Below are 72,089 nucleotides of genomic sequence, written 5' to 3' on the forward strand. Positions count from 1 at the left end.
ATTATTTATTTAGTTTGACTTATTTTATTTATTTATTTGTTTATTTATTTATTTTTGTAGCTAGATTGTGGATGATTTTTGGTATTGCATTTTTTTTCCAATTAAGGGTCACTTTTTGATGACCCCTAAATAATGAGAGATTCATATTGACATATGAAAATGATGGAATGATGAAGGTTGGGACAGCAATGTTAAAATATTTTTATATAATATTCTAATGAGAATTACATCTGGGCACCTTTAATAAAACGTAGATCCCATCGAGTAGATTAATTTAGAATCTGAATTCACTCGATTTCGGTATCGGAAGCCTTAGATATCATCGATGCAAGTTCAATATGTAAATCTAGAATTATTGCTGAATGAAGATTGAGACAGCAACGTTAAAAGATTTTTACAGAACATTCTAGTTAGAATTAAGTCTAGGCACCTATTAATAAAACGTAGATCCCATCGAGTAGATTAATTTAGAATTTGAATTCACTCGATTTCGTTATCGGAAGCCTTATATATCATCGATGCAAGTTCCATATGTAAATCTGGAATTATTGCTGAATGAAGATTGGGATAGCAACGTTAAAAGGTTTTTATAGAATGTTATAATAAGAATTAAGTCTGGGCACCTATTAATAAAATGTAGATCTTATCGAGTAGATTAATTTAGAACTTGAATTCACTCAATTTCGTTATCGAGAGCCTTAGATATCATCGACACAAGTTCAATCTGTAAATCTGGAATTTCTGCTGAATGAAGATTGGGACGGTAATGTTAAAACGTTTTTACAGAATATTCTAATAAGAATTAAGTCTGGGAACCTTTAATAAAATATAGATCTCATCGAGTAGATTAATTTAGAATCTGAATTCACTCTATTTCGTTATCAAAAGTCTTGGATATCATCAATGCAAGTTTAATATATAAATCTAGAATTTTTGCTGAATGAAGATTGTGACAGCAATGTTAAAACGTTTTTACAAAACATTCTAGTCAGAATTAAGTCTGTGCACCTATTAATAAAACGTACATCCCATCGAGTGGATTAATTTAAAATTTGAATTCACTCGATTTCGTTATCGGGAGCTTTAGATATCATCGATGCAAATTCAGATTGTATTTTCCTAATTCACAGAAAATCCGAATTTATCTAGTGTTAACACAGTTAATGTTCCTAAGAGCGAGCTCATTTGGCACTATGATTTTTCTCTTTGATTTTCTTTTGGGATGTGTTTCTAGTTTTTTTAATAATTTAAAAAAAAAAGAGGGTTCATCGCTTCTCATCTCAATAATTATCATTCTATCATCAATGTAACATCTATTGGAATCTCGATTTATTTTGGATCATCCAAAAGTGATCATTTATTAGATCATAAAAATTATGAAAATTGTGCCTATGGCAATTATTGGACTTGATCAATTATTATATGCCATATTCATTGATTGATTTGTCATAATTGATGTATGAAGGAGATGTGCATGTTTAAAGCTTAAATTGAACCATATGAATATGTTTCTGATCAATGTATGCCTTTACCTGTATAGTATAAGACCTTTGCTTTTATGGTTTAATTAGGCCCATGGACCTATTTGTTTGAAAAAAGGCCCCGGGCACATCCCACCCTATTTTGCACACACCACATGCACGTTTACTGTTTTATGCACTTACACGTCTCATATAGCCAACGTGGCATTAGTGCATGGCCCGGTCTTTTCGGAGATGCGACGTCATTCATGAAAATCACAACTCTAGTCACGTACCTTAGGGTATATCAAACTGGGATATCAATACCGTCTGGTCAGGTGATTCTGAGAGATATATTGATGCACCCAGGCTGGAGCGACCTGAGCCTTTGACCTATTGTGAGCCACACAGTCACATGTCCCGATTGCCAACGTAGTACTAGTACGTGGTCGGTCCCCTCGTGAGATGCCAAACCATTTATGAAAACTACAACTCTTGACTCGTACCCATAGGTATGTAAAAGATAATCTAAGTATATCAATTGCACTTCTTGGTCAAAACCGGTGCCTAAGCGAGATCTTGTCCCGCTGTACCCTACTGTACGAGGGGGATAGACTACGTCTATTCTAGACGAGAGGTATTTAAGTGGGCCTTTGCTCAGCATTGTGCGCCACCTCTCAACTGGAGATCAAACTGACTATTTTTGACTTCAGAGAAATGAGTTGAGATTTTAGATTATCACTTGTACGGTATATCAAACCAAGTCACCACGTATCGAGAGGTATATAGGTGTGCTTGGGCAAGGGTGCCCAGATAAATTGCATTGCACGTAGTAAACCTAGAGTCTAGAAACTTTCCTATAGGTCACGTCCTGAACTGATTATGGGTGTTCCCGGGTTGCTCAATTTAATTCAACAAACAGGTAAGTGGGTGAACTGATTCAGACTGATCAAACAAAACCCATAATTTCGGACCGACCCAATCGGTGAAATGTACCGATTAAACCAGTTGGCCCAATTGACAAATGGATCAAACTGATCAATACCAAATTAGTTGGACAAATTGATTTCACTTTTAAAGATCCAGACTACTTTGTATAGAAAGATTCGATCTTAGGATCAAATTAATTTGTCTAATCAAAGGTTCAATCCCAATCAGGGGTAGACCCGCATCTAACCTTTCTCACTTTCTTGGTTAATATAGGCTTATAGTGTATTTGGATTCGATATTTCCCACCGGAGGACTAATTTATATCAAAATTTTAATCATGTGGTTAAGAGACAAACCTTCAGAATTGATGGTTAATCATAGGTGCCCCTAAACGTTCTAAACCTTCATCTGTATCATTTTGGGTCCTTTAAAAGAGTCATTTAGTCAAAATACTAATGTCAAATCCAAGTAGTTTATCCACCCAGAAAGACCTTCTTTCTTTGTAGATAATTGTCCCTAGTTTTCTTTGAGTTTCAATCCAGTTTTCGTCAGTCTTTAAATCCAGTTAGTTGTTTCAGTTACGTTAGTCTTTCTTCAATTTTCAAGTTTTAATCGAGTTTGTCAATCTATGTTTTTCAATTCCAATAAAATATAGACGCTTCTAATTATCATGCGTGTAATAATGATTTGAGCATAATATCTAATATGAGGATTGACTTAGAGCTCACTAATCAAACTCGATAAATATTTGAATTAGAGAGTACACTCAAAAAGTGCAAATGAGTACTACATTTTCCTTAGAAGAACATGATAAGAATAATACATTTACTTGAGAAATTCAACAACGTTCCTGCATGGTCTCGTGAGAATATATGGATAGATTGCACCAAAATAGATCAAATCTTAAAGTTGAGGGTGAACTTCAAAATAAATATTATCAAGAATGATGTATTTGAAACCATCAACAAAGGTGTTAAGATCTGCAAGAAGGGATTCATCATGTTTTTCACTTAAGAAAGAAGAGTTCTCATTCGCGAAAGAATATAAGTTTTTTTTTTGAAGTTTGGAAAGGGTTGAACGAGTTAACGTCAAATACAAAGAAGTCAATCATATTCAACTTTGTAAAAAAAGACCGAAGATTTCTCTTTATCAGAAAAAGACTGAAGATTATTCCTTCTCAGAAGAAGATTGAAAATTACTCATTCTCAAAAGAAGACCTTACTTGATAGAGCAATCAAGACATCGAGTTTCTAAAACCTTGGCCAAATCAAGTAATATTTCACAAAAGGAGGCCTTCATTGGTCGAACCATTTTCTTGCCTTACCAAGAAAAAGATAACCTTCTTTAGTCCCTCGCAGCCTTTAAAAAAAATCAATAGCCTTTTCTTTCTAAATCATGCCGACCAACCTTGGGAGGGAATCTTAGTATGAACTACATTTTGACCTGATCCCAACAGAAAAAGAAATATTTGGGGTACGTAGGTAACTTGAGAAGTTACTTTAGGCCCGGTCACGCAAAGAATAAGTGTATTCTCTTAAGAAAAGTGTCATCTAAAAGGAAAATCCCCTATTGAAAGGTTCAAAAGAAAAGAATGCCAAACTAAGGCCATTAGAAAAAAGAATCAAAATAATTGATAAAAAGAAAAGAATGCCAAACTAGGGGCATTTAGAAAAGATCAAAATTATTAACAGAAAAGAGAGAATATCAAACTAGGGGCATTTTGGGAAGTCCCCCCTTTCTTTCTAAACCATGTCCTAAGCCCACCTATTAAGTCCTCCTGAATTCTAATTGACTCGGTCAAGGTGTAGGGAACCAACAAGCTATCGAGTTGAATATTCAAGATCCTTGAAAAAAAAAGAAGCCCGTTAAGTTTAAAACCTTAAAAGGCGATTTAGGCAAAATTTAAGATATAACCATAAAAAAGAAAGCTTGCTAAGTTGAAAATCTGAAAAGGCGACCTAGGCAAAAATCAAGACATCATCAAAAAAAGAAAAATAAAGCCCGCTAGATTGAAAACCTGAAGAGGCGATCTAGGCAAAAATTAGGACATCATCAAATAGGAAGAAAGATCCCATCAAGAAGAAAAATTCAGAAGGGAGCTTGTGCAGAAACTAAAAAATGCAGAACCATTCAAGCCACAATATTCATTTTTCAGCCAAGAACTCACATCCGACGAAGATAATGTTGAAATCAAAAAAATCAGAAGTCATCTTGAACATTGTAAGATCTTCAAAAGTATTTTTACTTGTTCAAGTGTTCGCTAATGGAAGATGTAGAATCATCAACCACTTTGAAGAGAAAGATCTTTTATTCTAATATTTATCAAAAATTTTTAAGTCCAGCTCAAGCACTTCTCAAAAATAATGATCAATTCTTTATTGCGCATATGATAATCTTAAGAGTCTTAAATTTAAGGGAATGTCAATTCTTCTATCTGTCATACATCAGAGTTCATATTTTTCAAACGTAATCTAATCCATCATTTTCATAGTCAAGTTCCAGTTAAAGTCAACCTTGAAACTAGGGGCATTTTTTAAAGTCATTTAATTCCAAAATTTTGTTCTTAATCAAATGATAAAAATGAAAATCTTACTTAATAGTCCGATGAAGTCCGATGATAATTATGAATCCAGATGCATGATAAGCCAATAAAGGCATGATCTTTCAAACTTTGAGCTCTATTTTGAATCATAGAATGAATTAATAGGATTGTTTAAGTTCCTATAAATCTAAGCCCGAGAAACATGGCTTAGTAAGTTCGAGTCCGAGAAACGAGACTCCAACTTTTTGAATCATAAAATGAATAGGCTTTTTGAAGTGCCTACAAACCTAAGTTCGAGTCCAAGAAACGAGACTCCAACTTTTTGAATCATAGAATGAATAGGCTTTTTGAAGTGCCTATAAACCTAAGTTCGAGTTTGAGAAACGAGACTCCAACTTTTTGAATCATAGAATGAGTGGGCTTTTTGAAGTGTCTACAAACTTAAGTTCGAGTCCGAGAAACGAGACTCCAACTTTTTGAATCATAGAATGAATAGGCTTTGTTGAAGTGCCTACATACCTAAGTTCGAGTCCGAGAAACGAGACTCCAACTTTTTGAATTATAGAATGAATAGCCTTTTTGAAGTGCCTACAAACCTAAGTTCGTTCGAGTCCGAGAAACGAGACTCCAACTTTTTGAATCATAGAATGAATATGCTTTTTGAAGTGCCTATAAACCTAAGTTCGAGTCTGAGAAACGAGACTCTAACTTTTTGAATCATAGAATGAATAGGCTTTTTGAAGTGCTTACAAACCTGAAATCGCCTTGACCCCCGCGGCCGTCCGCTAAATAACGGATTAGGGGTCCGATCTATGTATCTCGGGGATTTTTAAAAGAATAGGGAGTCGCCACCTAGTTTAGGTCTAGGAACCAAAATTAACTCCAAATGGATATGGGTCGGTCCGAGGATCAGAGAGACGGGTAAGGGGTCAGGTTACGGATTTTGGAAGGTGTTAGGCACCGACCCCGCCTGATCAAGATGATCAGTCTCTACTACGATACAAAAATATCCTACGGTCAACATTCAAAGAATAAAAGTCAAACTAGGGTCTAATCATATCAAATTGCATCGGATTTACTAAACAAATCCTACGGTTAAAATAATTACATGATTTAATGAGGCATACATGACACAAAATTTTAATGGATCATTTAGATCATATTTTGAACAATACAAAATCGATTTTCAATGCCGCGTATATAAGATTAGTGAATTGGCTCGTTGACGATATTTTATCAAAGAGATTCGATTTTTGAACCATTACGTGCATTAAATTCAGTGGGTTAACTCACAAATTTTGATTTGCCACGTGTATTAAACTGGTGAGTTAACCACGTGTACAATTTCAAAAAATCGAACCAAATTTCCAATGTACCAAAAATCAGCGAGTCGACTCTCGATTTGTTAATCAAAATAATCAAATTTCCAATGTGTTAAATATGTGATTTAACCCATGTGCACAATTTCTAAAAAAAATCGAACCAAATTTTCAATGCACCAAAAACCAGCGAGTCGACTAGCGATTTGTTAATCAAAATAATCAAATTTCCAATGTGTTAAATATGTGATTTAACCCACGTGCACAATTTCAAAAAAATCGAACCAAATTTTCAATGTACCAAAAATCAGCAAGTCGACTCGGAATTGGTTAATCAAAATAATCTTTGATTATTTTTTAAAATCGCCATATGTATTAAATATGTGATTTAACCCGCATGCCTAATTTAAAAATAAAATCGATTCAAATTTTCAATGTCCCAAAATTCAGCGAGTCGACTCGCAATTTGTTAACCAAAAGAATCCTAATTTTTTGAATCACCACGTGTATTAAATTTGTGATTTAACCCACGTGCCTAATTTTTAAAAAATTCGATTCAAATTATCAATGTCCCCAAAATCAACGAGTCGACTAGCAATTTTTATATCATAAGAATCACAATTTTTTTTTCGGAATTGCCACGTGTATTAAATCGGTGATTTAACCCACGTGCCTAGTTTTAAAAATTCAATTCCAATTCTCAATGTCCCCAAAATCAGCGAGTCGACTCGCAATTTGTTTACCAAAAGAATCTTATTTTTTTTTTAAATCGCCACGTGTATTAAAATCAGTGAGTCGACTCACATGTTTTTAATCAATGAAATTCGATTTGGAATTTTCAATGCACACAAAAGTCCAAGAGTCAACTCGTTGATTTTTTTTATTGAGGAAAATCGATTTTAAAATTTTCGTATACACACAAAAAAATATGAGTCGATGAATACCTATGTTAATGATTTGGCCCAATAAAAAAAATCGATTAATCGACCCAATAACATTAACACCAATGAGCCCGTCCACCAACCTGATATTAGCGAATTGATTCAATCAATTTATCAACCAAAAAATGGGCGAATCGATCCACTAACATTTCGAAAATTTAAAAGTGGCCATTAGTGCCACGTATATCCCGAAAAATCGGTGAATTAATTTATATGCATAAAATTACGCAATCAAGAATAAAAATAAATAAATAAATAAGAAAAAGAAAAATTACCTTCGCCTAATGATTTTTGAAGCTTGGATTCCTTCAAAAAGAACCTTGAAATAGCATGTGGCGCCAAAAGGTGTAGGAAGAAAATGATGACCACTATGGGGTGTTGCTGTTATGGGACAAGTTGGAAAATTAAAACGAGATGGCTGAGGCCGTTTTGGACGTTCAAGAGAAGATGGGTGCAATGTTACGGTGGTAAAAAGTGGGCGAGAACGGCGTTGCTGCTGTTGGGAATTGGAGGAGAAGAAGAGAGATGGCTGAGGGTTTATGGGCTGTCTTGAATCTACTTCTAATAGGTGGGCAAAGTAGGGGTGTTGAGTACATTAACGATGGAAAGTGAGTGGAGGTATGATGAAGGGGTTGCTGTAAATTAGTGAAAAAGGTGAATAAATAGCAGAAACGTTGGTGGTAGAAGAAGGTAGTGGTAGAGACGTCTTATATATATATATATATGGGGAAGAAAAGAGAGAGAGAGAGAAATTGCAATGAAGTAGGGAGTTAGGGAAGCAAGGTTATGGCTAGGAGAGGTTGGGCAGCAAAGATTCAATGGCAACAAAAAAAAAAATGATGATGGAGATAGAAAACAGCAGCTATGAAGGAGATGAGAATGGAGAGAGAGCTATAGCAAGTTTTTTTTTCTTTTATATGACAACAAAAGAAAACGTTTTTGTCTCTTTGAAAAGTGGTTGCTTGTTTTTCTTTTTCTCCTCTAGCAGTCAAAAAAAATGTCTCTGTTTTTTTTCAATGTTTGCTGTTTTATGGTAGTTGTACCATAAACAATGAGATAGAGAAATCAGAGAGAAATGTAAGAGAGAGAGGGATCAGCTTGAGTTTGTTTCCTAACGTGAAGGGTTGGGGTTTGAGAAATAATGCTAAGGGAGAAAAAGATGATGGCCTTCCTTTCTTCAATGGCTGCTGTTTTTTTTATAGTTAAGAGAGGGAAAGATGGAAGTAGTTAGGGGAGTGGGTGGTTATGGAGTGGAGAGTGATGGAGAGAGTTGGAGAAGAAGTGGGGAAGAAAGAGGGAGAGAAGGTTGAGCTCATTGGAGAAGAAGAAGTGGAGGACGTGGGGTAGAAGGAGTGCGTTGGAGAAGAAGAGGAGAAAAACGTGGGTTGTTTTTATTTATTATTTATTTTTATTTAAAAAAAATGAGAGAGGGGGATCTCACGCTACTCGTACTACGGTAATTCTCCACCAATGAGTCGTGATTGGTTAATGAATTGATTTTGTTTCCAATTAGTTGATTTCGAAATTTTTTTTTATTTTAGTCGATGTTTTGATTTGAAATTTAATTTGATGTTTTAAATTACATTTGAATTTTTATATGATTTTAAATTTTGAATTTCGATTAGAATTTAATTTGAATAATTTGGTTGTTGGTTGATTTGATTTTGATTTTTGATTGGTTGATCGTTCGATTTTATTTTTACATTTTAATTGGTTGGGTGAGTCGATTTTTAATTTGAGTTTTAATTGTTTAATTTGAATTTAATTTTTTTTAATTTAAATTTTGAACGGATTGATTAATTTGCATTTTAATTTGAAATTTAAATTGATTTCAATTTTTAATTGGTCGGTTGATTGGATTTCGATTTAAATGTGATCGAATGGATTTTAATTTGTTAATTACATTTTTGGTTGGTTGATTGATTTAAAATTTTAATTCAATTTTGCATTTTAATTGGTTGAGTGATTTTTAACTTGATTTTCAATTTGATTTTGATTTTGATTTTGTATTTTAATCGGTTTCTTGAAAATGTAATTTTTATTTTGGTATTGAATTTTAATTTGATTTTACGATTTTAAATTAATTTTAGATTTTGGATTTTATTTTAATTTTCAATTTGAATTTTATTTCGATTTAATTTTTTTATTTGAATTTTATTTTCCTAGGGATCAAGGTGTTTATGTTAGAGTTAGATGTTAAGGGGCGTTTTGGTCATTTTTACGATTTTTGACGATTTTTCTTGAATTTCTCTGTTTTCATCGATTTGGGTTCCGTTAGACTCGAAATCACGTTCTGAGTGCAATGGGGGGTACTTTTGAGACATTTCGGACATCAGAAATTTATGAAGGGTATTTTCGTCATTTTGGTGATTTTTACAGATTTTTAGGAATTTTGCGTGAGATTTCTTTCAGTCCCTGTGTGTTTATTTCTAAATCTCAAATCCATATTTTTCTAGCGTAGCGAGGTCTTTAAGTTATCGAACTGTGTAGCGAACCTATGTGTACGTGCTTGCTAAGTCGGGTGTAAGATGTAGCGATCCTAAGAGTGTGTAAATTTCTAGGTCAAGTCGTGACAAGTAGGGAGGATGAAAAGAAGCTAGAAACAGAAGGAATCAAGCAGTACTCACAAGCCTTCGAGTTCTTTTATATTCATCATTAGGAATCCACCAAAATCGGGTGACGAATTGTCGAATTAGGCAGATGCAATAATGAGGTGTCTACAAAACCTAAGTTCAAGTCTGAAAAATGAGACTCCAACTTTTTGAATCATAAAATGAGTGGGCTTTTTGAAGTGCCTACAAACTTAAGTTCGAGTCCGAGAAACGAGACTCCAACTTTTTGAATCATAGAACGAATAGATTTTTTAAAGTGCCTACAAACCTAGGTTCGAGTCCGAGAAACGAGACTCCAACTTTTTGAATCATGGAATGAATAGGTTTTTTTGAAGTGCTTATAAACCTTAGTTCGAGTCCGAGAAACGAGACTCCAATTTTAATAGGATTGTTTAAGTTCCTGTAAACCTTAGCCAGAGTCCGAAAAACGAGACTCCAACTTTGTTTGAAAATATTAAATTAACAGGATTGTTTAAGTTCTTTAGCCCGAGAAACGTTGCTACAATAGGTTCGAGTCCGATAAACGAGACTCAAACTTTTTCGAACTTTAAAAAAGAATTTCAAATAGGATTTAACGAAGTTCCTACAATATTATGACTCTAATTACCTCATTATTCAACATTGCCATGATTGCTTTCGTTGCATAAACACATCTCAATTTTGAATCATTATTGTCAGCGAGAGAAGAACTCTAGGACCTGACACATTTTTACTCAGTAAGCATCACACCATTGCACACACGTGTACTTTTGCATTAGTCATGAATTTTTTTTTTTAATTCAAGGATCTGACATCATCAGTGAGAGTTCAAGCTCGAGGACCTGACCAACTTGTTCGAGGAGAGTTTTACCCTCAAGGATCCGAACGTCCCAACGAATTGTTAAATCAGGCTGCAAAATGAATTGTCACTAGCTTCGGCATTCGGATATCGCACTATCTACAGAAATAAATTTGTTATCTAGTTTGCTTTAACCCTCTACCAAAGAGGGGCATCTGCAGACACCCCATTTTTGTATTCGCCTGATTAATCAACTCGTCAACCCGATTGTAACGGTTCCCAATGATAAATGATTATTCCAATGCTTTATTTTATTATCAGATATATTTCAGAAATTCGGATGAGCTATCTCGAACTGACAAAACTATAGAAACCACGCTACGCTAGGAAAATATAACCCCAAAAACATAGAAATCATCATCTTGTAGACAAAAAGAAGCTTTATGATAAAAATCACTAAAAATGACCAAATTACCAAAATACCTCTAACCTCAAAACATCCATAGATCTTACATTACACTTAGTAAAACTCTTTCAAACACATAAAACAACAAATCGAAATCAAATAAATTATTTTGCCAATTTTCACAAAATTTTACAAAATTTTGAAAATACCCCTCATAAAGTTCACGACCATTTCGTACAAAAAATTTCATAAAAGACACAAACCAATATTTTTATTGAATTCCTTACAAAAAATCGATTTGAAAACATCCTAGAACATAAAAAATTGACTTAAAACGCAAAAAGTCCTCTCCGAGGGTAAAACAGTAATTTTACAATTTTAATAATTAAAAATTTTAAAATTAATAAATAAAATATTAACTAATGTAAAGTGAAATATTAATAAAATTAATTTAAAAATCTGAACAAAAAATTCGATCAATCAGGATCTCAGGCAAAATTGTTGATGGTTGCCGAGATATTTATTAAAGGACCCCTCCATTTGGGGGCCCAAAGAATTAAATATATAATAAAGGGGGGATTCTCTGAAAATATATTATAAGTCAATCAAATAATACTAAAGTCAAAAAATTAAAGTCAATCAAGAAAGACTAAAGTCAAAATCTTAAAGTCAATTAAATGAGACTAAAAATCAAAATCCTAATCTAAACTAATCAAGTCAATTTCATAAGACTTAAGTCAAAACCCTAATTAAAATCCTAATCTAAACTAATCAATTCAATCTCATAAGACTAAAGTCAAAACCCTAATTAAAACCTTAATCAAGTCAATCTCATAAGACTAAAGTCAAAACCCTAATTAAAACCCTAAAGGAAACCTAATTAAACACTAACTCTACCCAAAAAAGTTTATAAATAGGAGTCTCCACACCTTATTTTCGTATTCAAGAAAAAACCCTAAGAGAAGTAGGTCAAAAAGCTTCCCTAGCCTCTCAAAAATCCTAATTTTGAAGTCCTAACTCCTTACCTAACACCCATACCTTAATTTTAGCTCGAAAACACCTAGAAGCTCTTCAAAAACACCCAGAAATCCATAAACAAATCCAAAGAATCTAGATCTAAGAAAGAGATACCTTGCCTCGGAGATCAGAAATCAGATCTAGAGACAGAACGAAGCAATGAGTATTGTACAAGGAGTTACTCTATCAGATCTGAGGGAACAAGACTGTTGTTTTCAGAAAGGTATACAAATTTCTTATTTTTTTTATTATTATTACTTAAGACTTTTAGCAATGTAGTTTATTTGAGAATTAGTAGAGACCGGCGTTTGCCAGGCGGGGTTGGTGCCTAACACCTTCCAACCCCGTAATATGATCCCCGAACTCAGTTATTTCTTAAATTGATTAGTTATTTTTATCTGTTTAGAGTCGATATTCGATTCCTAGACCATAATAACTAGGTGGTGACTCCCAAACCTCAAAGGTTAAAAGTGGATTCGCGCACCCCGCGGATCGAGGGCGTTTTCATTCTCCTTCCCATAAACTTCTCTCAAAATCGTTTTTCTTTTTTTGTTTTTACGAAATTATCATTAAAATTTGAACAATCATTGGTCTATGAAGATAATCAACTATTATGGTCGTGCTCTTTCGAAGCGAGGTGCGGTGCAAGGGGTGTTAATCCATAAGCAAGCCTGTAAAAATGATCGTACACCATAATACATAGCAAGCAAACAAGATAACGGGACAACACGAGGCAAAGCCCTGAGGCAACATTGTTGATATAATATTGATTACATGGAGTAACACCTTTCAAAAACATAAAAGTGTGTTACAATGCAATAGATGATCCTATGACATGTGGGACTTCCGCATAGCTTGGCGCGAAGGCTCGAGTCAACAACACCAATAATTATAAATCACAAATGACTTTTTAGCTTAAATTACTTATGAGATGCCCCCACAATTCAATAAGATGCTCCAAACTTGTCTAAACCCAATATTAATAGAGAAATCCGAGTGCTAGAGCAAAAAATCCTTCAATTGGTTCAAGAAATCGTGAACCTCGATCCTTCCTGCTTAGATTTACAGAAAAATAAACTAGAATCCAAGTAAATTGATGATTAACAGAGAGATAATTCATGAACAAACTTCTAAAAAAAATGAGATCAGATCGAGATCCAGTTGTTCTTACCCATTTATGCAACTCTGTAACCTTGATTTGGTTGTTCAAACTTGAATACGATATAGATTGAAGGATTTGAGGTGATGTGAGAGAGTGAGAGAGAGAAAGAGAGTGAATGAAACTATGAGAGTGATCGAAAGAGGAATTACTAGAGAAAACAAGATATTGAATGAGTGATCCAGAGATCGAGCGAAACCGAAAGAGATGTGAGATCGAGAGAGAAACCTAAATTTAGTAGGTTAAGGTTTAATCACTAATCAATCGAGAGAGGGAGAGAGAGAGAGAGTAGAACCTTCCATCTTTTCGACTTTCTCTTGAACGATCATAAGTTTGTTTTATTTTTGTTATTTTTATTATAAAAAAACAAAAAACTAAAGAACCAAACCCAATTCCTCGGCCTCAAGAACATGAATTCAACTTTAAAATATTTGATAGCTTGGAGAACATCACTCTTGATGTCGTATTTGGACTTTTTGACGTAGTGAACCGTTTTGAAATACACCTTAGGTCAAGCCCTTTCTCAAAATATTTTTGGTGCTCTCGAACTCGGCCAAGGAAAAAATGGGGTGTCTATATTGGTATCTACTAAGATCCATCGATTGCAGCTAAGGTCAACATGGGTGGACCAAAGTGAAGGATGCTAAAATAAGGGTATAATAGCTTCATCACTATTTTCTTAGGGTTCACCAATCTTCACAAGTGTCGATCCTACATGCATGTCCCAAAAATAAAAATACTTTGTAGCTATCATGCAAATTGAAATTCTAAATTAACACGTCTTAATGAATACCCCAAAATTAAATCAATCCCATCTATGAACACCAATTTGCTTATCATTAGGAATCCATAGCTACTGGGGTGATGAGTCATTGAATCAGACCGGGGCAAAATGGGATGTCTACAAGTACCTGAAATAAGATGTCTTGTAGAAAGAATTGAGCCAAATCTCTAAGAAATCTTTGAAAGTATCATCAGTCACAACCGATCTTTAGTCTTACCGAGATCATTGGAAAGAGGAGGCAAAAAATCCCACCCCTGTCAGTCCAGAATTATCTAATAGGAAGATGCTAAACTCAAGAAGCACAATATGACTCGATCACCCAAGCAAGATTATCCGATGCAACTCTTGTGAGAAAGCAGACTGCTAAGTAAGCTCGGTAAGTATCGAAATACTAACACACCCATAGAGGTTGGCAAACTCATAGCTTGACTTCGACAGGCCTATCATAATAAGACAACGCACTAATGATGATCTAAGCTCTCCTTCATACCAAATCTATAGCATTAAATATGAAATCTTAAAATACTTATCAAATCAGGAGCAAATATGATATTCTCTAACTGATCCACCATCAAATAATGAAATCATGCCAATTTAGTATTTATTATACAAAGACACTATTAATCTAAATCAAATATCAGCATTAATAAGGTAGGGGCACAAAGCCCAACAATTGAGTCAACAACCTCCAACTAGCTCTTGTCTTACCAGGTATTATACTTTTTGGTTAATCCTCATCAAAGATTGAAAATGTTCAAAATATGATTTCTCAAGCACTATCATATGCAAAAATCTCTCGTAAACTCTGAAATTCTATTCTTTATCATCTTCTCCATTTTTTCAGTCCCCAATTCACTATTATTTGACTTAAAAATCGGAGGATTTATTGTAGGCACCACACCAGGGCCTCATCATTTTTTTCTTTAGGCCTTCAAACGAACTGGAAGTAGCGAACTTGCGGTGGTCAACCCAATCTTTTTCAGCAATAAAGAGATCCCGTTAGATCAAATTCACCACCATAAGCTAGTTCATATCTCGAGGAGTGAAAGCCCAAAAAGTTCTCCGCATTTTTGGTGTCATTCGTGGGAACAACATTGAGAGTTCCAACAGAAACACACCCACAAGCAAGTTTTACCAAAGAAAATATAGACAGTAAACGAAACACCCCAGAAAATTCTCATTACATCCCGATAGATACATAACTCTATCGAATCACCCTTACTTAACATCTTACGCATTCAACTGAAAAATATTCAATAACACCTCTTAGAACAAAAAGATTAGGTGGTGACTCGGCAGAGGGAAACTACCATAATGAGAGCATCATTGGAGATTCAGAAAGTTATAGAACCCAAAAAAATAAGACTATCGTATTTTCAAAGAGACAACAGAAGATGATGACAACCAAAAGACATCAAGTACCAACACCACCTCCAAGAGTGCAATATGCAACAACAACATCAAGAGAGCTACCGTTATTAGCGAATCATGTGGGAGAACCACAAGACTATGTCGAGCTAGATGCAGAACATACGACTGAGAACAGACAAATGGAGGTCCCCCAATATCACGTCCTATATTTTGAACCTATTGATCCGATCCAAAATCCGACCCACATATTCGATTAGAAACTCGAAAGTGTAATAATGCAAATTTATCTTCTATGTCACAAGATATTATTAAATTTTGATATTTCCCTTTAACAAAGAACATGACCATAGGTTCTAGCACCTTGGAAACCTAAGTAAAATTTTCGGTCAAAGTATTAACTATAATTTTTTTCAATTATATATATATATATATATATATATATATATATATATATAAAACAAGTTGCATGCATAGTCACATAAACGATTATTTCATTGCAAGAGTTAAAAAAAATTAGGTCATCTAGTAAAAAAGTATGGTGGTAACATGGTTATTATAAACACATCAATTTGATTGAAAAAAACTCGAGAGATCGATCGAATCCAGTGATGAGGGTTGAATTAAGAGAATTTCGATGAATCAAATGGGATTCACTTAAGCAAGATCAAGCAAATCAAGGTTTAATAAAAACCAGGTATAAATTTTCCTGGCCATTGCTCAACTAAAGGCCGAGCCAATATTCTTTTGACCTTTCTTTGGGTTGTGTACATGCTTATTTTACACTGACTTTTGTTCCCCCACATCCAATGCAAATCTATTCTGGCCGTTCCTTGGTAATAGGTAATTCAGTTGGGCAATTATTTAGCCCATGCGTGCACGAGATCTCATCCAACTCACAAGCCCTCTTAATTTAGATTTTCACTTAAACAAATCCTTCTTAAATTCCCTCTATACTCATGTGTTAACCTTGCATCAATTTCCCAACCAAGGTCCTTGGGTAATTTTCATTGTCTCTTAAACTTGACCCAAAGTCCTTGGTCCCCACTTAAGGTGAATTATTTTTCTAACCCAATTTTCTTAAGACGCATTAGAGGTTATTCACACTTACTTTAAAAATCAAATGAATTCTATGGTATTCTATGTAATTTGACTCATTTCAAGAACCTATGACCATAATATCTTACTTAGAGAATCCTCTAGAATTTGTGCTCAATGACCTATCTATCCTCAATTTGTTAGGGACTCATGTAGGTTAAGTGATCAAAAACTCCAAAAATCTATCACCTATGTCTCTCTAGATTGACTCAAAGTCAAACTCTTAGGATTTTTTAATCTCTCTCAAGAATTCTCTATAACTTATTATTTTTTACAATCTTATTCTTTGATCATCGTGATTACTTAGATTCATAGGAGTATAAAAGACAATCAAAGACTCTTTAATAGGTCATTCAATTTGATTTTATATGAAAATATTGAAAACACTAGGATTTAGGACAATTTATCTACAAAGGTCTCCCAAAAGCACATAAATAGAAACCATATCCAAGGCAAATGGAGGAGAAAATTTTAAACTTCCAAACTTTGTCAAAATCCTTTCTCTTAACCTGTCAATCCTTCTCAAAATTCAGTCCAAATAACCTCCTACTCTCTTTGGAAGAAAAAATCCAAGAAGAAGAAGAAGACCAATGTGGGGCTAAGCTATAATTCCCTTTTAATTCCCTACACTCATCTTTCCCCTCTCTACTTCTAAAACATTTTTCTTTATTTGCAATCTTTCTTTATAATGTAGTTTTTAAAATTCTTAGACTAAAAGGCTTGAGGGCAAAGAGTAATCCCTATTTGAGGTAATATCCCCTTATAAGTTTTTAATAAGCTCCATAAAAGCAATAACATAAAAGTTTCTTTGCTTATTTACTTTCTATTTGAATTTTAATTTCCTAGCATAGATGTCTTTACAATTTCTTGCAATCTAAATACTTAGATTAACTACTTATTTTCTTAATTTTTCTATGGAATAAGAGCGGGAGAGTAAACCCTCCTTAAAGGTAATCTTCTTTTCATAAGGCCATTACATACATATACTTTCATGCACCCACTCACATAAAAGGCTACAAGCAAGGGTGTAGGTTCCTAGGGACCTATATCCAACTTTTAGAGCTAACAAAAATAATCCTCCAATGGATAAAATTTTCGTGCATAATCCCCTCATAGTCTTGTTCAACTCATGGATTTTCATTAAGGTGCCAAACTCACAAAAAATCCAGCAAATACCTACTTCATGTAGGGGCTTGCTCATTATCTCAATTTGTAAATTTTGCAAAACTAGACTAAATTTTTTTTCCCTTTTAATCTCTATAAGATTATCTACCTTCAAAAAACAAGAAAATAAATAGTTTTAAAGCTTCACTTAGCATACACTCACTTATAAAATAGTTACAAGCAAGAGTGTAAGTCCCTATGGACCTATATTCAACCTTTAAATCCAACAAAAATAATCCAAAAATGAACACATTGTATCCATAAGGTCTTTAGTCTTTTTCATGGTGGTGTCCAACTCATGGACACCTCTTAATGGCAAAACCAACAACAAAAGGCTTCCAAATGAGCACATAACCTTTTAAAACTAGCATTTGGATTAAGGTGAAATCTACATGGATTCTCACTAAAATCCTAGGCTCACAAAAAATTTCAGCAAGCTACATTTCTATTTTAGCTTGTTTATTGCCTTATTTTGTTCTTATCCCAAAATTAAGCTATAGATATTTTAGAAAAATAGCCTATGGGTCTAATCAGGGTTGAAATTCTCATGGATTCTCACCAAAATCTCAGGCTGACAAAAAATTTCAACAAGCACATTTTTTTGTTTTGGCTTTGCTCATTAGTTCAAATTTTTTAGTTTTCTAAATTAGACTATAATTATTTGATACCTTAAATTTCATCATAATTTCCTTCGTTCTTTTCAAAAGCAAGTTAATATTTCAATACCACACTTATGGTCATACATTGATAACCATCTTAGGATGGGTGGGACAAGGTGCCTAACACCTTTGTCCCTCAACCAAATCTCCTTACCATGGATCTCTAAGTAGATCATTTCCTTCATCTTTTGGATATGTGAGTCACTACAACTAAAAAAAAAATAGATTTGAAGAAAACAATTTTTTATAGTATTCATTTCATACTTTAATTGAATGATGACGACTCCTAAACCTATGTAGATGAGCTCAAACCTTTCCCAAAGGTTTCGAAGCCCGCATATCTACATCCCCTTACCTCTAGAAGCAAATAGTCTTAATGTTCACTAAGGTTGAGAACCTAAAATCCTTCTTCTCCAGCATCATCTTACTATGAATATGAATTTGTTACCTCAATCGAATTTGCCTATTCCAACGATTCATAGATGGGTACTTGTAGAATGAATAAAATAAATTAAATTATATATAAAAAAGTTAAAATTAGTAAAATTTAATAAAGTTAAATCCTCAATTCAACTTCCACGAAACACACAAAACCTAACATTAAAAAAGCTCTTGAAACTCATCTCCTAATTTGACTTAACCAAGCCACATGACACAATTTAAGATGCTTAAACCTAACCTTAATTTGTTGTCCAACAAGGTTTTGCCAAGTAAGCAAGATGATGTAGTCAACCCAATATTTTTAATTTTATTTTTCTTTTATAGGAATAAATAGGAGTTTAAAATTAATAAATGTTTCAAAACCAATACTTGAATGATTAAAGAGTTGATAATATTTAAAAGACATAACAGAGGCCAATATTTAAGAGTTTGCAGGCTTTTCAAACTCTCCTACGATTTTGACTTGAGATTAAGTTTCTAATTTATTTAAAATACTTTAAAATTTAGGATTTAAATGCCCTCACAAGACTTCCACCTTCAAACCAAAATTGTGTGGCTCAGACAATAATTGAATTCATGGACTATGAGTTTTCATTTAGTCTTATTTACCATTAATATTTATACATTATCATTTTGTTTATCTTTATTATTATATTTTTAAGGGGTACTGCACCTAAGCAGCTGGGGGGGGGGGGGGAACCAAAGGTACCAAAGTACCCTTATCGACCCTTTGGATTGTAATAATGCGAGGCTCAAATATATTGACAGAAGAAATGTCCTAAACTAGGGACAAACTAAGGATAGGAGAACATGCCTCAAACCAATTGAGTTAAGGGTGTCATGATTGACCAGGAGAAAGTTGTTGAGCTTCTTAGGATGAAGAGAGAAGACCTGCGGGAGTTATTAGGTTCAATAACACACAAGTCGATGTTTTTAGTCATTAGGACCTTTAGGTTACTCCCTTTACCAAGGGGAACATTTTGGCCCCCCATGTTGAGAAAATTCAACATGCCAAAGTGTAACATATTTGATGGTACCACCAAACTCATTGATTATCTCTACCACTACTAGCAAGTGATGACCCTACAAAAGGATAACGAAGTTTTGCTTTGTTGAGTTTTTTCGACTAGCCTTGAATGAATAGCTTTGACCTAGTTTATACAATTTGCAATCCAAGTTGGTACCATCTTTACAAGACCTTCCTGGCATAGTTTACCAGTTGCATGTGTTGTAAAAATCTAAACATTCAAATATTCAACATGACCTTCATTGTCCAAATAGAAACTAATCAACCCATATCTCAAACATACATATTCATGTTAAATAGAAAACAGGGTATGGTTACTTACCTTATGCCATTGCAATTTAATCTTTGATTTAATGTGTTAGGAGGTGCGTATTTCAATCCACGTTCCTCGTAGCTTTTTGAAACCCCAATCAAATTTGATCTCTTTAATTGCTTGACTCGCATTCTCCCTTTTTTCTATGTGGATCGGTTGGGTTAGTGATTGATGGATATCACTTTTCTTTTGTTGTTTCTCCACAAATCTTTATGTGTTCAACATACTCAATATGTGTTAGCCGATTCCTTTTATAGATGAAGGTTGAGGCCTATCCATCAAGGTCTCCCACTAAACTTTAAAGAATATAGAGTTCTAATTATATTGAAATTCTATTAATATTGATGTTCTATTATTATATAGAATCCTTATGCGATTTGGAAACTAAAATTCGTGGAGGTCACACTACGTCATAATACGCAAAAAACAACTGTCCATGAAAGTCAATTTTTAAATAAACGACTACTCATGCAGTTGGAATAGGGGTCGTTTTAAATGAGTGATTTTTAAATTGAGACTGTCTAAAATAGTCGGAAAAAACGACGGTCTTTGACAGTTGGAAAAAAACGACAGTCAAATAAAGATATAGCGACGGTCATCGACCGTCGCTATAGGGTATTTTTAAAAAAAAAAAATATTATTTTACTCCTGCCCCCCTCACATGTTACTGAATATTGGAGATACCCCTATATTTTGAAATTAATGACCTAGACCCCCACTAACAACATGAAAAGACCCAAATGCCCCTCATCTTCAACTTTCATAAATCTAACTAGCAATCTACTTGAATAAAGGAAATTGCTTCAAAAAGGGACAACCTGATCCTGCAAAGCAATGAAATTGCTTCAAAAGTAAGCTACATGCCTCCAACATCAGAGATCCACTTGAAAAATAAACAATGTTAAGAGCAGATTATAATGATATCAAATTACAATTTTCAAAAAGGCCAATCTCCACTTTTTCTCAAATAAAATCACAATTGAAACCAAAACAAGAATGACCCTTCATCATCGATGTCGAGGAATACTGGATTGAATGGTCCAATAGACCAATGCTTCTTGTTTCCTTGCAATGCCTCTTGACCCAATATGTCTATAAATGTACCTTCAATTGGTCTACAAGTATTATAAAGAGCCACTATCATTGGTACACTATTACTCATAAAACTACTTAAGCTATGCCATTTCCATGTGACCCTACCAAGTATACACACACACACACACACACACACACACATATATATATATATAGATAAAAAAGAACTCAAAAGCCTTATAAGCAGTGCATTTATCTTCCTATGCATCTCCCACTTGTACAAACCAGCTGAAAACAGAAGATGATTGGCCTATGATAAAGATAAAAGAGGACCGCATAAATAGTTTTAGCTTGACCCACACCATGCCAACAATGTGTTCCTACTAACAAGCACACATGCACGGGCATAGGCCTAGCAATCGTTGGGACTGGGTGTAGAAACTAAGTTGGGACTTTGAGAAAGAAAAAACAGACATACAAACCTTAGAGAAAATTTTCATTAAAAAAAAAATTAAAGAAATTACCTTGAAAAAAGGGTAGCACAATCACATCTATATTCTCTTGTTCTTGAATGAGCCTTGCAGTCTTATTGAACTGCATATCTCTTGGAGCACTTGTCACACTGTTTCAGCTCCCATGGAAGGTTAGGGCCTCTCCTGGGAAGCTGTAAGTTCTAATCTCTTTGAGAGCCTTTGATGCGTATCTCACAAATAAATCTACTTGTGGCAAGTAATCCTTTGGTGATAAAGCCACTTCAGCATCTGGATCTAAAGCAATCAAAATAAAGAAAGATAAAGAACAAGACATTTACAAAAAGAATTTAAGAAAATTGAAGAGATGAAAAAAGAATATTATCAAAGTACATCATAAGCAACCAAACGAAGCTTATAACTGAGTAGAATCTCTAACATACAGTTTCATTATAATAAAAAAAGACAACCAGATTGAACTTAAAGGACATCAAATGCTTGATTCCGCCATGTGTCTCCAACCCTGTGGCCAATCATATTCGAAAGGCTGTGTACTTCAAAAAACAATCAGCTAACTTTGACAAAACAATTCTTAAATCCCATACTCAAATGAAAATAATGACAATTAGTTCCACACCTTTAGTAAGCTTATGAGATTATAAATCATATCAAACAGCATGCGGAAGTGAAAACAAATTCGTACTAGCTCATCGGAGGTAGACAGAAAACCATGTATTTAAAAATGGCTACACCAATTGCTAAGTAAACAATCATGCTATGATATGAACTTCAATCAAGATGGATTTAATTTTAAGAAAATGGAGTACACTTAAAATTACTATTGATAAGAAGGACAATTAATTTCAACATTTGAACGTAATTCATTTATGAGACTGTTGTAGAATTCTTTGCCCTTTGGATTTATCTCCACCCTTCCTTCTGCAAGCACCAAAAAGTCAAAGAAATTCATTAATGGAGAATAATGTCATGTCTAAGATGCTATTGAAAAAGATTTTTTATCTTTTGCTCGATTGTAATGCCTTGCCAAGTGATTATGTTAGAATATTACATGATGATGTATCTTGCAATTTAAGAATTTTAATTAAGGGAAAAAGGACAATTTAAGAATTTTATCACACAAGATACTAGTTGAAGAACAAACTAGGCAGTAACCTGCTCCAAGAGATAGAGAATCTATACACATCCACTCCCATTTGCTTCAGCAACTTCACATCTTCCTGCAATTACAATAAAGTGATAGAGTCAGTATTGGGTACAATCATCGCTACCACATATTTCTGAAAAAATATCCCTACAACAGTGGTGTCAATGTTTAATTAATGTCCATTTTCCATTTGGGATGGAAGGATTGTATCAAATTTTTTCCTTTACAATATAAACTAAAGATATTAGCTCCTCAAGTGGAACAAAACCATCACCTGGACCAACAAACTTATGTAATACCCCAATAAGCTTGATGGTTGCATATACAGAGTATAAGATAAGCACCTTAGATCATCCCTACTATAAAAAAATAGATAATGAGAATTTAACTTCTTAGAAAAGATACAGCTATAGCAACAACGGAAAAAAAAAGTGTCATCTGGAGACAAAATGTTTCTTGTATGCACCAAGAATCATAAACTTGAACACAAATATGTGAAATTTTAAGACACTGGAACTGTCATATTCATCTTCCTATCATATTTATTAATAAAACTTGATCTTTTAATATAAGCAATAAGTACGGAAAAAAGAAAATTTGGCAATAAGAAATATTGGAAAGCCAAAATTAACAATAATGGATTAATCGAGGCTGGGACGATTGTTCTATATTAGGATTTCTTTTTCTCTTTTTTCAGGATATAAAAAACTGCTAAGTATACCTGATTTAAGGCTCACCTTCGAACAATGATGGATTATAAGGCACACATGGCACATCATATAGGGAAGTCAATATTGTCTTTAATCCTTCAAAAATGTATGCCACTCATGTTAGCCCGGATTTACGTGGATGGTTTAAAACCACCATTTTCGGAGCTCATGAGGTGGTCCACGATGCTCCATCACATTTCCTATAGTTAAGAAACGTAACCCACTTTAGATATGGGTGTGGCAACAAACCAAAATGTGGTCGAGTGCTTGATGGAAGCCTCGATCAAGTTTGATTATAAAAAGAACCGTTTGGTCCCAAAACTTCTCACTCTCTCAATCTCCTTCATTTTTACACCATCTAAGGAGTGAATCTGAGTTTTGGAAGTACCAAATCGAGACCGAAAGATCCGCAGCGTAACAGTAAAAAATCAATGGCTGGAGGTATGTATTTCATATAGTTTTTGGGCATTATTTTTTAGATTTCAATTCTCATATTATTTCTGCATTTTTTTAGAGAATCAATTTATAGATTTATTTATGTTTTTTTACATTTGGTATCAGAGCCCATCTAAATATCTGCCTTGATAATTTAGTTTTTATTTTTATGTATCTGAAAATATATATATTTTTCTGTTTTGGGTTGAAATTTTAATTTAAAATTTGATTTTGATACATATTGGAGCTAGAAATCATTGAGAAATTAGATTTCTAATTTTATGTATTTTTTAAACAATTTTTTTAATGTTTAAAATGTTGATTTGGAGACCGATTTTGACTGCTAAGTTGTATCGGATCGAAATCGGAACATCAAAAATTATTGAGAAATTAGATTTCTAATTTTTATGTAATTTTTAAACAATCTTTTGGACTTTTATCTGATGAGTTGTATCAGATCTAAATCGGATAGAAATCGGATCGAAATGGGATAGACTGAAAGTTGAAGAAGACCAATTTCTATAAATAAAATAAATAAATAAAATAAAATTTAAAATTGTTTAGGCATTTATTTAGCTTCATGCCTACCTTTTATTTATTTATTTATTTATTTTGCATATGATATTCAGTTTGTTTAATTGTATGCAATTTATTCATATTTATATATATTTGCATGTATTAATTATTCTGCTTAAATTAATCATGCAAATTTTTTTGATGAATATTTATGCTTGAAATTATAAGATTGATTATGCATAATAATGACACGTTAGGTTCAGTTAATTTTTTATGCAAAATAATTTTTAAGCATAAATGAATAATATCTAAGTGATCCATATAATTTTAGTTAATTAGAGAATAGCCACAACATCTTCAATTAAATAAAACTATAATTAATTAGGATCACATAAAATTTATTTAGATATCAATTGTAATTAATTATACTTAATATAATAAATTTTATCCCACAAGAAATTTTATTATATTTATATAATTAATTAGGATAAAATATCAAATTATTTATAACTTACCCACATGAATTATGAATTAATAATTTTGTAGTTTTATCATAAAGTTTAATCTAAGATAGAATATATATCAAATTATATACCTTGTATAATTACGAATTAAGTTAATAATTTGATATATTCTATCATAAAGAAGGATTGAATCTTTTGAATTAAAAATTTAGCCCACAGACAATTTTTGTCATTAGACTCAATTTTAAGCATGATTTACATTGGTAAAATATGAAATTATTTAGGTCTCAATTTTAACATAAACATGTAATTTTTAATTTATGCAGCTTCACAAACTGCGAATTTTTCTGATATCCGATGTGATATTCTCAAATTAAAGGGTGATAACTATAAAGTATGGAAAGAGAGAATTCTCCTTCACTTAGGATGGATGGACATTGATTATGCTATTAGGAAAGACGAATCACCTGCAATTTTCGATACCAGCTCTACAACGGATATTACGCTTTATGAAAAATGGGAGCGATCTAATCGCCTCAATGTAATGTTCAATAAGAAAAAAATTTCTGCTGGTATTCGTGGTTCCGTAGATCAGCATGATAATGTCCGAGATTTGCTGAAAGCCATTGATGATCAATTCGTCACTTCAGAGAAGGTACTCACAAGTACCCTAATCATGAAGTTCTCATTCCTAAGGCTCATCAATGTCAAAGGTGTGCATGAGCACATCATGCATATGAGGGATATAGCGGCTCAATTAAAGAATCTCGAGGTTGAAATGTCAGAGTCCTTTCTGGTGCACTACATTTTGAATACCCTTCCGCATCAATACGGGCCCTTGAAAATCTCTTACAACATACATAAAGACAAATTGTCAATTAATAAACTCATGGCCATGTGTGTTTAAGAGGAAGGAAGGCTAATGATGGAACTGGGTGAGAATGCAATGCTGGCTACATGAGAAAAGGGCAAATTTCAGGCTAATCAGAAAGGGATAGATTGGTTATTGTTCACAGCACCCCTCAAGTACAAATTGGTGTTGAACAACCAATCATTGTAGTTCCACAAGTTGTTGACAATATTCCGGTAGATCAGATTGTTCAAGAGTTGCCCGTGACTTCTGAACAACTAGTTGAACCTCATACTTCTGAGGAAGATGATGGTGTGACATTAAGAAGATCTGCTAGAACTAAGAGGTCAGCAATTTCTAGTGATTATGTTGTGTATCTATAAGAATCTGACTACAACATTGGAGCCGAAAATGATCCTGAATCTTTTTCGCAAGCCATGAGTTGCAAAGAATCAGAATTATGGTACAATGCCATGGAGGAAGAGATGAATTCTATGAAAAGTAACGGAGTCCAGAACCTTGTTGAGTTGCCTAATAGTACAAAATTCATTGGTTGTAAATAGGTTTTTAAGACAAAGAAAGACTTATTAGGCAACATTGAGAGATACAAGGCAAGACTCGTTGCTAAGGGATTCACTCAGAATGAAGGAATCGATTACATGGATACATTTTCTCCTGTATCTAAGAAAGATTCCTTGCATGCTATTTTGGCATTAGTAGCCCATTTTGACTTAGAGTTGCAACAAATGGATATGAAAACGGCATTTCTTAATAGAGATCTAGAGGAGAAGGTTTACATGAAACAACCTGAAGGATTTCCCTCTAATGATAGTGAGCAATTGGTTTGCAAGCTTAAGAAATCCATATACAGTTTAAAACAAGCATCCCGCCAATGGTATTTAAAATTCCATAATGTAATTTCTTCATTTGGTTTTGTAGAAAATATTATGGATCAATGTATATACCAGAAAGTCAGTGAGAGTAAAATTTATTTTCTTGTTTTATATGTGGATGATATTTTGCTAGCAACCAATGATAAGGGTTTGCTGCATGAAGTGAAACAATTCCTCTCTAAAAACTTTGATATGAAGGATATGGGTGAGGCGTCTTATGTCATTGGCATTAAGATCCATAGAGACAGATTTCGAGGTATCTTGGGTCTGTCGCAGGAAACCTATATCAATAAGGTTTTAGAGAGATTTTGGATGAAGGATTATTCATCAAGTGTTGCTCCCATTGTGAAAGGTGATAGGTTCAATTTGAACCAATGCCCAAAGAACGATCTTGAAAGGAAACAAATGAAAAGCATTCCATATGCTTCTGTTGTTAGAAGTCTAATGTATGCTCAGGTCTGCACAAGACCTGTCATTGTATTTGTTGTGGGAATGTTGAGACAATATCAGAGTAATCCAGGTTTAGACCACTGGAGAGCTGCAAAGAAAGTGATGAGATACCTTCAAGGAACTAAAGACCACATGCTTATGTATAGACGGACGGACAATCTGAAAGTAATTGGCTACTCAGATTCGAACTTTGCTGGCTGTATTGATTCACGCAAATCAACATTAGGTTACATTTTTATGATGGCCGGTGGAACTGTATCATGAAGAAGTGCCAAGCAGACCTTGACTGCCACTCCTACTATGGAAGCCGAGTTCGTTTATTGTTTTGAGGCTACTTCGCATGGTGTATAGTTTAAGAGTTTCATATCTGGGCTTAGAATCATGGATTCTATCTCTAGGCCATTGAGAATGTATTGCGATAATTCAGCTGCTGTTTTCATGGCTAAAAACAATAAAAGTGGAAATCGAAGTAAACATATCGACATTAAGTATTTAGCTATGAGGAAACGTGTCAAAGAAAAGAAAGTGGTCATTGAGCACGTTAGCACTGAATTGATGATCGCTACTCCTTTGACTAAAAGCATGCCACCATTAAAATTCAAGGATCATGTAGTGAATATGGGACTTGGTTCCATTATGTAGTTTTTCATTGTATGTACAATGTTATTTAATGAAACTCTTATGATTGTGATGTTTTCTCATATTTATGTGCACCTTAATTTATTTTGACAAGCTTCATTTGTGTAAGACCAGAATAAACATAAGGTTTATTCATTAAGAAATATTACCACATAAAGTATAATATTAAGAAATAAATACATTGTAATACATGGGAGGTAATACTCATCATTAGAGGACTTATCACCATGATTCATGTATTTATTACTTAATACAGATTATTGATGGGTTTAAGATATGACCTTTGTAACGTGGATCAAGTGGGAGAATGTTAGCCCCGATTTACGTGGATGGTTTAAAACCACCATTTTCGGAGTTCATGAGGTGGTCCACGATACTCCATCATGTTTCCTATAGTTAAGAAACATAACCCACTTTAGATCTGGGTGTGGCAACGAACCAAAACGTGGTCGAGTGCTTGATGGAAGCCTCGACCAAGTTTGGTTATAAAAAGAACCGTTTGGTCCCCAAAACTTCTCACTCTCTCAATCTCCTTCATTGTTACACCATCTAAGGAGTGAATCAGAGTTTTGGAAGTACCAAATCGAGACTGAAAATCCGCAGCGTAACAGTAAAAATCAATGGTTGGAGTTATGTATTTCATACAGTTTTTGGGCATTTTTTTTAGATTCCGATTCTCAGATTATTTTCACATTTATTTAGATAATCGATTTATAGATTTATTTCTATTTTTTTACAACTCATACACATGCCATGTGTGCACAGTCTACATAAGGAACTACAATTTTTTAGCATAGTGGTGGTCGTAGTAGCAACAACGACATTTAAACTTACTTAAGAGACTGAATGAAAAGAAACGTAGCAATAATTATTCCTTAACACACCTGTAGGAGTGATAACTTGCTTCTCAGTGAATGGCAAATGGCCAAGACCATGCTCAACAACCTGACAAGGTCATTAATGGTTACATAAAAATGTATTGGTAAGATTTCAAAAAAGGGAAATATTAAACACAGTGCACATATGAACTTTGAATAACTTCTATGGCAGAATATACCAAACGAATAAGCCTATCCGAATAAAAGACAAAGTCATGCTTTATAATTTCCCTGTCTTGGATTAGTGTATGCATCCATCTTATCTGTTGCAAGGGACTCGAGCATGAGCATAATTGCACCAAGTACTTGAAGAAAGCAGAAAGAAAGAAACAAACAAGAATTTCTAATGGGTGAAGACTCAAAATAGGGGTGTGTTTTGTGTCCATGCTATAATGCACATGGCCAATCTAGGCATCAACTCAGATAGTGTATTTAATTGCCATTCAACAATCCCGAAAAAACCCGACTAACATGACTAAGTTAACTGCCTAATGCATTTGTTTTCCCTCCATTCCCCCCTCAGAAAGAAAGAAAAAACATTTTAAGTGCCCCATCTTTAGCCCATCTTCTCTGCTCTCATGTATTAACAATCGAAGGATTTGCAAAGATTAATGATAAGGATGGTGTTTTGCTATCGAGGCAGCCAGGACTGTAACAGACGTGAAACAATTCACATTTGTAGTTGGACTAGCAAAGAACATAAAGCTTTTTGTCCCTTCATTGAAACAAATCCTACAAGTAGAACATGATAGGATAACAGAAATTAAGAAATTCTAATTTCTATGGCACATCACTATTACCACTTGTACAATGCATGAAATAGAACTTAATACAATAGGTAAATTTGATAAGAAAAACATATCTTCCACAGAATTCTACTTGCTAGTTCAAGGACAGAGTTTACATCTCTACCTCTCTCAACTGTGTCACGCCTTATTCGATGGGCAAGCCTTACATCAGCATCTAGAAGCAATGAATCACCATAAGATTTGGAAACAAAGAAAAAAATGATGGATAAAAGATTATAGCAAAAAACATGAATGCTGCTAAAAAAGCTGCTGGAGATATATCAATGGCATAGGGATGCCTATATTTACGGTTCTTTCAGTTGCATAGGGAAAAAAAACTTAGAAGAAAGCAAACAACGGTACCTAACTATTATAGAATGCACAATTGGATCTACAGATCAATAGGAAACCTCCTTCTCAAAACTTAATTTGTCAATTGTCCTTTTTTTCATTTACCAAAATTACCAGTCAATTTCTTTTCTCTACCAGAATAATAAATCATAAATTTTGAGATTTACCTCAACTAGACATGGAAGATATTTTGGGTCAAAATCAAGCACCACATTCATCTTCAGAGGGATCTCTTTACTTGATGATTATTGCATCTGAGCTGATTCGCAAGAAAATCCTCCAACAGTCATCTGGACTTGGGACCATCCTTTTCCCTCCTCCTTTATCCAGGCTTGGGACCGGCAATGTAAAACATATAATTTTACATTGGCAAAGTTAAAAAGGGGTTAATTAACAACAACAAAAATAGTTTTAAAAAAAGGAGAGAGAACAATAAAGATCATATATCTCACACATGAAGCAAATACGAACCAACTCAACCAGGTTAAATCAAATACCAAGGATGTCAAGCTTTTCCCAAGACAATTTTTCTTGTCAGTTATTTTTATATTTCTTAACATAGCTGGGCAGTTGATATCCCATCAGTTTTCCAAAGTCCAAGTCCACCTTTTTAAATATGGGAAATAAGAAATAGAACCATGGTATATACTAGGCTCCAGACCTCGGTACAATGGATATTTGCATCCAAACCAGAACTGACTGACATGTCAATGTTCTGAAGTCCACTCAGGTTATATTGTGAATGACTTGGTCAATGAATCCAACGTGAAGTGTGGTCGCGTTTAAAATAGGTAAATAGGTAAATAGGTAAATAGGTTGAATTAAACTTCCTGTTTTAGACTCCATACTACTACTACACTTCGAAAGCATTATCTGATTTGTGTATTTGTAAGAGAGATCACAACAAACAAATACAATACACAATAAAAGAAAAGAAAAAAGCTAATTTGGTTGATAAATTAAAGAAGAGAGAATATATAACAGAGATCTTGATTAAAACATTTAATGGAACAAGAGAATTGGTTTTTACATGAAATCTGAATATTTCTAGCGCAAACCTTAACTGAGAGATGTAGAGGTGTTGTTAAAATTCAGGAGAGTAATTAGGAGGAAGTTGATTAGCTTTCTTTATAGTTGTTATAATTCTGATTTGTATAGTTGGCACTCCATTGAATTCTAGTTGATTAGCCTTCTTTATTTCTTTTTTCTAAGATATCTACTGAAAGAATTGAAATTATTCCATAGCTCTAAGTAATGACTTGAGGCCTCAAGTCTCAACAGTGTCATAGGGTGCATGTTATCATTGACAGATCAAACAACTTGAAATTAAGGGCCATCCATGACATTTAATATGAAGGCTGGATCGTCTGTTAAAGCTGTCATGGATTAGACTCTGCACCTTCTATTGAGTATCAGTGGTCAGTATAGACCTAGGAATGGCCCTTTCTCTTATGCAAACCACAAATTTGATAATCAAATGTTTATCGGTTGGCTTATCGCCAAATTTTTTGCTTAGTAAAACTTATTATCTCAACATTGTAGACATTGAAACCCCAATTTCTTAAATTATTTAATACACCAATTAAAAATTAAAACACACTATTAAAGCATTACAAAGTTTTTGCTCAAATTATTATCTCAACATTACTAAACATTGTAACACTCATTCAAACAATTTCAGCAGTTGTCCACAAGTAGGATCAGTCTCATATAAAATCATAAACCTAAAAATTGAATCAGGATTAGATGAAGATTTTATAATTATATTAATTAAACAACTAACATCCGAGAATATATAGCATTTTGACAAATAACATTAAAATTAGAATCTGAAACCCTAAAATAATTGAGAACAATCTGAGTTTCGATCAAAGCCTTAACATACCTTAAGATTAGATAAGAAACCTAGCCAAAACTCGCGTCAAATCCAAGAGAGATCGAAACTTAGTTGCTGAAATGCTATCTTATATGGATTTCCTCTGCGATAGAAAGTAATTTAAAATAATTAGGAAAGGAGGATCAAACAAAACCCTAAAACTTGCTTTAACAATGAAGAAAATATTTGAAATCCTAAATTAATCAAGGAAAATCAGAGATTCAATAAAAAACTTTAACATACCTGAAGATTCGATCACAAACAAAGCAAAGGGAGGGAGATCAAACAAATCACAAAAACTTCCGATCAAATTCCAATCGATTCTGCCCTAAAACTTTCAAATCGAAATCTGATTGCAAATCGAAATATGATCAAAGTTGTCCCTCTTCAGCCTATAAAGATCGATATCTTCAAACAAGGTTTACCAGCAAAGATCGATTTCGCTACAAGCTTTTCTAAATCGATTTTGATTAATTGGAAACTTGTAGATAAAGTTTGAACTTGACCATCAAGGATCTGAGTCTCCAGATGAATCAGAGGGATTGTAACCATTTGATGAGGAAAGTTATTGAGTTTGATCTTGCAAAAACATGGAGAACTTGAAGGGTGAACGCTAGATCTAGGAGGTTTCGAAGCTATTGGGATCTTTAAAGCTAGATTTCCAACAAGGATTCAAACAAAAGGACAAGGATCCACAAACCCTATATCTGGAATGTTGTGGAGAGAGAGTATGTGCGAGAGACAGATACATACATAGAGTGTGAGAGAACGAGAGAGCGAGGACGAGAGACAGAGAGAGTGAACGAGAGACCGAGGACGAGAGAGAGAGTGTGTGTGAACGAGAATCGAAGACGAGAGACAGAGAGTGAACGAGAGACCGTAGAGACAGAGAGTCATTTTTCTCTCTCTTTTAGAATGGCTATTGGTACCCCAACTTTTACTTCTTCCATAGAAACGACGGTTAAACGATAGATTAAAACTGTCGCAATTAATGACAGCCTTAGGCAGTCGTTTTTAGCGCAATTACGGTGTCGCAAAAAACGCAATATGACGTAATGTCAATGGGTTACACGTTATATAGGTCTAACATTCTCTCACTTGACCCATTAAATTGATTGTGCTAATAGTGAGTTTCCAAATATTTTTAAAAATGACTCAACTTTAGGATTCTATAATTAAAAACATTTTATATGTGATCATGACTTTTTAAAATCATCAATATTCTCAATATGTAATTAGATTCATTAATTTCATATTTCGATTAAATATTAATGTGAGTCATAGCAGTTGTATGTCATCTATGTCATACTTCCTTCTATGTACCATGTCATCAATACCTTCTCTGATATAGTCCTCAATCGTACCCCTTTCATTTGTCTTATCAAGACATTTCTTATATCACTTAAATCCAAATAAAATATACATAATATAATTAAAAATAAAAAATAAACAAAAATAAACTTTTATTTAGTACTAATATTAATGTCAATTACATAACCACTTCAAAATAATTTATTCCATATACATAAAAAAATTTCCTAAAAAACCCATCCTTATAACATGTTCTCTGTAAACTTTTGGTGGTAACCCTTTTGTCAATGGATCAATTATCATTTGAGTGGTACGAATATTATCTATTGACACTAACTATTTCTGGACTCTTTCTTTAGCTAACAAGTACTTGATTTTCTTGTGTTTCACACCGTTTGAGTATTTTCTATTTTTAGAGAAAAACACAACTATGATATTATCACAATATATCTTCAACGACTTGGCTATAGAGTCGACAACCGCAAGTCTTGAAATAAAATTCCATAACCAAAGTGCATGACTCGTGGCCTCAAAGCATGCCACGAATTCAGCCTTCATAGTGGATGAAGCAATAATGTTTTACTTCATGCTCTTCCATGAGATAGTTCCTCTTACTAACAAAAATATGAAACCCGATTTAAACTTTCTACTATCAGAGCATCCAACAAAATCTGAATTCAAGTATCTGATCACCTGTAAGTGAGCATATAGTCCTTCGTCTCTTGTAGATACCTTATAACCTTCTTTGCAATTTTCCAATTATCCATTCTTGGGTTATTTTGATATTTTTCCAACATTCCAACTACAAAATTGATATCTGGTCTGATACAATTCTGAGCATACATCAAAATCCCAATAACTTAAGCATATAAAATATCATTCATCTGCTCTCTTTCTAGATCATTCTATTAATATTGCATCAAGTTGAACTTATCTCATTTTCCGATAGGCACGTCACCATTAAAAAAAGATTGCATATTATATCTTGCTAAGACTCCGTTGATATAACCTTTCTGAGACAGTCCTAATAATCCTTAAGATCGATTCCTAAGGATTTCTATGCCAATGACATATGTTGCCTCACCTATATCAACCATCTTAAAATTCTTAGTTTCGTGCAACAAACCAGGATCACCATTAGCTAACAGAGTATCATTTACATATAGAACCAATATAATAAACTTATTCCCACTAATCTTCAGATACATACATTGGTTAACAGTGTTTTCCTTAAATTCGAATGAGGTAATGGCATCGTTAAACTTTATGTACCATTGCCTTGAAGCTTGTTTAAGTCCGTAAATGAATTTCTTAAGTCTGCAAGCTAGATTTTCCTTTTCTTTTTTTATGAACCCTTTAGGTTGTTTAATGTAGATTTTTTTACTTAAACTCCCATTTAAGAAAGTCGTTTTCACATCCATCTGGTGTAACTCCAAATCATAATGAGCCACCAATGCTATAATGATTGTAAGTGAGTCTTTTTTTAAATTGAAGAGAAAGTCTTAGTGTAATCAATGCCTTCTTTTTTAATAAAACATTTCGTCACAAGTCTGACTTTAAATCGTTCGACATTGCCTTTTGCGTCACGCTTGATCTTAAAAATCCATTTACAACCGACTCTTTTACATTTAGGGGGCAATTCAATGAGATCCCAAATACTATTATGATCCATAGATTTTAACTCTTCTTTCATGGCATTCATCCACTTGATAGAATTACTACTTTCCATTGCTTGTGAAAATGTAACCGGATCTTTATTTATCCCAATTTCAAAATCAAATTCTTGTAGATACACTATGTAATCATCTGAAACGGCAAGTCTTCTTTCTCTGAGAGATCTTCTTAGAACTATTTGGGGTGAATCTTCAATTACAATGGTTGAGTCTTGATGGAGTGGTGAACCAACTTGTTCTAACTATTACCCATTCTCCTCAAGTTGAACATCTTGAGAACTAACAGTTTCATGAAGATTAAGAAGTGGTAGAATATCCACTCTTATTTCTTCGAAAGTTATTTTATGTGACTCAACACTCCTATTAATCTCACCATTTTCCAAGAATCTGGCATTTTTGATTTCAACTATTCTCGTACTATAGTTAAGATAATAGAACTTGTATCCTTTAGACTTTTTTGGATAACCAATGAAATATCCAGATATAGTCTTGGGATCCAATTTCTTTTCCTGTAGGTTATAGATCTTTGCTTTCGCTAGATAGTTCCAAACATGTAAGTATCTTAAATTAGGTTTCCTACTAGTCCATAACTCAAGTGGAGTTTTAGGAACTACTTTACTAAGATGTACATTACAGTTTTTTATGCTTCTCCCCACAAGAATTTTAGAACTGTTGAGTAACTTAACATTCTCCTGATCATGTTCATAAGTGTACGATTATGCCTTTCAACTACACTATTTTGTTGAAGTGCTACAGACATTGTGTATTGTTCACAAATACTTAACCTTTCTAAAAGTTTAGCAAAAGGGCCAAGGTTCTAACCTGATTCATCAAATTTATCATAATATTCACCTCCTCTATTTGACTTAACTATTTTAACATTTTTTTCTAACTGCCTTTTTACTTCAGTTATAAATATCTGAAGGATATCCAGAAACTGAGATTTTTTATGAATTGGATATATATAACCATACTTAGAGAAGTCATTTGTGAAGGTGATGAAATATCTTTCTCCACTCAACATGCAGTAGGAAAGGGTCCACAAATATCAATGTGTATGATATAAAGAATTTTTTTACATCTTGTGGCTCCTTTCTTAGTATGTTTGGTTTGCTTTCCTTTAATGCAATCTATACATACTGAGAAATCTATAAAGTCCAAATTGTCTAAAATTCTATTTTTCCCTAATCTCTCTATCTTGATTCTGGAAATGTGTCTCAGATGTTTATGCCACAAGATTGAGAAATTTTCATTATCAATTCATGTTTCAAACCATTTTTCAAATGCAAGGAAACTAAAGATTGGACATAGTCATAATTTAAATTTATTTTATATAAACTATCAATTAAAATCCCAGATCCAACTAAAATTGAACGAAAAAATAACTTTTTTTTTTTTGCTAAGCAAGGAAGGAAATTATATTAAAATTGTAAAAAGTGTACAATAAGGAGATCCCTAGCGAATTTTAGAGCGAAATTGAGGAAGATCAAGCTTATCTCCAAGATAAGCTTTTTTGACAATTAGAGGCAAATCTGAAACTTGTTTGAAGACTAGATAAAGAAACTAAATTCCTAAATATGGTAGGAACATAAAAAAGTGTACTCCAAATCCATCTAATGACTAGTGTCCAATACTAAGCGATAGGTCTCTACAGCTAGCACTTCCGCTTTGAGATAGTTCTCCATGAAGATAGATCTTTCACTTTGCATTGATTTCCTACTTGAAAAGAATCCCTGCATCAAATTCATAATGTGAGTTGTGGTTCCAAAATCAATCCACTAGGTATTATAAGGTATTTCAGTTAAATTTGATTCATAACATACAAAAGAAAGAAACATACATTTCTTTTCGAACCAACTTCTGTGCTTAACGCAGTTTTTCTTTATGTGTCCCGTCTTGTCACAAAAGTAGCACTTGATACTATTATTGTTCTTCCCTTCAACCTGATTAGCATTTCCAGACACTTTATCTTTTCCTGATGAATTCTTCTTCTATTTTCTTGATATTTCTCATTTCTTCCTCGGTCCTTAAGTAATCACAAAAACAAACTATTTCCCTTCCTGTCTCAATCTCGTCTCCTCTTGAATACACATGTAAGTCAGTTCGTTCATACTCCATTTGTCTTTATTAGTATTGTGGTGGATCTTAAAAGGTCTAAACTGAGTTAGGAGAGAGTTGAGGATGAACTGAACCAGGAAGGAATCATCCATGCTCATTTCTAAAGCTCTTAACTTTGTAATCTTGTCCGTCTTTTGAGGATGTGGTCTTGTATTCCCTGTGCCCTATTGTACTTCATAGTTGTCAATTGAGCCATTAGTGTGCCCACAAGTAACTTATCAATAGATTTAAACTTTTCTTCCACGTTATTCAAGTACTCTTGTGCCTTGTTAGTCGAAAGTAGAGTCGTCTTGATGTTGTTAGCGATAATCATCCTGATGAACATTAGTCTAAACCTATTCGATCCTTCCTAAGCGATAATCAAATTTTCTTATTCTACCATCTTAGTTAATTCTATAGGTTTTGCAGAAATAAGTGTTAGGCCAAGATCCTGAACTCCTAAAGTGAATTGGATGTGTTCATACCAAAAATTCGATCCGATAAGGATTGGGATAGTGGACGAATGAGAATGGAATGAACTCGAAATTGAAATTTTGTAAGGATAATGTTCTAGTTAGTGATTTGAGTTGTATTAAAAAAATGATAAACTCATTAATATCACCATTTATCTTTTGGGTTAAACTAGATATATTCATTGTTCACCCTTCTCATCTAAGGGTAAAAACTAATTTTATTCACTCTATAAGGCTACCATAATCTATATAATTTATTTAGTCAATTTTGTTACCTTTAAGTATCCAATCCTAGTTCTGTTAAATTATATAGATTATATTAGCTTACCTAGAGTTCAATTAGTTAAATGAAATTCTCCTTTGGGCTAATCCCATTTAACTAATTGAGTTTGCAACTGTAAAGATTATTGTTCTTTAATGACACCCGAGTAGCCAAATTTAACACAATTAGATAATTCATAAATTTTACTAATTAAGACTACTTTGGTGGCTACTAAATTAATAAAATTTACGTTTCTCTAAATTTTTCAATAATATTTACATAAAATTTTGATCAACAAAAATTCAATATCAAAACAAAATGATGCCAATGGCAAAATTTAGAATCACATTCTTACGATAAATCCAAAATTTAAGAATCCAACATCTAGAAATATATATACACTTGAAAATCAAAATTCATGAACTAAAATTGAATTGAATATTCACATGGCATCAAAAATTTCCAAAATCATAATTGACAATACATATAAAAAACCTATATTGAATTGGTAACTCACGTATATGTATGTAAAAGAAAATTTCAAAATCGAAATTGAAACATACATGTGAATACCAAAAATTTTGAAATTGAATATTCATGATGAACTAAAGTCTAAATTTGAATGTACAAAATAGAAATCTAAATTTAATATATATACACATGGACAAATTGAAATTCTGAAATTTAATAATCACTTTAAATCGAAATCTGAAATACATACATGTATAAATCAAAAATTTGTAATTTAATATACACGAGGACAATCTGAAATTGTATATACATGTGTATAAATCGGAAATCTAGAATTTAATCATACATGAAAAAATCGAAAATCTGAAATTTAATCTACATTGGTAAATCGAAAATTATGAAATTGAATAATATTTATAAATCAGAAAAAATGAAATTATATATATATAGAAAATCGAATTACCAATTGAATATATATGAACTGTAATATTTGAAATTAGAAATCCCCAAAAATTACCGATCTTTTACATAAAAATTGGAAGTTTCAAAAACAATTTGAATATACAAAATGTCATGTATCAATTGAACTTTTAAAAAATTAGAAATAGAAAATACAAAATTTGAAATCACACACATATATGAAAATTCAACAATCATGGCTATACGATAAAATCAAGAAATTGACATAAGAATTTTATGGAAATCTTTTATTCACAAATAGTAGACAAGACATGGAGATTAAAAATAATCATGCTCTGATATCACTTGTAAAAATCTAAACATTCAAATATTCAAAATGACCTTCATTGTCCCAATAGAAATTAATTAACCCATATCTTAAACATACATATTCATACTAAATAAAAAATAGGGTATGGTTACTTATCTTGTGTCATCGCAATTTAATCTTGATTCAATGTATTTGGAGGTGCGTATTTCAATCCACATTTCTCTTAACCTTTTGAAACCCCAATCGAATTTAATCCTTTTAATTGTTAGACTCACCTTCTCCTTTCTTTCTATATGAATCGGCTAGGTTAGTGATTGATGGATATCACTTCTCTTATTTTGTTGTTTCTCCATAAATCTTTATGTGTTCAACATACTCAATATGGGTTAGTCGATCTCCTTTTATAGACGAAGGTTAAGGGCCTAAAATCATTCTCTTAGTAGGTTTCCTATCCATCAAGGTCTCCTACTAAATCTTAAAGAATATAGAATTCTAATTATATTGGGATTTTGTTAATATTGATATTATATTATTATATAGAATCCTTGTGTGATTTGGAAACTAAAATTCGTGGAGGACAATTGACCAAGGTCAATAGGCCACACGTTATATGGGTCTAACAATGGGAACTAAGGCAAAGACATTGATACCCTTTCCAATGTGAAGAAAAGAATGGGGAAGATTCTTGGAGAGTATACAAAGAGATTTTGGTCTAAGATGGTGTGGATCAGTAATTGTGATAAGCTAACTTCAATCATTGCCTACAAAAATAGGCTTCAACTCGATTCTCTCGACTTGGCTTTTAAGGTGTGCTGCAGAAATTTGAAAGCTCGATCAGCTTGACAAGTATTACAACATACATAATAAGAATAAACGGAGATGATCTTACTTGAAGAGAGATCTTTCCCTGCTCAAGATTTAAAAGGGTAAAGGGCTATAAGGAAGGAATGGACTCATTCATGAAGAGGAGGCTGGAGAACATGGACAAGCTGCTACTGAGACCTGAGAAGTACTCATTGTTAGATAATGAACACCGGAGTAACTCAAAAGCGCCTATGGTCCATGTGCCAGCACCAATGCTGATCTACAACAACAACGGTCTAGCTCATGCTTACATTCTTCCATAATTATAGTTTTGTCGTAATTTACAATCTTACTCTTATTTCTAACCGTTAGAAAGTCTCTATTGGTCATAGATGAGAATAAACTTATAATTTTGTGACATATTCTAGGTATCATTGGTATAATTTCATAGTTCATAGTTTATACATTTATCTGTTAATCCGGATCATGTATTTAAATTCATGTCCAAATCCAACTCATATTCTTCCATATAAACCACATCCGAATCATTTTACTTTCACTTAATCCGGATCCAATCCAACAAAATTGTTTGATTTGGGTCAAATAATTCTGAATAGTTCAATTTTTTTCTTCTATACATGTTTGTTAATTGCTATACTATTTTATTTTACCATATTAATCAATTTATTTTATAAAATTTAATATTAAAGTAATAGAAAATTGTATTTTGAAAACCTAAAAATATAATTTTCAAAGCAATATAATTCAGAGGTAGGCGGCTATAAAGATGGAACCGTATCCGACCCAAGTCCGACTTGGATCATAGGACATCAAATCATATTCAACTCATGTTTTGACTCAGATCTTTTCAAAGACCTGTTAAATTCAAATTTTGGATCACCCGGGTTTAAGATAAAATCTGACCTATATTATGCCCTATGTGTGGGCTCAAGATCAAGGTCTTAACCTTAGGATATCAAGACTGGATTGCGGGTCAAAGGGCCAATTCACACCCCCTCCCCTTTTGTCAACTTTTTACCTTTATCTTAGATCATAAGATCATAAAATTCTTTCTACTTCATAATCTTCAAACCTCACGAACAAGTAGTGATCTTAATCTGGAGATGTGGAAGGCAATGAAATTTCGGTAGAAAAATCAAGGCTTATCTACAAAGTGGTTAACATGAAGTTGAAAAACATGGATTAAAAAATGAAGTTGAATGGTACCATAGAGTTTGACGAATTAGAAAAATACAAAGTGTTTTTTGTAGAAAAATCAATGTTTTTTTAGTCAGGCTCAAATCTTACCTCTCCTTCAACACCAGTTCTCAACCCAATTACAGCCAAAAAAAACCCCTTTGGGTTGTCTCACTAACACCCCAAATCTTACCTTTCTTCAACATCATTTCTCAACCCAATTATATCTAAAACCCATTTAGGTTGTCTCACTAAAACCAGAAATAATCAAAAGGAATGGAATGATAAAGACACCATCCATGAGTTTGATCTTTACTATTTTAAACTTCTTGATTTATTTTACCTTCTCGTGTTTTTAATTTTAATGGATTATTAAAAAAAAAATTTGGCTATTTTTTAACTTTAGAAAGCTGAAATTACTATACCAGCATTACTTTTTACTATTTTTTTTAATGCTCATTGGTTCATTTTCAATGGACCCTTTTAGTGCTTGATGTATAATTCATGTCTTTTATTTTATTTTATTTTTATTATTTTTTAAATTCATTTGCAACCAAATGTACTAATTTTCCATAGAGTTTTTTACCATTCAATTTTATTATGTTTACAAATGAAATATTGAAATTGGAGTGGTTTACAATTCTCATAAATAACCAAACATTGAAGTTAAAATTTAAAATTTTCATAATTCTCATATAATATCAAAGTTATAATTGACTCTCACTTGCAATTTTCAAGAGTTCAACATCAGAAAGTCAAACCCTCATGGTGAACTAGCGGTTATCAAACACACCCTTAGTATTATTGACCCTAATCTTCATTAATTTATTAAAAAAAAAAAAAAATTGAAATATGCCCTTGCCTTTACATCAAATGACAATAAATTATAAAACAACACCATTTATTTAGTATTTTTGAAAATAATATCAAATTAATTAAATAAAAACCATTATAATAAAAGTACTAATTGCTTTTTAATTCACATGCAAATGTACAAGCCACCCACCAGTTAAATACTGGGAAAGTTATAAAAAACAACTATGTAGTTTGTTGAAATTATTGAACAAGACTTTTTATTTATTTATTTACTAAACTGGCCTTGTCACCAATTTTGTAATTTTTTATTTTTTTTTACAATTATGTTTGTCATTATAAAGACTATAGTGACTGAATTCTCGAGATGGAATTGATTGTCATGTGATACAAAGCCGTCAACATTCATTGAGTTAACTAGGTGTGAAAGGTCATCCAATTTTATTTTGATTTAAAATAATTTATTTTTGTGGGGTTAACTCTTAAAAAAAAAATTTACGAATCAAAGATTTGGGGTTAGAAGTTCAATTATGACTTGAGGAAGGTGTTCAACACCCCGACTCTCTCGTTTACACGATTACCTATTTAATATCACTTAGTTTATTAGATTTCGATATTTACAGCTTATGAACGGTGGATCTTGTCAAATTCAAATGAATCATAGATTCTTGATCCATCAATGGTTCGAAAATTTTGGGCTCATGCTTTGGCACTGCCTTCCATTCCCGCCAACTCAAATGAATTGGGACCTGTGATTTAATTGAATTTGACTCAATCAAATGCATGTGCAAATACTATTTTTAAAGTTTATTGAGAATTTGGACTTTTTTGCAATTTTCAAAATTTTGGAAAGGACTACAAATTATTTTCTAAAGTTTTAAGAAGCACTCAAAGATTATCTAACATAGCAATTGATTTTCAAAATATATTTCAAAGGTCCCACGTGCAATTTTAAGTACTTTTGAAGGCTTCTTTGTAATTTTAAAAACTTATCATGGGACAAATATGGGATTCGATCATGAAATCGTGTAGGTCTTAAAATTACCTTCGATTCAAATATTTACAATCTTAAATCCGATTTCCAATGAACCCGATATCGATAAAATACATAAATCAAGGAAATCACATAATTCATCCGATTTCTCATGATCTATTGATTTCATTCGGATTTAATCCGAACTGATGTGATGGATGTATCCTAATAGATAAGATGTTAATCTGATAAAATTTTACTCAGATGTTACTTTGGATACATTGGAAATCAATCATTTGTTGGATTGCGAGAAAATATGTGAAACAAGTTCGATGTCAATTTTCTCCAATCTCGGTCCTCAATAAAGAGGATTGGATCATCCCACAAACAGGTATGAATCATCAATATTTAATATTAAAAAAAATTGGGGATCGATTGGATTGAAATAGGACCCGAAATCCATTAAAAATGTGATTTACACATTTTCTTGATTTCCATATTTTCTCAATTTTGGAGCCAATTTTTATCGGATCTGAATGATTTTTTTGTTGTTGTTATTGTTGAGTTCGTATCCTCCTCACGAGCACTGCCATTATACTTACACAAACATCTATCTCCCAACATAGTTTATGCTAGACAAAATTGAAAATAGATCAGTCAAAAAATCACTTTGTGAGTTGGTCTCGTTCAGCTCAGAAACCGAGTTAACTCGGGCGATACGTCTCGGTCTCAGATGAGTTTTAAAACTATGATGGATATTGCTTCTTGCCAGTAAGATAATGGGTGCTTTGTGACTTCCAATTTCCAAATTCCAAATGAAATAAAAATCTTATTTTTAATGAGCTCGTCCAGAGATCGAGTGGGATGGTAAGAGATATATTCCCTTCTCGTGACTCTCCTAGTTGCAGGTTAATCCCAAGAGAGAGTCTTCCTTCGACACACACACACACACAAAAGAGAGATTTCTAAGAGTTTGGATTTTTTAATTGAAAATTGGGTGCCCTTTCTTCTTGGGATCCAAGCCTTTTTATAAAAAAATTGAGAGAAAGATGGGATGGTTATCGATGAGGAAGGTTAGGAAGAGTTGATTTTGAATTTGAATTTAAATTTATATTCCATTTTTTACTTGGTTTAAGTATGGATTTTAGATTTGGTTTAATTTGTGGTTTGGATTCAGGCTTGGATTAGGATGATGTGCAATTTTGGGAGAGTGTACAAAGACAATATGATAAATTTACATTTATGCCCTTGAGTTGAATGTGGGTTTACAAGAAGGATAACTCGGTACATAGAACATGTGATCTCAGTTTAGATAATTGTTTTTGTAATAAATATAATTATGAAATTGGGTATATGATTGTTTTTGTAACTATTAAAAAATACTACTAATTCAGTAGTTTTTGCAAATTACTCACATAGATATAGACATACCCCTTCATGTTTTGGAGGATATTTTAGATATCGCCTGATGACATGCCCCATTGAGCTCGGTCTCCTCTAATAAACAAATGTAAAAGGATTTAAATGCCCTCGCACATCGACCTTCAATAAAAAAATATTGATTTTTCTACACACACAAAAAAAAAAAAAATTTGTATTCTTCTAACTTGTCAACCTCTATGGTACCATTCAACTTCATTTCTCAATCCACGTTTGTGAACTTCATGTTAACCCCTTTGTAGATAACCCTTGATTTTTCTACAGAAATTCATTGCCTTCCACATCTCCAGATTAAGATCACAACTTGTTCTTGTGGTTTAAAGATTATGAAGTAGATAGAATTTTATGATCAAAGATAAAGGTAAAAAGATGACAAAAGAGGAGGTGGTGTGAATTGGCCCTTTGGCCCGCAATCCAGTCGGATTCGCTAAGGTTAACACCTTGATCTTGAGCCCACACATAGGGCATAACATAGGTTAGATTTTATCTTAAACCCGAGTGATCCAAAATTCGAATTTAACAAGTTTGAGACCTTTGAAAAGATCTGAATCAAAACATGAGTTGAATATAATTTGATGTCCCATGATCCGAGTAGGACTCGGGTCAGATACAGTTGCCATCTATATATCCGCCTACCTCTGAATTATATATTGCTTTAAAAATTATAATTTTAGGTTTTCAAAGTACAATTTTCTTTTACTTTAATATTAAATTTTATAAAATAAATAAATTAATATGGTAAAATAAAATAGTATAGCATTTAACAAACAAGTATAGAAGAAAAAATATTGAACTATTCAGAATTATCTGACCCAAATCAAACAATTTGGTTGAGTCAGATCCGGATTAAGTGAAAGCAAAATGATTCAGATATGGTTTATATAGAAGATTATTAGTCGGATTCGGACATGAATTTAGATACATGTAAACAAATTCAAATATAAATATGGATATTCTTATATCCGAGCAAAATCCCAAATCCGATCCAATTTAAGCCCTACCTACATGAGTAGAGTCAGTTCAAAATTTCCTGCCCATCAAATTAGAGTTGAACTAATTAGTCTTAGCAATGGCCAGGCCACCCAACCTGCTATTATGTGTAAACTTATTAATGGATGGATGTATGAACTATGAACTATGAAATTATAACAATGATACCTAAAATATATCACGAAATTTTAAGTTAACTCTCATCTATGACCAATAGAAACATTCTAACGGTTAGAAATAAGAATAATATGGTAAATTACGACAAAACTATAATTATGGAAAAATGTAAGCATGAACTTGACCGTTGTTGTTGTAGATCAGCATTGGTGCTGGCACATGGACAGTAGGCGCTTTTGAGTTACTATGGTGTTCATTATCTAATCGCGAGTACTTCTCAGGTCTGAGTAGCAGCTTGTCCATGTTCTCCGGCCTCCTCTTCATGAATGAGTCCATTCCTTCCTTATTGCCTTATGCCCTTCAAATCTTGAGCAGGGAAAGATCTCTCTTCAAGCAAGCTCCTCTCCACCTATTCTTATTACATATGTTATAACACTTGCCGAGCTGATCAAGCTATCGAATTTCTGCAGCACAACTTAAAAGACAAGTCGAGAGAATCGAGTTGAAGCCCTTCCTTCGAGTTCCAGGGAAGCCTATTTTTGTAGGCGATGATTGAAGTAGGCTTATCACAATTACCGATCTACACCATCTTAGACCAAAATCTCTTTGTATACTCTCTAAGAGTCTTCCCCACTCTTTTCTTCACATTGGAAAGGGTATCAATGTCCTTTCCTTGGTTCCTGCAACTGGTAAACTATACCAGGAAGGTCTTGGAAAGATGGTACCAACCTGGATTGTAACTGTCTAAACCAGGTCAAAGCTGTTCATTCAAGGCTGGTCGTAAAAGCTCGGTAAAACAAAGCTTCATTACCCTTTTGTAGGGTCATCACTTGCTAGTAGTGATAGAGATAATCAATGAGTTTGGTGATACCATCAAGCATGTAACACTTTGGCATGTTGAATTTTCTTGGCATGGGGGCCAAAATGATCTCCTCAGTAAAGGGAGTAACCTGAAGGTCCTAATGACTAAAAACACCGACTTGTGTGTTCTTGAACCCAATAACTCCACCAGGTCTTCTCTCTTCTTCCTAAGAAGCTCGGCGACTCTCTCCTGGCCGATCATGTCACCCTCAACTCAATTGGCTTGAGGCATGTTCTCCTATTCTCAGTTTGTCCCTAGTCCAGGACATTTCTTCTGTCAATATATCCGAGCCTCGCTTTACCCATTTAAAATATAATAATAAAGATAAACAAAATGATAATGTATAACTATTAATTATAAATAGAAATAAGACTAAATGAAAACTCATAGTAAATGAGTTTAATGATTGTTTGAGCCACACAATTTGGTTGAAGGTGGAAGTCTTGTGAGGGCATTTAAATCCTTAATTTTAAAGTATTTTAAATAAAATTAGAAACTTAATCTCAAGCTAAATCGTAGGAGAGTTTGAAAAGTTTCCAAACTCTTAAATATTGGTCTTTATTAAGTCTTTCAAATATTATCGACTCTTTAATCTTTCAAGTATTGGCTTCGAAACATTTATTAATCTTAAACTTGTATTTAGTCCTATAAAAGAAAATAAATTTAAAAATATTGGGTTGACTACATCATCTTATTTCCTTGGCAAAATCTTGTTGGATAACAAATTAAGGTTAGGTTTAAGCATCTTAAATTGTGTCATATGGCTTGGTTAAGTCAAATTAGGAGAGGAGTTTCAAGAGTTTCTTTAATGTTAGGTTTTGTGCATTTCGTGGAAGTCGAATCGGGGATTTAACTTATTAAGTTTTATAAATTTTAACTTATGTATATATTATTTATTTTATTTTATTATTTTTACAAGTACCCATTCGGAGAATCATAGGAAAAGGCAAATTCAATCGAGGTAACAAATTCAAATTCGTAGGAAGAGGATGTTGGAGAAGAAGGATTTTAGGTTCTCAACCTTGGTGAAGATTTGGAGTATTTGCTTTTAGAGGTAAGGGGGACACATGGATTCTATGTAGAATTTACATTAAGGGTAGATCTAGATTGTTTTTAAACATATATTTTATTTTTCATGATATTGCATGCCAGAATAATCATCTAAAAATGAAAATATGAATCGTTCTATATGTGTCTTGATGTTTGAAAATATTTTTTCTGATATAAATATTTGTGATCCTAGATAAAAATATGCCATGATGAGTTCAGATTTCATATATTTATCGTACACGGTGTACATTCATTGAGCATGAAAGCATGCATCTAAAAAATATTCTTTTAAAAAAATAGGAGGAAACCTGATTATTAAAACTATGTTCAAGAGGGTTGAAAGGACCTTGGTTCCAAAATCTCGAAAGCCCTACAAGAAGATCTCTTGCTTAAGATAAAGGACAGTGGGCGATTTCAGTGATATTAATCGTCATAAGTACGGTGACCGTTCCGGAGATATTAATAGTTTGGGTGTGTTGAGTCGTCACATCATTCATTTAATTTCATGCATTCACCTACCTTTGGCAGAGTTTGCTTATAACAATGACCAGGCAAGCATCGGGATGGCACCTTTTGAGGAACTTTATGTAAGGCCATGTAAATCTCCCATCTACAGGACAAAAGCTAGCAAATGTACTCTACTTGGACCAGAGATGATCCAAGAACCACTGATAAGATACGTGTTATCAAAAATCATCTAGTCGCAGCTCAAAACGACAAAAAAACGTTATGTAGATAGAAGGAAAAGACCTTTAGAAGCTTGTATAGGTGATCATGTATTTTTATGAGTCATTCCACAAAAAAAGGATAATTCGCTCTGGATAGAAAGGGAAGCTTGCACCGAGGTTTATTAGACCTTTCAAGATATTGCAGTGAGTCGAAGAATTTTCTTACTGCTTATCATTGCCACTACAACTTTCAGGCATTCATCACACATTCCATGTATTTATGCTACATAAATATGTTCCAGACCCAACTCGCATGATCGAGTGGCAAAAGATCGAGATTTGAAGGATACAAGTTACAAGGCAAGACATATCTAAGTTTTGTATAGGAGAGGCCATGTTCTTCACACCAAGACTATCCCGTTAGTCAAGATGTTATGGAAACACCACAAAATTGAAGAGGCTACGTGGGTGCTTGAGTTAGAAAAAAGATGACCATATCCAAAGATTTTATCGTAGGTACACTTTTAAATTCCAGAGACGAAATTCAATTAAGTAGGGTAGATTGTAGTACCCCTTAAAAGTATAATAATAAAGATAAGAAAATTAACAATATACAAATATTAATGATAAATAAAAATAGGCCTAACTGAAATCTCATAGCCCGTGAGTTCAATTGTTGTTTGAGCCACACAATTTTTATTGAAGGTGGAAACCTAGTGAGGGCATATAAATTCTTAATTTTAAAGTATTTTAAATAAAATTAGAAACTTAATCTCAAGCCAAAACCTTAGGAGAGTTTGAAAAGTTTTCAAACTCTTAAATATTGATCTTTAATAAGTCTTTCTAAATATAACTCTTGGATCATTTGAGTATTGGTTTTGAGATATTTATTAATCTTAAATTCGTAGTTAATCCTATAAAAGAAAAAAATACAAATCATGTTGGACAAGAAATTAAGATTAGGTTTAAGAATCTTAAATTGTGTCATGTGGCTTGGTTAAGTCATATTAGGAAATGAGTTTCAAGAGTTTCTTTAATGTTAAGTTCTTGTGTTTTGTTGAAGTCAAATCGAGGATTTAACTTTATTAAACTTTACTAGTTTTAATTTTAGTATATATTATTTACTTTATTTTATTCTCTTTACAAAAACCCACAAAAAAAAATTGTTGGAAGAGATAAATCTTACCAAGGCAACAAATCCAAATTCGTGAGAAGAGGATTTTGTAGAAGAGTATCTTAGGTTATCAACCTCAGTGAAGATTATTATTTATTTTAGAGGTAAGGGAGACACAAGGGTTCTTTGTAGAATTTATATTAATGGTAGATCTAAATTATTTTTAAACATATATTTTATTTTTTATGATATTGCATGCCAGAATAATCATGTAAAAGTGAATACATGAATAGTTCTGAATATGCTTTCATCTTGAAAATGATTTTTTTTTGTACAAATATTTATGATCATAGATAAATACATGTCATGATGAGTTTAAATTCATATATTTATTTGTACTCGGGTGTTGCGTTCATTGAGCATGACCTTGGGTAGAAAATCCTAAAAACCCTGCAAATAGATCCTTTACTTGGTATAAAGGATAGCGGATGATTCAAGTGATATTAATCGACATAAGTACGGTGATCATTCTGGGGATATTAATGATTTGGGTGTGTTGAGTCATCACAGCATTCATTTCATTTCATATGTTCATTATAGATTTTACTTTGTGATATAGGTTTAATTATTTTGGTGTTTCAACAATGTAAATCTATTTCTAATGTTTGTAATGCATTGAAAGTATGCTCAAAATCTCACCCTTATTAATATTACAAGAATAAATGGATGACATTTTGAGTTAATTTGGGATTTTAATTGCGAACTTGATAAATCATGTCTCTATGTTAATTTTTCTTTTGAACTTTAATTATACTCTTTAATTAATATTTAAGGGGGGGATGGTACCTGTAGATACATGAGGATTCAAAATATTTTGGGATTTTGATCTCATTTACTTGAATTATGAAGTCGCCACCACTCAAAGAGTTTGGGTGTGAATGGACACCACTAAAACTTTTTTTAAATTTTTTTTAAAACATGTAATGACTCACTTTCAATGGTAAGGGCAAATGTCTACCTAGAAAGCTAGGTAATGAGGTTTGGTTGAGGAATAAGGAAGGTGTAATGCACTTTGTCTCTCCTAATATCCATTGATGGTTATCAAAATAATCTTCAATTGAAACTTTAAAACTATTTATTTTTTATTTTTTGACAGTATAGAGTCTTATAGATATTAAAAGGAAAAAGAGTTTTACTTTAGTTTTGCAAAATTGGCAAATTGAGATAATGAGCAAGAAGGAGGTGCTTACTGGATTTTTTGTGAGTTTAGGGCTTTGATAAAAATCCATGAGTTAAACAAGACCAAAAAAGGATTATGCACGAAAATTTTATTCATTGGAGGACTATTTTTGTTGGCTCTAAAAGTTGGATATAGGTCCGTAGGAACCTACACCCTTGCTTGTAGCTTTTTTATGTGACTGGATGGATGAGAATGTATGTATGTAATGGCCTTATAAAAAGAAGATTGCCTTCAAGAAGGGTTTACTTTCTAGCTCTTATGCCATAGGAAAATTAAGAGTAGGTAATCTAAGTATTTAAATTGCAAGAAAATGTAAAGACATACATGCTAGGAAATTAAAATTGCAATAGAAAGTAAATAAGCAAAGCAACTTTTATGCTAATGCAATTATGAAACTTATTAAAGACTTATAGGGGGAGATTACCTCAAAGACGGATTACTTTCTACCCTCAAACCTTTTAGTCTAAGAATTTTAAAGACTAAATTATAAAGAAAGATAAAGAAAAATGTTTTAAAAATAAAGAGGGGAAAGATGAGTGTAGGGAATTAGAAGGGGAATTATAGCTTAACCCTACCTTGGTCTTCTTTTTCTTCTTGTGTTTTTGCTTCTATAGAGTGGAAGTTATTTGGACAGGATTTTGAGAAGGATTAAAAGGCTAAGAGAAAGGATTTTGACAAAGTTTAAAAGCTCAAATTTTTCTCCTCCATTTGCCTTGGATATAGTTCCTATTTATATGCTTTTGGAAGACCCTTGTAGATAAATGTTTTAAACGCTAGAGTTTCTAATATTCCTAATAAAATCAAATTGACTGACCTCAATTGCCTCTCATTAAAAAGTCTTTGATTGTCTTTTATTCTCCTATGAATCTAAGCAATCATGATGATCAAAGGACATGATTGTAAAAGACAATAAGTTATAGAGAATTTTTGAAAGAGATAAAAAAATAAAAATAAATAAAGTCTTAAGACCTTGGCTTTGAGTCAATCTAGAGAAAAATAGGTGATAGATTTTTGGAATTTTTGGTCACTTAGCATAGATAAGTCCCTAACAAATTGAGGATAGATAAGTTATTGAGCACAAATTCTAGAGAATTTTCTAGGTTGGATATATTGATTATAGGTTCTTGATAGCATAGATAAGTCCCTAACAAATTGAGGATAGATAAGTTATTGAGCACAAATTCTAGAGAATTTTCTAGGTTGGATATATTGATTATAGGTTCTTGAAATGAGTCAAACTACATAGAATGCTATGGAATTCATTTGATATTTTAAGAAGGCTAAAAGTGCATAAGTGTGAATCACCTCTAATGTGTCTCAACAAAATTGGGTTAGAGAAGTAATTCAACTTAAGTAGGGACCAAGGATTTTGGGTTAAGTTTAAGAGACAATGAAGATTACCCATGGACCTTGGTTAGGAAATTGATGCAAGGTTAACACATGGGTATAGAGGGAATTTAAGAAAGATTTATTTGAGAGAAAATCTAAATTAAGAAGGCTTGTTGTTGGATGAGATCTCGTGCACACATGGGCTAAATAACTGTCCAACTGAATTGCCTATTACCAAGGAACGGCCAGAATAGATTTGCATTGGATGTGGGTGAACAAAAGTTAGTGTAAAATAAGCATGTACACTACCCAAAGAAAGGTTAAAACAATATTAGCTTGGCCTTTAGTTGAGTAACAACCAGACTAATTTATACTTAGCCATTTGTCAACAAAGGGCCAGGAACAATTAATTTTTTATATTAAACCTTGATTTGCTTGATCTTGCTTAAGTGGATCCCACTTGATTCATCGAAATTCTCTCAATTTGATCCTCATCACTAGATTCGATCGAGCTCTTGAGTTTTTTCAATCAAATTGGCGTGTCTACAATAACCATGTTACCATCATACTTTTTTGTTAGACGAACAAATTTTTTTTTTTAAACTCTTGCTTTGAAATAATCATTTATGTGACTATGCATGCCACTTGTTATATATATATATATATATAGTTAATACTTTGACTTGAAAGTTTTACTTAGGTTTCCAATGTGCTAGAAATTATGGTCATGTTTTTTGTTAAAAGAAAAAAAAATCAAATTTTAATAATGTCTTATGACATAAAAGTTAAATTTGCATTATTACGCTTTAGGGTTTCTAATAAAATATTTTGGCTCGGATTTTGGATCGGATCAATAGGTTCAAACTATAAGATGTGATATTGAGGGACCTCCATTTGTCTGTTCTTAGTCGTTTGTTCTGCATCTGGCTCGACATAGTCTTGTGCTTTTCCCACATGATTGGCTAACAATGATAGCTCTCTTGATGTCGTTGTTGCATGTTGCACTCTTGGAGCGGGTATTGGTACTTGATGTCTTAGGGTTGGCATCGTCCTCTGTTGTCTCTTTGAAAATACAATAGTCTTATTTTTTTGGGATTCTATAACTTTCTAAATCTCCAATGATGCTCTCATTATGGCAGTTTCCCTTTGTAGAGTCACCACCTAATCTTGTTTCTTTAAGAAGTGTTACTACATCTTTCTTAGTTGAAAGTGTAGGATGTGAAGTGAAGCCGATTCGATGGAGCTAGGTGTCGATTGGGATGTAATGAGAATGTCATAGGGTGTTTGGTGTATTTTTCATATTTTCTTTGGTAAAGCTTGCTTCTATGTGTGTTTCGATTGGAACTCTTAACGTCATTCCCATTAACAACACCAAAAATGTGGAGAACTTTTTGGGCTTCCACTCCTCAAGATATGAGCTAGCTTATGATGGTGAACTTGATCTAACAAGATCTCTTCATTGCTGACAAAGATTGGGTTGACCATCGTAAGTTCGCTACTTCCAATTCGTTTGAAGGCCTGAAGGAAAAGAGGATGAGGCCTCAATGTGATGTCTACCAAAGATCCTCCAATTTTTAAGTCAAATAATAGTGAATTGAGAAATGAAGAAAGGAAGAAGATGATAAATAATAGAATTTTAGAATTTATGAGACTTTTGCATAAGATAGTGCTTGAGAAATCAGATTTTGAACATTTTCAATCTTTTAGGAGAGTTAACCAAAAAGTGTAATGCCAAGTAAGACAAGAGCTAGTTGGAGGTTGTTGACTCAACTGTTGGGCTTTGTGCCCCTACCTTATTAATGTTGATATTTGATGTAGATTAGTAGTGTATTAGTATAATAAATACTAAATTGGTATTATTTCACTATTTGATGGTAGGTCAGTTAGAGAATGTTATATCTACCCTTGATTTGATAAGTATTTTAAGATTTCATATTTAATACTATAGATTTGGTATGAAGAAGTGCTTAGATCATCATTAGTGCGTTGTCTTATTATGATGGGGACTTCAAAACTGAGCTAAACGTTATACCTAGCTATGAGTTTTCCAGCCTCTATGGGTGTGTTAGTGTTTTGATAGTGACCAAGTTTGCTTAGTAGTCTGTTTTCTCACAAGAGTTACATCGGATAATCTTGCTTGGGTGATTGCCTCATACCGTGCTACTTGAGTTTAGCTTCTTCCTATTAAAGAATTCTAAACTAACAATGGTGGGATTTTGTGACTCCTCTTGCCAATGGTCTCGATAAGAGTAAACATTGATTGGTGACACTTTCATAGATTTCTTATTGATTGAGCTCAATTCTTTTTTTATAATATATTTTATTTCGAGTACTTATAGACACCCCATTTTGCCCCTGTCTGATTCGATGACTCTTCACCCCAGTTGCTATGGATTCCTAATGATGAGTAAATTGGTGTCCATAGTTGGGATTGATTTAATTATGGGGCATTCATTAAGACGTGTTAATATAGATTTTCAATTTGCATGATAGCTACCAAGTATTTTTATTTTTGAGACATGCATGTAGGATTTCCTTGTGCCTTAATTATATCATCTCATGAAGAAATTTCGACACTTGTGAAGATTAGTGAACCCTAAGAAAATTGTGATGAAACTATTATACCCTTACTTTAACATCCTTCACTTTGGTCCACCCATGTTGACCTTAGTTACAATCGATGGATCTTAGTACATACCTATGTAGATACCCCATTTTTGCCTAGGCCGAGCCTAAGAGAACCAAAAACCTTTTGAGAAAGGGCTCCACCCAAAGTGTATTAATGAATGTTAAAAACCCAATTTTCAAGTAACCACAAGCCTCGAAGGCCATTTTTCAATTCTAGATTTAAGTTGGGCCATACCTCATCCTTGGCCAAGCTTAATTTTAAGCTTGATCGTACCTCAATCGTGGCCAAGCTTATTTTTTGCCTAGCCAAGGGTGACATATGGCCACAAGCACTTTTGTTTAGTCCAAGGGTAACCTATGGCCAAGCATAATTTTTGTTCAAGTCTTGGCTCACCCAAGGCAAATTCTATTGGACAGTTACAAGTCTATGTGTGATCGAATTTTTGTAAGGATAGTTATCCTTTAAATCCCCTCATTAATGACTTTTCCCTCAAGAAATCCCTCCCCTTTACTCTTTTACCCTTTCTTTAACTCCCAATAATCCCACCACTTTAGCGTTCTTGTAATTTTATATTCTTCCAACAAAGACCCTTAGTCAAATATTGGTCCCCACATGAGTGTAATTATTACCCTAACCCCATCTTTTTAGAACTAAAATAAGATAAATTACCCTTATGCCCCCCAAACTTATCTTCAATCGTAAAAGGTTCTTTGTAATTTGACCAAGTTTTATAGTTTGTAGTAATTTTGCACAATCTATAAAATTCTTTAATTCTTGTGAGCAAAAATACTATTAACCTTAAGTTGTTAGAAACCTAATTAGGCTAAATGACATTAATGTTCAAAACTCAAATCCATGTTTACATGTCATCTAGCCTAATTCTCAAGAATTTGACCCAAAGCCAATGCCTTGTGACCTTTTTAACCCTCTTATAGAATTCTCTAAAACTCGTTACCTTTTATAATCCTATCATCTTGATCATCATGATTGGTGAGACCTATAAGTAAGTGAAAGACCATCAAGACCAAGACCAAAGACAAGAGATGTAATTTTAATTTTTCATTGAAGTTTTAATGAAAATATTAGGAACTCTAGGATTTAGGACAAGTTTATCCCCAAGGATCTCCCAAAATCTTATAAATAGATCATCCAAGACAAATGGATGAGAAGATCAAATGATTTAAAATTCTGTCCAAGTCTTTCCTCAAAACCCTCTAACCTACCAAAATCCTATCTAAATCTTTTCTCAAACACCTAAGAAAATCCAACCAAGAAAAAAAAAAGGGACCAAGGTAGGGTATAGTTGTAACTTTCTAATTTTTCTATGTAATCCCCTCTCTAAACCTCCCGCCTCTTCTATCTACTCTCCTCTTTACATTTAAAAAAGTTTACTTTTAAACTTTCTTTACTTTTAACAATATAGATTTTCATATTTTTTAGCTTAAGGCTAAGGGTAGAGAGTAAAACCTCTTAGAGGTAATCTCCCCCTATAAGCCCTCAATAAGCTCAATGAGAGCGTTAGAGTAATTGTTTCCTATTATTTACTTTTCTTGCAAGTTTTAAATTCTAGTACAAATGCTCTTTATTTTCTTTAAATTATTTGAAAATTAAAATTTCGAAAATAGAGATTTCTTTATTTTCTTTCATAATGACTTAAGAGTTTGAAAGTAATCTTTTATTGGAGGTAATCTTCTCTTTCTAAGTCCATTACATGCATATACTATTTGTACACACATCACAATATTTTTTCTAAAATGGCTAAGGGTCAAAGGTGAGAATCTACCTAGATCCACATTTAACTCTCTAAGCTAACAAAATAACAATCCCAAATAAGACACAACTCATGCATAAGGTCCCTAGTCTTTTCATGGTGGTGTCAAACTTATGAATAGACACGTGGTTTTCGTCATTAGGACGGCCACATCTACGATGAATTGGAGTCGTCACCATTCAAGTTATAAGTGGGTGTGAATGGTAACCCAATGTACATTAGGTGACTCGCGATGGATACGGAGCTAATCTAATCGAACCTAGGGATTTGGGTAAGTAGCTCGGTTGGAGAAAAGGGAAGGGGTTAGGCACCCTTTTCTCCCCGTCAAGTGGCAGTAACCTCTATGCAACTCGGTCCTTTTGATTCAAAATAAATAATAAAAAGAAAAGAAATGGCACGTGGGTGCATTTGTACCCTAGATAGGGATTCATTTTCAGCTTGATCATAGGGTCATTTCATTTATGGAAATGACCATTTTAGACCTTTAGCCTTGGGGTCCATTCATGCTCAACCCATTTAAAATAAAATGAAAAGAAGGGGGATGATAAAAGAGGGAAAATGAGAGGGTAGAGAGAGAGAGGGGGGGTGTTTATTGCACCCACCTTGTATCCTTGATCCTCTTTTCTTTTTCTTCTTCTTCTTCTTCTTTTTGAATTCTCTTGAGTTCTTAGTGAGTTGAGAGTGAAACTTTCCCTTTTTTTAGAATATGATATGAAAGAGTAGTGAGGATGAGTAGAGAGAGTAGGTTTTTTTCTTAGGGAGACTTAGTTACCATTTTTGGGATGTGGGAAGGGGTATTTATAGTGTTTGGAGGATGGTTTGAGAGGTATAATGGGGTTAAAGGTTGAGAAAATAGAAAATGGCATGGGTTTTAAAAGTAAAGGGTATGAAATTTAGAGTGTAAGTGAGGGTAGTTGTGTAAATGAGGGAAGTGGGTTGTATTTCAACCCAAATGATTTGGATCCTACCCAAATCCATTTGCATAGAGTGTTTGGTGAGATAAGATAAGTGATGGTTGATGAGGGAGTGGGGGTATACGAGGGTTATTTGGGGAAGGAGTGTTAGGTTGGTTGAAAGGGTGAGGTGTTTAGATTTAGGAGAATGGGTTGTGTCAGAGGTGGGTAAATTGATTTTTGGGAAGATAAAGGGGATGATGCCATGTGGCATTTGTGATGAAAGAGTATGGTGATGAGATTGGTTGATTGGTTGATGGTGGTTGTTTGATTAGAGAGAGAAGTGTGGGTTAGTTAGTTGATGATGAGAGAAGTATGGGTTGAGATGATTTATTAAAGTGTTTTAAGGAAGATGAGGGGTAGAGATATGGGTGGTTGATGATGTTAGATAATAGTGATGGATTAGGGTATGGGTTGAGGTGTGGGTTGTTGATGATGGGGATAGGTTAGGTTAGAGTAGGGTATGGGTTGAGGTGATTTTGGAGAGAGGAGTGATATGGTTGGTTGATTTTTTAGAGAATGGTGATGGGGGTAGGTGATTAGATGAGGGAGGTGAAGGGTGGTGATGACATGTGTCATCTTTTGATATTTGAGAAGATGATTGATTAATGTGGGCAATGGGTAATAGGTTAAGGTTGTGGGTTGGATAGTTGGATATGGATAGTATGATGTCTTGTGGGCTTTTAGTGTTGGGCTTTGGGTTGTAGGTTATTTTGGATTGGGTAGGGCTAGTTTTGGATTGGATTTTGGGGGTGAGTAGGTTCTAGGGTTTAGGTGACATGGAGTTAATTTTAGGTTAGGGTGTAAAGTGAGAAATTAATTTAGGAGAGAGGTAAATGTTGGTAGGCCTCGAATGGGCTTAGGATGTTTGTGGATTTGGAGGTGGGGTGGTGGGACGTAGATGAAGGGTAGGCATCCCAAGTCTCACATTTTTATTTTTTGATTTTTTTGAGATTTTTATGATCATTGATTTGATCAAAAATGCCACGTGTTGGCAAATCAGGCTTTTTTCGCCCGTTGGAGAATTTCATCGATCGTTCGATTTTTCTTGGATATGAAGGAGGCGCGGTGAGGTTGAACACGTGTAGGATGGGTCGCCACCCTTCTTATAGGTCCCCTAAACCATTGGGAGGTCTTAGGGGCCTCGGTTCAATTGAATTGCCACGTTTTAATTTTTTTAGCCTTTGAGGCCCGTTGGCCTATTTTGTTGGAAAGTCGGTATTTCGAATGGAGCGGGGTAGATGGGTGTGTGCCAAATCCTTTTAGTGGACCTAGTAACCTATTGAGAGGTGTTAGAGGCTTTGATTTTGGCGAAAATATCATATTTCGATGATTCGGGCCATCGAGGCCCGTTGGCCAAATTTATTGAAAAATTACTATTTTTGGGCCCTTTCAAGTGAGGGCCCGTTCAAATTGGGGTGTCTACAAGACTATAATTCTTTTGCCTTCTAATTTTCTTTATAATTTCTTTTATTTCAAAAATCCAAAAAGAATTTTTCTAATCTCACCATTTGGTCATATATTGGTTATCATCTTATGATGGGAGGGAGAAAGTGCCTAGCACCTTCCTTGTCCTTCAATCGAACCTCTTTACCTTAGATTTCTAGGTAGATTATTTTTCCTTATCTTTTGATATATGAGTATTACACACCCAAAAAAATAGAATTTCAAAATCTTTTTATAGTGTTTACTCATACTTTAATTGAATGTTGACGACTCCTAAACCCATGTAGATGAGCTCAAATCTCCCCAAAGGTTTTGAAGCCCACGTATCCACATCGACTTTCTAGTCGGACATCGGGCACAATTCCAAGATTTCTTTTATCTGTTAAGCTCGATAGATAGGTCGCAAAAGAAACTATCTCCTAGAACTTAGCTTTTGTCCTCTTTCCTCATTGATTGCAAGCAATAGTAGAAAATGTTTTGTAGATCCCACGCTTTACAATAATACTTTTCAAATTCCATAACCAGGTCCCTAACCCATTATCTTTGTTGCATGCCGATCCGAATCTATATTCAGATTCACTTTACGATTACTAAACCTAAAACTAGGTGGTAACTCTCAAAATGGGATATGCACATGGGTCAAGGCATTTTCGAAACACGTGTCTTAATCTTTGGTATGGAAAAAATGCTTCCAACATCTTCCATTTTACAAGACATGTGGTCTCCTAAGGTTTTTAGAAAGACTGTTCTATTTGCACCCATCATTTATGCTCAGTGCACTGGTTTTACCATTTTACTCTATAGATTCAACTCAAAGTGTGCTTTAAGTGGGTGCAAATAACCTAATCCTTTAAAAAATAATGATCTAATTTTTCATGAATATTTGAGATTTTTTTTTCAAGTCAATGATATACCCGTAAACATTAGTACTCTCTTATGGACTAAGGAAAAACGACATCAAGGCCCTCACATTGTCTCATCATGTTGTCATCATCATCATATTCAAGAGGTTGAAGATGTCTGATTTTGGGAAGAAAATCAAATATTTCTTGGTTATTTAAGTCATTTTCAATTAATTGATAAATGAATACCAAGGTCAAAGGGCATTTCACTCATTTGAAGACTAAGAGGTATCTCCTATATTCACTAGAGGATAGGAGGGTTCCTCCAAAACTTTGAAGTAAGGTCACCACTTTGAAGTTTTCTCTGCAAGGACTATCTCATACCATTTCACTTTTGTTTTAATACCATTTGACATTTGACTAATCAAAAGTATTTCATGCATCAATTGGTTTATCTTTTGACAAATGGTTTAGGATGGAAAAATTAAAAAATAAAAGGATGATTTACTAATACCCCCTCCATGTTCAGGTGAATATTTGAGATTCCAATTTTCAAATTGACGGGATACCCCCTTGACCTATGAAATCTTCTTATATACGACTAAGAAAATGTCTGTAATTCCCTCATTCTTAATCTCTAAATTAGAAACCTTTCATTTTTCTTCTCAAAACCAATAGTCTTCAACTTTTACAGCAAATTATGTGTAATCAATTCAACCTCATTTTCAACCTCTCCTACAATAATAAAATAAACTATCCTTTATTTGAAGAATTTCCCAACAATAAATATCTTATTTTTTTCTTCTATTGAGTCAACTTTTGTTACATAGAATGAATTCATATCTTCTTTCATTATCACAATCTAAGAAGAAAAGAATATCAACCTAATTTTTTATCATCCATGTTCCCTCATAATGTTGTTGTCGGAGTTCAAGTATGAAAAATCACCTCCAAAAGCGATTCTTTTTGTTTCCAATTTCTCCATGGTATTGGAGACTTTCCTAAACATTGAGAATGACTTCTTTTGCATTGTTTTCACCAGACCAAACCCAATTAACATTAATTTTCATTCTACTTTTTTTCTACTTTCTACTTTTCTTAGAAATTGGTTGGTGGCTCAGAGAAAGTCAACCAAAGGGTCAACCAAAGGGAAAAAAAAACTTGCAAGAATCCAAACCACAAAATTCTTTTATTATCTTAGATCCACTCCATTTCATTCTTTATCCAAAAACAAGAGCTCTCAAACTACACTCTAAGAAGCCTGACTTTGAAGTGGTTAGCCGGCTTCAAAATTTTGGAGAAACCCTCCATTTTGCATGACACGTGGTCTCCTTATGTTTTCAAAAGAACTGTTCTATTTGCACTCGTCATTTATGCTAAGCACATTCACTGTCCTCTATAAATTTCACCCAAAGTGTGCTTTAAGTGTGTGCAATGAACACAAATGGTGGGTGCAAATATCCTGGTCCTTTAAAAATGATGATAAAATTTTTTGTCAATATTTGAGATTTTTTTTTTTTTTTTTCAAATCAATGATATATCCTTAAACCATGGTATTCTCTTATGGACATATGAAAAATGGCAACCTTTTATTTTTCTTTTCAAAATCAATCATCTTCAACTTCTATGGTAAATTAATTTTAATCAATTCAAACTCATCTTCAATCCATCATTTTATTACGTACATAACATTTTAGTTTGTATAGGTACCTATATACACACAAATGTAAAATAGATGAAAATATGGAAATACAATAAATCATGTAGATGTTTGATAACTTATAAAGTAGAAAGTAGATCTTTGATAACTTAAAAGGTATGAAATACCTTTCAATAGGATACATCCAATGATGTTGGGCTAGTCCAGGAAGCTTCATCTCCATACCTAAATGGATGAGCAAATGCATCATAATATCAAAAAAAGGTTAGTGAAAAAATCTTCTCCAAATAACAAAGTGTAAGCACAATGTTGTATCACATCTTATTCTCGATAGACTTTAAAACATAATTCTCTATAGAAATTATTTAATTCAATCAGTACTGAACTCACATTCTTAGGTAATGACTTCCTCACAGGTATTGGTATAAATTGTTACATTATAACATGTGAGTTATGGCTATTTAGTCTTGATATTATGTATTCTTTGATATTGACACGTCTTGCAATATTTAAAGAGTAACCATCTGGATCCTTCATACTCTTCAACACTTTACAAAACAATTCCTTATCGGTTTTATCTATAGAGAAACAAGTAGTAGGAATATTGTTTGTGCCAGGTAGCACTCGTGGATGAAGAGAATGTCTCACAACCATATTCATTACGTCGAGACGAGCTTTTAAGTTATCCTTCGACTTTCTTTCAATATTCAATAATGTACCAATTACATTATCACATATGTTCTTCTCAATATGCATCACATCTAGACTATGTCTCAATAGATTATGCTTCCAATAAGGCAACTCAAATAATATCCTAAATTACTACCAATATGTTAACCTAACCTAAAAGTAATTTCATCGAGTTGATTCAACACATCAAACCCAAACATTGGAATTGGAGTAGATTTGGACTCTACATTGCCATCAAAGGATTTGTTATCATGTCTAAATTTGTAATCAATTGATAAGAATTGACGATACCCCATGTAGCAGTGTTTTCGACCCTTATACAAATAACGACTACATGTGTTCTTGTGACAATTAGGAAATGCAAGTTTCCCTTTTGTACTCCAACCAGACAAGATGGCATAACCTGGAAAATCACTAATATTCCACATCAATACCATATGTATAAAAAATGTCTCATTCATCGAGGCATCATAAGTATTTAATCAAATTTCCTATAAATCCTTTAGTTTTTCTATTAGGGGTCTTAAGTACATGTCAATGTCATTTCTAGGCCCAAGGGAACCTGGAATAAGTAATGATAGCATCATAGAAGACTATTTTATATACATCCAAAGTGGCAAGTTATATGGAATTAGAACCACAGGCCATGTGCTGTGAGCAATACTCATTGTCCAGAATGGATTAAACTCGTCACTTGGCAATCCATGTGTAAACACCCCATTTTTGCATCTACCTAATTCGATAATTAGTCACTCGATTGCTGTGAATTCCTAATAATGAGCACAAAGAACTTGAAGACTTGTGACTACTGTCCCTGATTCTTTCCGTTTCCAATATTTTCATCTCCCCAACTCGTGACGACTCAATATAGAAATTTATGCACGTATAAAATCACTGCACATTACACTCGATTTAACAAGCACGTACGCTTAGATTTGTTACACAGTTCGATAACTTAGAGACCTTACTACGTTAGGAAAACATGACTTTGAAACTTAGAAATGATCTCTTTGGGACTGAAAGAAACCTCACGCTAAAATTCGTAAAAATTTATAAAAATCATCAAAATCACGAAAATATCTCTCATAAATTTTTGACCTCCAAAAAATCTCGAAAGTACCTCCATTGCACTCAAAATGTGATTTCGAGTCTAACGAGACTCAAGTCGACGAAAACAGAAAATTTTAAGAAAAATCACAAAAATGACCAAAATGCCCCTTAATGTCCAACTTTGACTAGAGACCCTAATTCTTAGGAAAACATGAAAAAAAAAAATCAAACTCAAATAAAAATCAAACTCAAATTAAAAATCAAATAATAAAAATTTAAAATTCTAGTCTAATAAAAATCAAACAGTTAAAATTTAAAATTCAAACACGAATCAAAATCAAAATTAAAAAGAAAATCCAATCGACCAACAAATCAAAATCAAAATTAAAATCCGATCGACCAACAAATCAAAATCAAAATAAAATTCAATCTACAACAAATTGAAATTAAAATCAAATTCCAACTGACCAATTAAATTGAAAGTGAAACTTAATCATAAATTCAAATCAATTGACAAAACAAAATATAAATCAAATAGCCGATTAAAACTCAAATTAAAAATTAAAATCAAATAAAAAATTTAAACCAATAAAATTCAAAACAAAATTAATCAATCAATAAAAACTCAAAAAATAAAAAAAATTTAATCGAAGTTAGAATCGACCAATCACAACTCATTAACAAGAGACTATTGTGGTATGAGTCACTACGTGAAAAACCCAAAATTTGAACAAAATATTTGTTGGGCCTGGCCGACGAATTTTATAACTTGAAATACCACGGCCTTTCGACCACGTTTCTCTCTCTCATAGGCTCGCTCGCTCGTAGTCTCTCCCACGATCACTCTCTCACTGTATCTTTCTCATTCTCTCTCCCTCGATCTCTCTCTTGAACGACATCTCTTTTTCTATAAATCTCTCTCTTTCTCTCTGTCTCACTGTCTCTCTCGATCGACCTCTCCATCTCTCACAGTTTCTTTCTCGATCGATCCCTCGATGTCTCTGTATGTCTGTCTCTCTCTCTCTCTCGATCTACCTCCCTCGATAGATCTCATCTCCCACTTTATTTGATCGATCGATCTCGATTTAGATCTGATCCTCGTTTTTGATTGATAAGTCATCAAGAGGTATGTATTTGATTGATAAGTCCAATTCTGTTCATCTGTGGAGAGATCACAGAGATGTATTTGAGGTATCTTCGATTTTGTAAAGTTTTGATGAAATTGATTTGTGATTGATGCAGTTTTTAGTAATTAGAGTTTGAGATTTGATTCGAAAGATGCTGACGAAATTCGAAACAAAGAGTAATCGGGTGAATGGTTTGAGTTTCCATCGTAAGAGGCCATGGATCCTTGCGAGTCTTCACAATGGTGTGATCCAGTTATAGGATTATAGGATGGGCACTCTTATTGATAGATTTGATGAGCATGATGGACCTGTTTGTGGCGTTCATTTTCACAAATCTCAGCTTTTGTTCGTCTCCGGAGGTAATTTTAATTCTAATTTTATATTTCATTTTGTAGTTCATCAATTTCAATTTCTCGTTAGGGTTAACTGTTACCATATCAATTGAGATCATCTTTGTTTCTATCTATAAAATATTGGGGTAGTATAATTCTGTAGATCAGTTTTTGAATTTATACTCCTTTTTAGAAATTTAGGGACAATTGTGAATTGTGAATTTGTGATTGAGTTTCTATAACCAGATCAGTACTAGATAGTAGTAGTTCTCTAATATTTTGTTTAGATGGGAGTAGATCTATACGAATAAGTGTATTTATTAGTAATCTAATCAGCAACAACAATTATCTAATCTAAAATCACTCAATACTATTTAAGTAATATCTAGAAGAATATGAAGAGTTTCAATGATCCTAGCTTTACGAAATTGGTTGTGCTCTTTTGGTTTTTTATCTTGTGACACCTCCAACACCTATTTCCTTGTTTTTTGTGAAATTATCTCATCCTTGCTTGAACATTCTGATAATATCTCACATCTGATTTAGAATTTGAACACATCGTCTACTTCTCTTTGGAGTTATTGTTGATTGAGAAAATGAGCTCGAACAACAACACCAAACAATACCAACTATGGCTTTCACACTGAATAAAAAGAAGCAGAGAGAGAGAGAACGAGAGAGCAACACTTTTTTTTCTCAATTTTCTACTAAAGGCTGAGAAAGTCTGGAAGAAAAACACTAGCAAATGAACACTCCACAACAGAACTCTAATCAATTTCATCAAGAACACCATTGCCTTTAACATCAAATTTCAGTGGGCCCACCCTACTTCTTTTGTTTTGAATCAAACCTCATAGTTTATGCTTTTGAAAGAAATCAGGAATTCCTTGGTTCTAATGGAAGATAACCAAGTCTTTTTAACTTTTAAAAGCCTATTAAAAAGCTATATTGCAAGTGGGTGTAAAAGTTGAGGATACATATGCCTATGGGATTCATGCCTGGGTTTAAGTTTTTTTTTCTCTCTTTCACACGTTATCTTTTTCTTTTCTAAAATTAATCATGTCAATTAAAGAGCATCTTTTGTCAAAAAAAAAAAAAAAAACAAAAACAAAAATGGTTTCAATGGTATGAGAAGACTATGGAATTGGTTTTCTTTGTAAGCAAGTTTTTGAATGTTGGATGTTTGTCTCTGCCTTTTATGGATCATACAAGTATTTTTTGCAGTCTTGGACTAAGCTACTTGACAGCTACAATAGGGCTGAATTTGAACAGTAATTTGTGTTCTTCTGGGAGTAGTACACTATGAAAAAAAATATTTATTTTAGTCACAATTCCAATATTCTAGTGGAATAATTTTTAATAACTTTGTGGGACTGTGCGCTTTGATTTGGGATTCACATTGGTGTCTGGGGTCAACTAGGGGTACGTATTGGGTAATGGTCATATTTCATTAAGATATTTTTGATGATCTATAATGCCTCACACAGGTCTGTGACCACCATCAATTGTAAGAATGTACATATTTTCCTGGACAATACATTTACTATGTCACATAATTTGTATATCAAGGAATCATTGTTTACATATTAAGAAGGCATTAGAAACCACTATGGACCTACAAGGCACCTTGTCTTCCGACACAGCTAGTGGAAAACTCACTACAATGGCATATATATCTCTTGTTGATTTAGACAAACATACAACTTCTTCATGCATACTTAGAAGGCATGCCCCCCACCCCGCCATTTCTCAATCAGACCTACACCAGTGGTTTTAGCTAGAATCCACATTCTTCAAAGTTGTTAGGTTCTCATTAGCAGTCGGTGACCTTTTCTTCTTTTATTATTTCACATAGCTTTCCGTAGGCCGTAGCACGTCCATTCTTCATCTTTTAGGTGCCCAAGGTGATGATGTATGTCGGGTAAAACTTGGGAAATTTGACCCGTCTAGGATGCCCATTAATTGTGTTGAGTTCAACGTATCTTGAGTACAAGCTGGGCTGGTCAAGTAAATACTTTTATTTTTAACTTCTTGAAGAAAGACATTTAGGAAGAAGTATAACCCAAAATCAAATCATAAAGTCCATGAAATTAAGAGCACACCATATAACTTGAGAGTGCCTACATATGTTAGCAGATAAGATGAGAATTCAAGTACAATCCTGGATTTCACCCTAGATGACAGCTAGAACCTTTATAAGATTTCCCAAACCCAAAAAAAATCCTTATTTTCATGTTCTTGTAACCTAAAATGATCAATTACAATAATATACAAAAAATTCTTCAAAAAGAAGGACATTGTCCTTATATCATCTATGTCAATATGTCATCTCCATCTTATGCTGCAGGTTTGATTTTTTTAATTATTGGAAAGCAACTTAGGGTATTTCTTTATGAATCAATCCTGACTTATTAGTATAAGTTTAAAGTGACACAAAAATGATGCAACAAAGAAAATGACCACACACAAGACTCAAAATTTAAATGGCTCTCTGCAGCATGCTTACTCCACAGAGGAGATGATTTGGATCAAATCACTATATTCTTAAGCAAATTACAGCCATAGACACTACGTCATATTGCGCCAAAAACGACTGTCCAGGACAGTCGTTTTTCAAAAAAACGACTGCCGCTACAGTCGCAAATGGGGTCGTTTTGAAAGGAGTGGTTTTTTAATTGCGACTGTCCAAAACAGTCGGAAAAAACGACTGTCTTAGACAGTCGGAAAAAAACGACTGTCTTTGGCAGTCGGGAAAAACGACACTTAACAGTCGGGAAATACGACACTTAACAGTCGGGAAAAACGACTGTTTTTTACAGTCGGAAAAAACGACTGTTTTTGACAGTCGGGAAAAACGACAGTCGTTTATTTACAAATTCATCTCACTGACTATTGTTTTTTTTATTATTTATAAATTAAAAAAATAAAATAAAATCAATATCTAAAAAGTGCAAATTGAAGACCAATGTAATAATATTTTTATTAAAAAGAATGCGTGAGATCCAATTGAAGACCCAACAATGTCACAACAAATTAATGGCACATTGAATTTCTCTACTGTTGTTGTTATAGTTTGAACTCTCTTTGCTGATCTGACAATTCTCTGGCTGCTCTTTCATAACTGTATTTTGATGACCCAGCAATCCTCCTCCAACTTCTTTGACACCGCATCCAAACATCATACCCACATCTTGGTCAAAGTCCATGAAAATTGAATCAGACTTCTCGGCAGATGATGAGGACTCAACACTTGTCGATGTAAAAGGCTGTGAAGATACCACGGACACTGAAACAAAAAGATCCATAAAATATTACAAATAACAAGTAATAAATCAAGAAAACTTGGGATTATGCCAAAGAACATATCCGTGAATGTTCTGGAACGGGAGAGCATTTTGAACTTGTCCATGTCAACGTTAAGACTGCAGTCAACAGGTAATCTGGTAAGACTTTGATCAATAAACAAACTTGCAGAACTCTGAAGCTGATCTCTTCATAATAATAAATAAAAGTAAACAATCAACTTAGCAGATTGAAATTAAGTATAGGAATGGTTGTTTATGACGACTTAGTAAAACTTGGGATTATGCCAAAGAACATATCCGTGAATGTTACACCAAGAAAATTCTGCAAAGTCTAGCCTTCAAAAACCAACAGCTCTTAGCCAGAAAAAATTTCTTCGATGCATGAAAAACTCGAGCTCCTGAATCAGAATAGTGAAGTCAATTATGCCATATTGAATTAAAAGTTCGACAGACTCAGGAACATTAGACAAACTAAGACTCTGGTATGTCTATTTATGATGCTCACATAACTCACAAGTTACATAATTGACCATAATTATGATAAGAGAATTGTTTGGCTGAAATTCTTTCATCAAAAAGCATAAAAAAATAAAAAAAATTAGAAACAAATGATGCTTTATGAACCATAACCTATGCTATATTAACTAAGACATCATATATAGCTTGTAGATTTTGAGACAACAGAAACAGCAATTTCAAGCAAGAAAAAAAAAGTTTTTCTGAAGATCTAGTTGTTCAGTAGTAGAAGAAGAAACCTTGACATCATTTGGAAGTGATCAACATTGCTCAAATTCTCATTCGAAAGGTGGACAGGTCTCTGAGCTGGAAGGACAGACCATGGGTTTGATGGGAGGCAATTCATCAGGAAAGTATCTTCTTCTGATCAACTGGCAAAAAGGGGGTCCTACTAATGTTAGACTACAACACGCATTTTTTTTTCTTTATTAAGTATCAACAGCAGTGGAAACACTGACCAGACGGAAGAACTTTATCACGGCTTCTTTGTCAAATCTTGATTCTTTGGCAGCCTGTGGATGTTAAACAGAAACAAAAATTTATATGAGCTGTCAACTGAACAAAGTATAAAGAGAAAAATAATTTCTCAACTATTTTTTCAAGAAAAATAGAAAATGTTAAAAATCAGAAAATTTTGTATGTTTTTGCCCCCCAAGGGTTGTAAAACTTCACTAATAATCAATGAATCAATAATCCCAACTCAGCTCTAGATTTGACCAAATTTCCATTTTTTTTTTTTTTTTTGCTAATAGCTGTGCTGATTTTTTTTTTTCTAATCACCAGAGGACAAGTTCTTTTTTCTTTCTTTCCCCCCTTTTCTATTTAGTTCATCCATGCACAACAAGACACTTCTAGGCATTTGCTATACATATGGTAGCTAGTGTTTCTTAACAATTTTCTAAAATAAATTAACATTAAGTTTGTGGATCATGCACTCAGAGTAACTTGGGTAGCTATCCAACTGACTGTGCCACAAATTACTAGCTTACCACCTAGAATATCTGTTGTACCACAAGTTAATATTTGTACAATCATGCCATCGAATTAAAATTTCTGGAGGTTGTCATGCCGGATACCTTTGGACACCTTGACACTTAGCAACCGTGCCACATGTCAAGGCATCGATCCATTAATATTCGACTCTTTGAAATAAAAGACGAGCGAGAAAACGGTATCTCTTCTTGACATGTGGTCGAGAGCCCTTGGGCTAATATTTTCCCTACGGAGAGGAGTGAGGTGGTGGAACAGGTGAAAGTGATGTTAGAATATATGTGTAATTAGTAAAAACTTTTATTCCCACTTTCACAAGTGAAAGTGAAACCCCTCACTTGTTATTTCAACTTTCAAAGTGTGCAGCAATGGCCCATCAAAATAAAATGAACCAAGAAAAATCTTTTTTCAACTAAAGTGAATGCAGTTTGCATGCTCAAAGATACACATCTTACTACAAGAAGGCCTCCAGTGCTTGGAAAGCTCTTGGTAAGTGGAAGTTCTTCACTAGATGGAAGCAATCCTTTCTTCTCAACCCACTGGCGAGCAGCACCAACAAGATTGCCATTACTTCCTCTTGGCCCCTCCTTTGTGCCAATATCTGCTTTGTTACCAATAACAATATATGGCACAGGAAGGCCACCAGGGCCACCAGATCCCAGAGGAGCTGAGAATGTTCCAGTTGCTGCAACTTCTGATGCCCATCTTTGCAAGCTTGTTTTTGTCCTCCTTTGGGATAGATTGTAAACAAATATAACACCTGAGCAAGAATTCCAAGCAAAAGGAAATCATTTTTTTTTACTAATTTCCCTGCAGAAACAAGTATCAATGCCCCTAATTAAATCATTTACAAAAAATCACCAAAGGTATAGCACACATCTTGGGGTGGTGTTAGCAAAAGTTGGTATAGCAATAGAAGCTCTCTTATTTTTCATGTCAGATATGCATCTGTGTCAATACATCCCAACATATGTCCTGATATGTAAGGCAGTGTCAACATCATTAGTTTGAAGCATAGCTACAAAAAGAAAAGACATCCTTCTATAAAAAGGCTAGTTAGTTCCACTCCACTTTCCACATTCAATGAAGTAGTTAAACACGAATCTAGTTGTTTGATTACTTTTCAGTGAAATTAGCTAAACGATTACATTATTATACATGTTTACAGACATGTTATCATTTTAGGCTTCTTGAAGACACTGTGTTAATTTGAATACAGATTCATGTGTCTGTCACCGTCACATAGAATGCCACAAACCATCTTCAAAAATTTGCTTTTCTTTCTTGGCAATGTTTAATTGCATATCAAGCCTAGATAAGAACTAAACACGGATAAAACGATGGATCCATTCCTCACCATTGACTTGAGAATAGAAAAGTGACCGAAATTCTTTGTATCGCTCATGTCCTGACACATCCCAAAGTTTAACAAAGAAATCCCCTTTAGAATCACCTGTAATGCAATTAGAAGAGCTACCAGAACTTTCATAAGTGATGTGCTGGATAAGAGAAACATGAAAAAATTAGTGATGAGTTCCAAGCTCCATCCAAAGCTCCAAAATGCCTAAAAGAAAAAAAAAATGAAAAATGGCCAGATTAACTGCAAGCTCTAGATTGTTCAACTGTTGCAGACATCAGATGGCATTCCTTAGTACAAACTTTAATTTACTGTAATGGCATGAAAAAGGGAAGCTTGCATAGACATACTTGGCCACTGACAAAAGGCACAATTGTTGCCTCATTTACAGTGGCAAGTAAAACCTGTCCTCGCCTATTAACAGCATAAAAGCCCCCTACTGATGAAGCTTCTGCTGTCAAAAATGTAGGATCTGGGATTATCCATAAATCATCACTAATATTAAGTTGCCTCTGCCATCAATCATCACTACATACTTTCTTCATTGGATTACACGTGGCATTTCTAAGGAGTTTTCCAAATTTTGGTGAAAATATAGGTGCGAAAAATAAATTCAAGAAACCACGTGGGATTCTTAGTCAGCGCATGATTAAAAAAAAAATATATATTTAAAACATCAAAGGTAAGACATTAACATGTGGGATGAGCAGATTACCACACACACTTGGGCTCCAAAATGTGTGCTTTATTAACTTGTGAAATAGACTGTAAATGCAATACCACAAATATCAGCTTAAAGCTGCCAGAACCATGAGAATTGTAATACTTAGAACTGAAATTGGTCACCCTGACCTCTGAGACAGCTTGAAGATCCTTGAGACACAATGCATTGCTGGGATCTACATTGACATACTCTTCTCCACAATTGTTCCTTGTCGACTAGAAACAGCAATGTAAACAATAATTTTTCTTATAAGTGTATTTGTGTTCACTAGCAACCTTGATAATATATTGTTAGATAAGAGTATAAGAAATTGATTTACCTCATAAAGTTCATCAGAGAGAAGCGCCATACCATGAACATATGAGATTAATGAGTTTTGATCGAACTTAATTAGTATCTGTTGAAGGGTTGCCAAGCAAATATCCCTGCACCAATTTTGGACACAATGATTTAGCTATTAATCATAAGGTAGAGAACCTTATCTCCTCTTCTCCTTCCAGTTTGTCTATGCAACACATGAAAACAGCTCAAATACTAAAGCTAACGCTTACTTCCTCACCTACATGATTCAAACACGGCACACGTTTCAGAGGCTTGGTCACATTGATCAATTGATCCATGTCTTGGATTAGCAAGCTTAAAAAAATACCCTGATCAAATGTCCTAACAAGTAACAATCTAGCTATATTGATAATAGATTGCCTTGATGAAGTTAAAATCTGTTTTAATGTGTGCAACATCTAACATGGATAGGTGGAATTATGAAATTTGAGATTTAGAAGTAAACTGTCAACCTCCTCTGTTACCAAATATTATTTCTAAGAATGGCATACCTTAAGGTTGATGATTGGTTTATATTTCCTAAATGTGAAAAAGACCACAGACTGTCTTCTTATAATCATGTCGAGATTCACGACTTGTAAATATCTTGGCCCTGATTGAAGAAAGTAATATACGATCAGAAATGTTTGAAGAGCACTGGGAACAAGAAACAACATTTATAATTTTAAATGTAAAACAAATAATTTTACCTCCTCCTTGGGACCATCCTTTTCCCTCCTCCTTTATCCGGGCTTGGGACCGGCAATGTAAAACATATAATTTTACATTGGCGGAGTTAAAAAGGGGTTAATTAACAACAATAAAAATAGTTATAAAAGAAATCGTAAAACATACGTAAGTAAAAAGTCTATGTAGTGAAATTAAATGTACCAAAAACTAAATGTACCAAAAATTAAAGTCTAACTCTCGACCTGACATTAGATCTCTTTCTGCATCTGCATTTGTATCAACACAACATTTAAGTATATCTTTTTAATAAGGAATAATGTAACTGCATATACGAAATTAAATTACCTTTTTTCCATTTCTTCATCAATAAAATTGTGTCCTGAATTTGGGCCATTCAGTGACATCTCCGATTGTCAAATCTTCAAAAGTTCCTTACAATTAAAAGAGGTATAAACTTTGGATTGAGCTCGATTTTATATAAATACTTTATGGTGGCAATAGAAGTCTATTGTACAGAAACAAAAGAAAAGAAAA

At 33.5% G+C, this 72,089-nt stretch overlaps 1 protein-coding gene and 2 long non-coding RNA genes across 11 annotated transcripts in view; 1 reads left to right on the forward strand and 2 right to left on the reverse strand.

Annotated features, from left to right (window-relative positions):
* Positions 1-22,392: 22,392 nt before the first annotated feature.
* LOC147400549 (uncharacterized) lies at positions 22,393-23,109 on the reverse strand. Its single transcript, XR_015179017.1, has 3 exons — positions 22,963-23,109; positions 22,686-22,761; positions 22,393-22,462 (listed from the first exon to the last, which is right to left on the reverse strand). It is a non-coding gene; the product is annotated as an uncharacterized LOC147400549 (long non-coding RNA).
* A 39,930-nt stretch (positions 23,110-63,039) lies between these two features.
* Positions 63,040-72,089, forward strand: part of LOC147400550 (uncharacterized) — a 13,574-nt gene continuing 4,524 nt past the window's right edge. For 2 of the 3 annotated variants that reach the window (XR_015179403.1, XR_015179405.1), the window contains exons 1-2: positions 63,041-63,319; positions 63,436-63,679. This is a non-coding gene — a long non-coding RNA (uncharacterized LOC147400550). Of the gene's footprint in view, positions 63,320-63,435; positions 63,680-72,089 lie in introns of all 3 variants that reach the window. The other variant, XR_015179404.1, reaches the window with a different exon arrangement.
* Positions 66,608-71,371, reverse strand: LOC147400551 (small GTPase LIP1-like). Of its 7 annotated transcripts, none has more exons than XM_086446236.1 (9): positions 71,108-71,371; positions 70,864-70,969; positions 70,673-70,759; positions 70,536-70,585; positions 69,821-69,936; positions 68,919-69,223; positions 67,932-67,985; positions 67,713-67,844; positions 66,608-67,074 (listed from the first exon to the last, which is right to left on the reverse strand). In XM_086446236.1, coding segments are annotated over exons 1-8 (813 nt in total). In that variant the 5' UTR covers positions 71,110-71,371; the 3' UTR covers positions 66,608-67,074; positions 67,713-67,751. The 7 variants fall into 7 exon arrangements, 4 of the variants coding, with proteins under 4 accessions (XP_086302362.1, XP_086302363.1, XP_086302365.1 ...); XM_086446237.1 differs by having other exon boundaries at positions 66,608-67,355; XR_015179400.1 differs by lacking the exon at positions 67,713-67,844 and having other exon boundaries at positions 66,608-67,428; positions 67,846-67,985.

This window comes from Akebia trifoliata, chromosome 6 (assembly GCF_017979445.1).
Source record: "Akebia trifoliata isolate Shusen 1 chromosome 6, ASM1797944v1, whole genome shotgun sequence".
NCBI lineage: Eukaryota > Viridiplantae > Streptophyta > Magnoliopsida > Ranunculales > Lardizabalaceae > Akebia > Akebia trifoliata.

What these genes read in the sequence shown, in the direction of transcription:
- LOC147400551 (XM_086446236.1), bottom strand. An exon ending in TTTCTATTCTCAAGTCAATG is followed by an intron (nt 69,224 to 69,820) that starts GTGAGGAATGGA and finishes ATTCTTGCTCAG; the next exon opens with GTGTTATATTTGTTTACAAT. An exon ending in GCACTGGAGGCCTTCTTGTA is followed by an intron (nt 67,986 to 68,918) that starts GTAAGATGTGTA and finishes TAACATCCACAG; the next exon opens with GCTGCCAAAGAATCAAGATT.